This window comes from Quercus lobata, chromosome 2, assembly GCF_001633185.2.
Source record: "Quercus lobata isolate SW786 chromosome 2, ValleyOak3.0 Primary Assembly, whole genome shotgun sequence".
Taxonomy (NCBI): domain Eukaryota; kingdom Viridiplantae; phylum Streptophyta; class Magnoliopsida; order Fagales; family Fagaceae; genus Quercus; species Quercus lobata.
In genome coordinates this window covers 37,864,055-37,936,143 of record NC_044905.1, presented here as the reverse complement: position 1 = coordinate 37,936,143, position 72,089 = coordinate 37,864,055, and the positions used below count along the sequence as shown (strand labels likewise).

The window sequence follows — 72,089 nt, the reverse complement described above, 5'->3', positions numbered from 1 at the left end:
TAGAGTTTACCACTGGACACAGTGAATTGCATGGTTCTTTCCTCAAACTGGAGGTCAGGGGGTGTTGGTCTGGGATACCAATTCTTGGTAAGGCTAGTGGGCGTTACCTTGGGTTGGTAAAGCTTATTTACCTGTAAACCTCGAAATTGGTCTTCTATCTGTTCTATCTCCTTTTCAGTATCTGAGGAGGTTCTGCTAGAACTGCTAGAAGCTGTGTGAGCATGTAAGGTGTTTGCCTGGGGTTCAAGCCTAGGGTCCTTACTAGTTGAGGTAAGATCTGGTGAAGGGGAAATTGGTTCCTTCTTTACGAGATCATCAAGCTTTTGAGCCATGTCCTTCAGGGCTGTTTGCTCCTTTGGTTTGAGGCTAGCTTGTCTGGTTGTGGGAAGTTTGACTAGAGGATTTTCTAGAGGTTGGATTGGTTTGGTAAGGTTTCCTGGTTGGAGGAGAACTTTGTTGTCAATCCCTTCTTCTATCCTATCAAGTTGTTTCCCGATAACTCCTAAGCACTGGTTGGTATAGTTGTTTTGCTCTATTACCTTCCTGACAACCTTTTCTTCTGGGGTTGGACACTTAAAAGGTGAGGCAATAACATCGGTACCACGCTGGCTAAAGAGTATAGCTTCTTGGGGAGGATGGCTAGACCTAACAATTTCTGGTTTGCTAGAGCTTGGAGCATCCTTCTTGGGAAGTAACTTCCAGTTGGTCTTGGATATGACACAGTTCTTTTTATGCCAATTGAAATGTTTCTCAAAGTATTCAAAGAAAGGATAATCTGCTTTTACCTCTTTCATGAACAACTTCCATTTCTCCAAAACTTCAACCTTTTGTTTTCTGGTATGGTTTGCTCGATAGGCTTCTCTTTTAACCCGGTTCTTTTCGGAATTAAAATCCTTTTCGAGGTAGTCCATATCAGGAATGAATTCCTTCGTCAACACGAGGAGCTGATGGTCATATTCAGTTTCTTGCTGAATAGGATTTCTGAAATCAGATCCTGATGGTGAGGGAGGTTTAAGACTGTCCTGACTGTTGTGATCTTCTTCTTGATCATCAACAGAGTCTTGCTTGGCTGTGTAACAAGGGGTACTAACCTGGGAGTGGTCTTTGACACCTTGAAACTGTGTTCCTAAGTCTCTTCTAGACGTAGGGAATGGAGCTCGTGTTCTAGACGAACTATACTGGGATGCAGGTCTATCTTTCAAGAGGATAGTTGGCTGCCTAAAGGGTTGGCGAAGATCCATGGATCTTGACCTTGGTTCCTGGTATGAGTCCTGGTGCAGATCTAATGAGGACCTGGGCAAGGGTTCATCATACTCTAAGGGTGACCGAAACCTAGACTGGTCGAAGCTTAGTCTAACCGAACCATCGGCTAACTGCTGGACATAATCTGGATCTGGGTTCCTAACAGGATTCTGGATCTGTAGAGGATAATTTTCATTCTCTAGAGACCACTGTGCAGGGAATGTTATATCAGACCAATTCAGGGTTCTTGGTACCTGAACGGTGGATCTAACATCTGAAGTTTGGATAAGAGTGGTTTCACCTGCCTTTCTCTTATCGAAAGCTTGGACGGACATGTTTGTCCTCATGCACTTATAATACACTCTGTATATAAGAGCAAGCTGCTTGACGCCATGTAATACAAAGATTCCATGGGTTTTGATGTTGAGGGTGAGGACCTTCAAGATGTGAGGGTCGTCAAGTGCAACTGTGAGGTTTGGAAAACAGTCGAAATGAATTGGACCGTTACTCAGACTGGATTCTATGGTTCCTAGGAGACTATCTTTAAACCTGATGAGGCGGGTGTCTCTGAGGGCCATGAGGACCGAGTTGTCTAAACCTTCTCTGATCAATGGTTTAACTCCGACTTGGACAAGTCCTATATGGAGGTATTTGTGACCAGATTCCCTATGCGCTTTTATGGCTGCAGGGGATAGCAAATAACAGGTTTCATATTCCTTGTTAATGCTGTAGACTTGTTCTATAGTCCTAACATGGTAGTCGTTCTTGAAAGACTTTTTAAAAGACCATGACGAAGACTTATAGACCTGAGTTGTGGGAACTTTGGGTATGTTCCAATCTCCTAACTTCTGATCTAGATCTGAAAGCTGGTACGACTCTGAGTTGATTGTTCCATCTTCTTGTGGAATCTCAGGTGGGTTTGTACTGCTAGATCTAATTGAAGTGGAAGAGTCACTCCTTCCAAACATCCTATTCATCATCTTGGATTATAAGCCTAAGAAATCAATTACAACCTAGACTACCTTTATCTTCCAATTTCTGGATCTATCCTTAGATCTGAAACAGGGTGTGTATGGACGCCTATTGTGTTTTGTTACCAACTTACGACCGCTCGGACACCACTCTGTAAACCTTGCTACTGCTTACACTATTTCTCTTTGTTGAGTGTACTTTCCCTATCGTTTCCGACCCTAACGCCTAACGCTCTCCTGGCTAACGGCTCAACGGGCATTACAGATTGACTCGGGCTTCCTGCTCAACTTGGGTACTCTAGACTTCCTGGGTAGCAAACAATCACAGAACTGGAATTACTCCTAGAATTACTGGATAACAACATGACACAATACCTAGCATAGTACACATCTGCAACAAACTGTGGGGAAAGAAACAAAGAATGGAAAAAGAAGATAACTGGGAAGCAAAGGATTAGCTTAAACAGATAATCACAGGATAATAAACAGTTTGAATGAACGGGAGGCTCAGCCTACCACAAAAAGAAAGAACAGTATAAACTGGCTAAGATGAAGTAGTAGATGAAAAATGCAACATATGGGAGTGGAAGTGCTATCAGAAAATAGATGTAAAATAAAATAATGTTTGTTAGAGATAACATACTTTCAAAGTAATGAACACAACAAAATAATGGATAACTATGGCGGTTGTACCGGCCAACTTGATTTAAAATCAAAATTTACAGTAACTTACAAACACTTACGATCGAGCACAAATGGCTCTGATACCAAATGGGGGTAAGCTACAAACAAAAGGTGCCGTCATAGAGGGCACTGGGGCGGAAGCATAAATAGGTTACAAATGCAGTGCTATTACAAATGTAAGCTAAGAGAGGGGAGAAGAGAGCCATTCTGATTACAAAGTAGTTCTGAGTACTAAGTAAAAAGCTCTGGAAGAAAGGAGGTCTAAGTGTGGAATTTAGCCTGCTGAAGACTGAGGCCAAGGATGCCTTATATAGAAGGAGAGAGCCTTGGACGCGTTCAGGAGACTGCGATAATCACGGAAGGTAATTTGCTTTTACTTCAGGTGAATTCAGCCGAAAGCAATAGTAACTTCAATGATTCTGCTGGGGTACTGTTGGAGTGAACAGTAGCTGGTCACTGTTTATGAACAGTATATTGTCCCCTTGCTTTTGCAAATAGTAACTCTGCATAGTGTTCTGGACTGTGCAGTGAATGGTGCCCTGTTGGTCAACTCTGCTGATCAGGTACCGTTCTGAATAGTAGCTGCTTTTGCAAAGGTGGAACCTTGAGCTGTCTTGGGCTTCAGAAGCTGTTCAGGAGCGTCTGGGAGCCATACTGGGGAAGAATCAATCGCTGTCCAAGTTGTAACCATCATAGGGATCTTGAGCATCCTGTAATGGGTCAAAAGGGACACGGTTGCAAGAAGCTTCAGAAGAGGCAGGAGAGTTCTTTTCTGCTGACTCTAGCTGGGCTGACTGGAGGAGTAGCTGTTGGGCAAGATCCTTTAGTTCTTTGCTGGATTTTCCGGAGATTTGAACGGAATCGAGACTAGACTGGGATCTTGTGCAATGGCTGTGTAACAAGGGGCACTAACCTGGGAGTGGTCTTTGACACCTTGAAACTGTGTTCCTAAGTCTCTTCTAGACGTAGGGAATGGAGCTCGTGTTCTAGACGAACTACACTGGGATGCAGGTCTATCTTTCAAGAGGATAGTTGGCTGCCTAAAGGGTTGGCGAAGATCCATGGATCTTGACCTTGGTTCCTGGTATGAGTCCTGGTGCAGATCTAATGAGGACCTGGGCAAGGGTTCATCATACTCTAAGGGTGATCTAAACCTAGACTGGTCAAAGCTAAGTCTAACCGAACCGTCGGCTAGTTGCTGGACATAATCTAGATCTGGATTCCTAACAGGATTCTGGATCTGTAGAGGATAATTTTCATTCTCTAAAGACCATTGGGCTGGGAATGTTATTTCAGACCATTTCAGGGTTCTTGGTACCTGAACGGTGGATCTAACATCTGAAGTTTGGATAAGAGTGGTTTCACCTGGTTTTCTCTTATCGAAAGCTTGGACGGACATGTTTGTCCTCATGCACTTATAATACACTCTGTATATAAGAGCAAGCTGCTTGACGCCATGTAATACAAAGATTCCATGGATCTTGAGCATCCTGTAATGGGTCAAAAGGGACACGGTTGCAAGAAGCTTCAGAAGAGGCAGGAGAGTTCTTTTCTGCTGACTCTAGCTGGGCTGACTGGAGGAGTAGCTGTTGGGCAAGATCCTTTAGTTCTTTGCTGGATTTTCCGGAGATTTGAACGGAATCGAGACTAGACTGGGATCTTGTGCAATGGGCTACAGTCTTCTGTACTGGAAGAGGAAAGTCTTTGTACAATTGGTTGATAGCATCAGTTGGTCTGAACTTATCCCACCATTTTGTAAAGAATTCCCTATCGAGTAGGTTTTGGTTGATTGCATAGTTCCACATACTTATCCAGTGGATCTTGTACTGAATTGTCATGTGCAAGATGGCCGGAAACTGGGAAGAATGCTTATCAGACTGGAATTTGGTACTGAAATACCTTAGTGCGTCCTGAAGGGGCTCTGGCCAATTCTGGGGCATTGGACCAAACATTTCCCACCACTTTAGGAACCACGAAGGGATTTGTCCTTTGAAATTCTTGTCGAACTGGATGAACCATGAATGATCATAGGTCTCGTTCTGAAAGAATAGTACCTTTTCAAAAGCATCCATATAATCATAATAGTTGTACAGGGGTTTTGAGCCCTTGAGTGCTGTGAGTGTCTTGAGAGTGGAGGGGTGTCCCCAATCTTTACTGCTGACAAAACTCTGTATTATGAATTTATGGTACAGGACTTTTGAGGGATTATTTCTTTCTCTGATGTCTTCTATTCGGGCAGACTTTTCTTGAGTGAGAATGCCTTTATAGAATTTGATGTTCTTTTCCGGGCTTTTGGGAAGGAAATGCCATTCATGAGGCAGTACTTCCATTGCTAGGGCCAACGGTTCCGATATGTGAGCTAAGTGTGGCTCAATATAGGAGATATGCTGGACAAAAGGTTTCTTAAGATAAGAAGCTCTACCTGTTCTGGGAGGGAGAGTATGAGAAGGTTACTTAGGCACAACTGGACCAAAGGGTTCATCTACATGGTATGGAGAGGAAACAACTCTGGGTAATGTGGCTAAGGCAGAACTATAACTGTGTTTTCCTTGGGGCCTTTGGTAGTTTGGTTTAGGGATTGTAGAAACCAAATAACGATTGGCAACAACAGATGGTGACACAGGTAAAGTCTTTTGAGAACTGGAAAAGGGTACTAATGGGCCAGGGTTCTGTGCCTGACTGGTGCTCCTAGTGTTATGCTGTTTAGGCAGTTTAGGAGGTTGGGGTTGTACGGGTTTTTTCCCGGACATTTTGTTCTGGATCCTGCAAGAATTCACGGGTTAGGAAATCAGGGATACTGTTTTGAGTTCCTGCAATGAATTCAATGTCAAAATCGAAAACTGAAAGAATGGCTTGCCAACGTGCAAAAATCTGTTTTGATGCAATGTTTTGAACATCTTTTTCTAAAACATGTTTTGCAGATTTACAATCAATTCTTATTAAAAACTTTTGATTCAAAAGATCACTTTGAAATTTTGAAATGCATAGTACTATAGATAAAATCTCTTTTTTAATAGTACTATAATTCAGTTGAGTGGGAGTCCAAATTCCTGAATGGAAACAGACAATCTGTTCTGGGGAAGTGGGACTAACACGCTGAAGGAGAATGCCACCATAACCAATGTTAGAGGCATCTGTCTGAACTACCTTGAAGGAATTTTCAGAGGGGATTCCAAGGCAAGGGAGTATCTTGACATATTTCTTGACCTGTTGAACAACCAATGTATGATTAGGTGTCCAAGGAGGGGGATTGGTTCTGAGTCTGTCAAAAAGAGGCTTGCATTGTTGCCTAAGGTTTTGATAGAAATCAGAAATGTAATTGAGGGATCCTAAGAACCTTTGGAGTTGGGTTTTTTCTAGGATCTCATCTGGAAACTTTTCTGCAAACAGGATGGCTCTATCTATAGGTTTGATGACTCCATGTCTTATATCAAAACCTAAGAACCTAACACTGGTTTGGAAAAGCTTAATCTTCGGGGCCGAGACAACAAGACCATTTTTCTTGATTGTTTGGAAGAATGTTCTGAGATGCTTCCAATGTTTGTCTAGGGATTCAGAGAAGATTAGTACATCATCGATGTACACAATGGTATGACTGGAGAATGGATTAAAAATCTCATTCATGATGTTTTGGAATTCAGAAGGTGCATTCTTAAGACCAAAGGGCATTACATTCCATTCGTAATGGCCAAAGGGTGTGGTGAAGGCTGTCTTGTACCTATCAGACTCACTGATTTGTATCTGCCAAAAACCACTCTTCATGTCAAACTTACTGAAGACCACTGCTTTACTAAGCCTGTTGACTAAGTCTCTTTTGTTGGGGATAGGATACCTAATCCATTCTAAGACTTTGTTAAGAGGCTTGTAATTGATGACAAGTCTAGGGACACCTCTTTCTATCTCAGCGTTTTTCTGGACATAAAAGGCTGGACAAGACCATGGTGACCTAGAGTTCCTGATGATTCCCTTTTTGAGAAGATCCTCTATTTCTGCCTTGCAAGTATCCATAAGTTCTTGACTCATTTGGATAGGTCTGGCTTTGGTAGGGATGTTCTTTTCATGGAAATCTTTGACATAAGGTAGTGCAACTTCGTGCCTTTTCCTATGCCAAAAGGCTGTGGGAAGATCGGAGCATACTTCGTGCTTGAGTTCTTCTTCAAACTTTCTGATGTCTGCTTGGAAACTCTTGCAGGATAATTGCTCATCGGTCCTTTTGTAACTTAGTTCATGACCAAGGTACTTAAGGTGTTGGGTCTTGGCTTTGATAAGGTTAAGGGTCTTGGAGATGGAAACCTCATGGAGACTATTGATGTCTTTAGGTTTTGGACTCCTAAGAAACTTGAACTTAACTGGTTGGCCAAAGGGATGGGTAGTGATTCCTTCACTATCCGTGGTGAAAGGATATAACAGACACATGAACGGGTTTCCTAGGATGACCCTATCTGACATATTTTTGACAAGAACAAAGGTGGTTTTGAAACACGCATTGTCTTGGCAAACATGTGCTTTTGGGATCTTGAATTCAATCTGCATTTTCCCACCGCTTGCGGAAGTTAACCTTTCTCGGGTTTTCCGGAAGTATTTAGAGGGAATGAGTCCTTCTTGAATGCAGTTGAGATCAGCGCCTGAGTCTATTAAGGCAACTACCTTAAATTCAAAATCTTTGTTTATGACAATCCTGACTTTGGAATGCCATTTCTGGGAGTTAATACTACTGATGGTTGACAAGAACGTTCCAGGTTCTGGTTCCATTTCTGCAGTAGGGTTAACTGTTTCATCTACTTCATTGTCAGAAGGGTTCTGTAATGAGATTCTGTCCTCATTGCCTTGCTGTGAAGTAAACTCAAGGTTTTTGATTCTTTGATCCATAAGACCATGATCAACCTTAAAGATGATTAATTCCTGCCTAAGGGTTCTTGCCTCAGACTTGGTATCCCTAATCTCTTTATGAAGATCGTGGACAGTTATCTCTTTCTTGGATTGGGTGAATCTATTGTAGATTTTTTCCAAGTTGACATTAGGTTCCTGGATCCTAGGTTTGGATGGACTGGTTTCCTTGACTAGGGTTTTGTGGAAATCACTAAGTCTTCGAGATTTTTCTTCTGGGTCCTTGATCTGTTCTATGAGATCTAGGAGCAGTTCTTCTTGCTTAGAAAGAACTTTGATAGTGTCGTTCCTGCAACAACTATCTGTGCATGGTATGGCTTCATCTGAGCTACTAGAGGTGCTATCTGGAACTCTAGGAGAGGATGAATCTTGGTAGATCTGACAGATTTCTCGGTCAACAGAACTATTAGGAGACTCACTTTCTGGGTGGTCAAGTTCTAAGACTTTAGAAATATCTTCAGATACTAAGGAATGGGTAGGGGATTTGCCTGGACATTCTTTTTTGATATGTCCCTTCTTTCCACACTTAAAGCATTTTCCTTTTGCTTTCGGTTTGAGAAGTTTTAAGGTACCTGGAATTCTATAGATGCCTCTTGCTTCTAATTTTAGGCGTCTATATTCTCTGGAAACAATTCTTTCCCTTTTGAAATCCTTAAAGGCTGGGTTTCCTCTATATTTGGATTTCCATATCCTAGGAGGAAGTGGGGGTGAATCACCAAGCTGATCGTCTAGTGGTTCTTTCTCCTTTTCATCTGAGGAGGGTTCATTAGAACTGCTAGAAGACATGTGGCTTTCTAGGACATTAACTTCTGGTGAAGGAGAGATTAGTGTCTCTACTTTCTGTGTTGAATGTCTAGCCTTTTTTGGTGGTGGAATAGTTTTTGTTGGAAGTTTGGTTTTGGCACAGTTCTTTTTATGCCAATGGAAATGTTTCTCAAAGTATTCAAAGAAAGGATAATCTGCTTTTACCTCTTTCATGAATAACTTCCATTTCTCCAAAACTTCAACCTTTTGTTCTCTGGTATGGTTTGCTCGGTAGGCTTCTCTTTTAATCCGGTTCTTTTCGGAATTAAAATCCTTTTCGAGTGTGTCCATATCAGGAATGAACTCTTTTGTCAACACGAGGAGCTGATGGTCATATTCAGTTTCTTGCTGAATAGGATTTCTGAAATCAGATCCTGATGGTGAGGGAGGTTTAAGACTGTCCTGACTGTTGTGATCTTCTTCTTGATCATCAACAGAGTCTTGCTTGGCTGTGTAACAAGGGGCACTAACCTGGGAGTGGTCTTTGACACCTTGAAACTGTGTTCCTAAGTCTCTTCTAGACGTAGGGAATGGAGCTCGTGTTCTAGACGAACTACACTGGGATGCAGGTCTATCTTTCAAGAGGATAGTTGGCTGCCTAAAGGGTTGGCGAAGATCCATGGATCTTGACCTTGGTTCCTGGTATGAGTCCTGGTGCAGATCTAATGAGGACCTGGGCAAGGGTTCATCATACTCTAAGGGTGATCTAAACCTAGACTGGTCAAAGCTAAGTCTAACCGAACCGTCGGCTAGTTGCTGGACATAATCTAGATCTGGATTCCTAACAGGATTCTGGATCTGTAGAGGATAATTTTCATTCTCTAAAGACCATTGGGCTGGGAATGTTATTTCAGACCATTTCAGGGTTCTTGGTACCTGAACGGTGGATCTAACATCTGAAGTTTGGATAAGAGTGGTTTCACCTGGTTTTCTCTTATCGAAAGCTTGGACGGACATGTTTGTCCTCATGCACTTATAATACACTCTGTATATAAGAGCAAGCTGCTTGACGCCATGTAATACAAAGATTCCATGGGTTTTGATGTTGAGGGTGAGGACCTTCAAGATATGAGGGTCGTCAAGTGCAACTGTGAGGTTTGGAAAACAGTCGAAATGAATTGGACCGTTACTCAAACTGGATTCTATGGTTCCTAGGAGACTATCTCTAAACCTGATGAGGCGGGTGTCTCTGAGGGCCATGAGGACCGAGTTGTCTAAACCTTCTCTGATCAATGGTTTAACTCCGACTTGGACAAGTCCTATATGGAGGTATTTGTGACCAGATTCCCTATGCGCTTTTATGGCTGCAGGGGATAGCAAATAACAGGTTTCATATTCCTTGTTAATGCTGTAGACTTGTTCTATAGTCCTAACATGGTAGTCGTTCTTGAAAGACTTTTTAAAAGACCATGACGAAGACTTATAGACCTGAGTTGTGGGAACTTTGGGTATGTTCCAATCTCCTAACTTCTGATCTAGATCTGAAAGCTGGTACGACTCTGAGTTGATTGTTCCATCTTCTTGTGGAATCTCAGGTGGGTTTGTACTGCTAGATCTAATTGAAGTGGAAGAGTCACTCCTTCCAAACATCCTATTCATCATCTTGGATTATAAGCCTAAGAAATCAATTACAACCTAGACTACCTTTATCTTCCAATTTCTGGATCTATCCTTAGATCTGAAACAGGGTGTGTATGGACGCCTATTGTGTTTTGTTACCAACTTACGACCGCTCGGACACCACTCTGTAAACCTTGCTACTGCTTACACTATTTCTCTTTGTTGAGTGTACTTTCCCTATCGTTTCCGACCCTAACGCCTAACGCTCTCCTGGCTAACGGCTCAACGGGCATTACAGATTGACTCGGGCTTCCTGCTCAACTTGGGTACTCTAGACTTCCTGGGTAGCAAACAATCACAGAACTGGAATTACTCCTAGAATTACTGGATAACAACATGACACAATACCTAGCATAGTACACATCTGCAACAAACTGTGGGGAAAGAAACAAAGAATGGAAAAAGAAGATAACTGGGAAGCAAAGGATTAGCTTAAACAGATAATCACAGGATAATAAACAGTTTGAATGAACGGGAGGCTCAGCCTACCACAAAAAGAAAGAACAGTATAAACTGGCTAAGATGAAGTAGTAGATGAAAAATGCAACATATGGGAGTGGAAGTGCTATCAGAAAATAGATGTAAAATAAAATAATGTTTGTTAGAGATAACATACTTTCAAAGTAATGAACACAACAAAATAATGGATAACCCCCATAGCCCCAGATGCACAGGTTTGCCAAGACAATATGTGCTTTAGAACCACCTTTGTTCTTGTCAAAAATATAACAGATAGGGTCATCTTAGGAAACCCATTCATGTGTCTGTTGTATCCTTTCATCACGGATAGTGAAGGAATCACTACCCATCCTTTTGGCCAAACAGTCAAGTTTAAGTTTCTTAGGAACCCTGAACCTAGAGAGATTGAGAGTCTCCAGAAAGTTTCTGTTTCTAAAAATCTTAACCTCACAAATGCCAAAACATCTTCATATGGTCCAAATCAAGCTCTGAACCTTGATCAAACTGTACCACCCATCATATTTGATAATTCCTTGAGTCTTCTACAATCTCATAAATTATCATCTCATCACATTGCATATAAAAGAATTTGTTCCATGACATCTCATGATTTTAACAAAAATGTTTTTGAAAACAACCATTTTGTTAATACAGGTATGTCTTCGTCAAATTCAAAGAAAAAGGGAAAGTCACCTATTCAGGGATTTCCTCAAAAGCATGAAGGCGCTTTTTCTGGCCATAAACCCAGAAAAACAACATCCCTTCAACCTATGTACCCCTCTGCGGTTACATATTCCAGTGGTCATTTGGCTATCACTCTTCAAGAAGTTAAAAACAAGGCCTTGCAATTTAGCAATGGAGTGTATAAAGATCTCCCTCCTTCCACTAAATTCATCCTTGATAACCTTCGGAGAGCATTTACCCAAAACCACTACAGCCTTTTCCAAAGAACCCTTAAGGCACTAGAATTACACCTAGTAGAACTTGAGGCAGGAAATGCAATTCTCACTAGTCAACTCTTTGGCAAAGAGGATATCCATTCCATGGATAAAACGACTTTTATGGGCACAGACTACGCTAGGTTAAGTCTTAAGACTCAAAACCAGCTTAGGAGTGCTGTTGCCAACTTGCCTTCTGATATACAAACACGTATATTCCGAAGCAAGGCTATGTCTGAATCATGCGACCAATGGTTCACGCATTTTCAAGTTATGGTCACCACCCATTTCCCGGTTTTAGGAGAACAAGCAGATGCCATTAATACTGCTCTCATCCAAGAAACCTGGAACCACTACTTTGGAAGCAGTCACAGGGTTTATGAAAAGCAACATCCTTTTCCTGGTCTAATAGTCAACTATGAAGACGGGGCAGACGATGAAGACAGAAACCCAAGCTGGCTTTCAAGAATGTTTGAATATGGTTTCCTTAGACTCATTAAACTAACGAGCCATAATCAGATCAGCCAATTCCCTTTGATAATACAACAGGTGGTCACAAAGATCAAAAGTCCATTTGTATCCATCAGATGCTGGAGCACTCTCCCACAATGGGACGGTAACAATTGGATGACAGTTCAACCTGCTCACCACCTTGTACTCATCAACGGGTACACTCACAATGGCCCCTGGTATGAAGGTGATTCCTACCTTTCTTATGATGATCCCTTGGCCCTCTCAGAATGTTGGAACACCTACTTCAACAATGAACTCCGAGATGTCACTGGAGAATTATGGGAAAATTACTATTTTGTTGGTAATACAGGAAGAATTACAGTATTCACCACCAGGCCATACTCAGAAGCCTTCACCACTCAAAGGCTTGACTATACCTTTCCTGATCAACTCATGACCCGGAAAGCAGACTACGAACCTCTCCTTTATTGTGGGCTTTGTAATCTGTTTGACAAAAACCATGAGCATGGCTTTGATGATGGTCCCCCTGAATATGATCCATACGAAGGGTACCCCTCTGGCTATGATACTGATTGAGGAAAGTCCTGATCAGATCAAGAACCACCTTTGCAAAACTCGGCTACTCTTCAGAACAGTACCCGCACTGCAGAGTTGACCAACAGAGCACTATCCACTGCACAGTCCTGAACACTATGCAGAGTTACTATTTGCTAAAGTAAGGGGACAAAACACTGTTCATAAACAGTGACCAGTTACTGTTCACTCAACAGTGCCCCAGCAGAATCATTGAAGTTACTGTTGCTTTCGGCTGAAAAGATATTCACCTGAAGTAAAAGCAATTACCCTTTGTAAAACAAAATAATGTTTGTTAGAGATATCATACTTTCAAAGTAATGAACACAACAAAATAATGGATAACTATGGCGGTTAGATCAATTAGTTTGTTGTTGGGCATTTTTCATTGTTTAAAAATGCCAATATATTGGTAATAGGATAGTATTCAAGGTTATTTCAATTGTGCTTTAAAAAAAAACAGGGTCAGAGTGTTCAAAATTTTATTTCTGACAACAAGCTGTCTACACTTATGATTCTCAAAAAAAAAGCTGTCTACACTTATCGCCTCCTACATTATAGGGATGACTTACTAGACAATTCCTAAACTGCCCCTAATACATGTATCATTCCTAATCTTTAATTCAAACTTCTACTTATTTATTCTTATCCAACGTCACTGCTGCAAGCTTGTAACAACGGTTGTGTAAGAGCATTTGCATCAATCAATGCAAAATAGAAAAATGTATCAAATTTTACATATTCAATACCAAAATCACTCACATCAGTCAAGCTAAAATTGTGTAAATTTGCGAAGTTGCTAAAAAAACTTAGTAAATTTACATTGATACTATTCACTTGTATGTAGTTTTTTATTCTTTCTTTATGTATTCCGAGGCTAAAGGAAGAGAGCGTATGGTGGTTATTGTGTGTGAAAAAAAATAAATAATTAAAAAAATAAAAAAATTGATATTTTAATATAATATAATGTAAAATAGATAATACGATGTTGAGTGTTTGAAAAGTGAATATATATAAAAAAAAGAAAAAAAAAAGTAAGTTTTTATACTAAAAATTAAAATAGACGGAATTTTTACGAATTTATGTAAATACTTTGAGCCGAGAGTCCAACTTCACTTACATGCACATGCTGTTGTCTGAATCATAAAAAAGTGGCATCCGCTGTGTGCTGTCATCCATTGTCATTGTTATGCTTACTTTCTTTATCCCTTTTTTTTTTTTGATAAAAAGGTAAGCATAATATTATTGAGAAATTAAGGAAAATTGGATTGGAGGCGGTTCTTCTACCCATACATCTGTGTTTGCAGTTGAAATTGGTCTCCTGGTTAAGGCATGAGCCAACCTATTACCTTCCCGTCTAACATGCAGAAACTGGCACTGTTGCAACGACGCCCCAATCTGTCTAGTCTCCTCGATCACCTGACCAAATAATGTATTACATCGACCTGAGGCAGCCAGAGCTTGAGCAACTCGAAGACAGTCTCCTTCAATGATCACATCAAACAGACTAAGCTCCTTAGCAAAGACCACTACCTTTCTCGTTGCCAAGGCCTCTACCATTTCTATTGATTGGGGCAGGCGAACCCGCTGACTCAGAGCAGGAATAATACACCCTTCATGATCCCGAAACACCACTCCGATCCCCATACAGTCCAAGCCTCAAATAGAGTAGCATCCACGTTGGCTTTGTAGCAGCCTAATGGTAGAGGGTGCCAGAGCTCGAGGTCGACGACACACCACTGGCAGGTCCGATTTATGCATGTTGAGGAATTCCTGAACTAACTCTTTTGCTTGATCACCAATTTCATGAAGTTGCAAAGAGGGCTGATGAACTCTCATACGATTGCGTCTCCCATAGTCCCTAGGCAATTGTAGCAAACAGAGCAATTCGATAATTCGAACCTTCATTGAGCAGAGCCTCCACGAGATCGTAAAAAGACCGACAGCGTTTCTGGATCAAGAATTATCGCATAACCAAATAGACCGAGCCTCATCACATAACTAAAGGCATGCAGGACAGTCTTCGGAAAATCGTTGTAGTGGTCACAAGTGTCATCCACAGGTACATGTCGCGCTTTCAAATTCTGATTCATTAGGAGGGAATCCTTGACAGCACGCCATAGAAAATGACGCACTTTGTTGTTCCTAATCTTCTTCAAAAACTTCTCAGAATTACTCGGAGAAGAAGAGCTCAGCATGCCGTGAGTATCATCAGCAACCAACTGACGGTATGCGTTTCGCACACTATACTCTCCATCCACCGTGTAGGGCCAGATCAACCTGTCCTCACCCCAACCTCACTCACCTGGATCCTACTAACCATCTCCGCTTCTGAAGGCAGAAAGCAACTCTCAAGCTTACCGGGGTCCCAAGTTCTCGTATTTGTGGAACAAGTCACACACCCTTTCTACCCTCAAATCAGCTCTAGGAGAGCAAATTTTGCTGTGAGTGAGATCAGGCAGCCAATGGTGCAACCACACATTAATTTTCTGACCATCACCAACCCTCCAAATAGCCCCTTTCCCAATAACTCCCCTAGCTTGCAATATACTCTATGCATAAGAGCACTTGGGGTGAATTTGTGCTTCAAGAATACTATCAGTCGGGAAATACTTAGCACTAAAAACTCTATATAAAAGGGTGTCCTTGTGAGCTATGAATCGCCAAACCTGCTTAGCTAGCAAAGCATGATTAAACTTTTGAAAATCACGGAATCCCATGCCTCTAATGGATTTAGATGAACACAACATACTCTAATTAATCCAATGGATTTTCTTGGAGTCTCCATTACCTCATCAGAACTTTCAAATCATAGTTTCAATATCCTTACATAGACCAACTGGAAGCTTAAAAACACTCATCGAGTTGGCTGGGATAGATTGGACCACCGCTTTAATCATTGTTAGGACATATGTGATTCACTTGTTAGGAACATATGTCACTATTTTATGTAATTGACTAATCCTTTAACAAAACACACTTTACTTGTAATTGGGTAGATCTAGGATGTGTTTAATATTTCAAGAAACAAGGTTTCAAGTTTAAGTGTTAAAGCCATGCAAGTCTGTCCAAGATTCAAGTGAGAAAAGTGTTGTTCATTAAAGCTCGATAACTAGCAATCTATAGAGTCTTGAAGAGCTATTCTAGCCCGTGGCTCGACAGCAGCTCGATAGATAGGTATCTGTCGAGGTTTATGAAGTTCAGTTTTTCAGGACTGTTTTTCATTCAATCCGTGATTGTATATTTGGGTTTTCTTTTCTCACAACCCTAGACATATAAAAAGATTATTTTAAGGGCCGTCAAGGGTAACACAAGTTGCATAAGTGTTGAGAAAAGTTTGTTCAAGCAAATTGTGACAGGAGACAGAATTTGCCTTAGTTTATCTTTCTTGTGAAGAAGTTGTTGTGTTTGTGCACCATAGGGTTTTGTAACCAAGGAGCTTCTCGATCGTCATCGTGTGATGAACTGAAAAACTTTGCAGCCAACAACCTTCTCTAGTTGGTGATTGAAGTCGCGTACTGGGATTCGTGCAATTGGTTAGTCACGTATTGGGAGCCGTGCATTACAAGGAGAGATTGTCACTACAGAACAAGTCCAATTTGGTATTGAGGTAAGGGTTCAACTGTAGGTTGGTATAAGATACTGAGATTCCTTTACTTGTAACCACTTGTTTTGATAATAGTGGATTCTTGGGAGTGGTGACCTTAAAATCATCCAGTGGAGTTTTTGTTGTGTAGGTTTTTCCCATTCGTAAACAAATCACCCTGTCAATTTATTTTCCATTGTATACTTAGTTTAATTGATGATTTGTTTGTGCTGCCACGTACATTGCATTTTAATTTGATTAATTAATAAACTTGGCTAATTAATCAATTAATTTATCAGAAGGGGTCAATTCTTTTTTTGGCCTATCAATCATAACTTCTTTGCCCAACTGCGATAAAAGCTTCTTCTTCCATCCTTGCGTTCTTGACCAAATACTTTCTTTTATTTGAGAAAAGCAAGCTGACTTATTCCTCCCAACAAAAGATGGTAACCCTAAGTATTTCTCATAATGCTGTATTGCCAGGATCATTTAGAGCAACTTTGATTGCCTCCTTTGTTTGCTCACTCGTGTTTTTGCTAAAGAAGAGTGTTGTTTTCTCCTTGTTGAACATTTGGCCTGAAGTGGTCTCATAATAAGCTAACGACTCTTGAATTTTGTTGCACTCCTCCAGGGTAGATTTGCAAAACAATAGACAATCATTTGCAAAAAATAGATGAGTTAGTTTAGGCCCATATCTACAGAGTGAAAAACCCTTTATCTCTCCTCTTGTTGTTGCATTACTGAGCAAGGCATTTAACCCTTCCGCACAAAACAAAAACAAATAAGGGGAAAAAGGATCCCTCTGTCGTAAACCCCTTGAAGGTGTAATCAGGCCATTCGGTTCACCATTCACCAATATAGAATACGTTACTGTGGTAATGCACTCCATTATCAAAGCCACCCATGACTCTTCAAAGCCCATCTTCAGAAGGATTTTTTCAAGAAAAGCTCACTCCACTTTATCATAAGCTTTGCTTATGCCCAGCTTCAACGCCATAAAACCATTCTTGCCTGTGCAGTTAGTCTTCATATGATGCAAAGACTTAAAAGCTATCAAGATATTATTAGTAATTAATTTGTCAGCGATAAAAGCACTTTGGGTTTCTGAAATAATAGAATTGAGCCAGGGTTTGAGGTGATTAGCAATCACCTTGCTAACAATTTTATAGATCACATTACCGAGGCTAATAGGTCTGAACTCGATCACCCTTTTTGGATTTTGAACTTTTGGAATCAAAGTATTGAATGTATGATTTATAGATTTAAGTATAGAGCCTAAATTTAAACTGGACAACACAGCTTGAGTAATATCCATACCTACATCATACTAATAAGACTGATAAAATAAAGGGGGCATACCATTAGGGCCTGGTGCTTTAAGTAGGGCCATCTCTGTGATTGCTGCTTTCGCCTCCTCACTGGTATATGGTTGAGCTAGAGCATCTCACATTTCATCACTAACCATGGCTTGAACACCATCCAGCACACACTCAAATTCTTGTGGGTATGAAGAGGAAAATAGCCGTGTGTAAAAATTATTCAGCAAGGCCGAAACCACCTTCTCATCCTCCTGCCATACTCCATTCTCATCCTGCAGTCTCCTAATAAAATTCCGTCTCTTTCTTTGAGTAGTTGATCCATGGAAAAATTTTGTATTTTGATCACCATGTTTCAACCACTGAATTCAAGACCTTTGTTTCCACATCTGTTCTTCCTTATCATACAACACATTTAACTCAGATTTTAGCTTAGCCACCTCTCCATAATCCCTTGACCAGGTCGGAACCTTCTTTGCTCTCCACAACCTGTCTTTTACTTGCTCTATGTTTCTCTGCACATTGCCAAAATGATCTTGATTCTAGGCTTTTAAACTTTTCTTGCATCTCTGTTGTTTCCTAGTTGCTTTAAATATAAGTGTACCCTCAATAGTACAATCCCAAGTCCTAGAAATAACCTCTCTACAAGCCGGATTCGAAGTCCACATAGCTTCGAACAAAAACGACTTCTGTCTCCATCATTGTTGTTCACCATTAGCAGCAAGAGACAAAAGAATTGGTCGGTGATCTAAGGTAAAACAGTTCAAATGCTTCACCCTATCAGTGGGGAATCTAGCTAACCACTCGTAGTTTGCCACTCCCCTATCCAATCTTTCCCATATCAACTCCCCTCACCATCTCCCATACCATGTGTAATCCAGCCTTGTAAATCCTAAGTCCACAAAACCGCATTGGTTTAAGACATCACGAAAGCTTCGCATCAGATTATGTGCCCTGGGTACACCACCCTTTTTATCCTTCACCTTGAGTAACTCATTAAAGTCTCCAAAGCAACACCAAGGTAGTTTTGGTTTTGAGCTCAACATACGTAACATATTCCATCCATCATCCTGTTTACTTGTATTTGGTTCCCCATAAAACCCAGTCAGTCTCCACGCATTCTCCGAGCATCCATTAATAATAGAATCAATATGGTAGGTCGAAAAACTATCCACTCAAACATTCGCATTAGCTCTCCAAAGGAGAGCCAATCCACCACCTTGGCTAGTAGTCAGTACAATGAAACATCCATCAAAACCAATTCTGTCTCTAATCCATCTCATATGCTCTGTATTTGACCATGTTTCTGAAAAAAACACAATCATGGGATCTTGTGCTTGCATAATATCAACAAGCTCTCGAACAGCATGACGGTTCCCAAGTCTTCTACAGTTCCATGCAAAGAGTTTCATTACTATCGGCAGGGTTGATCATTATCCGCCACCGTTGAGCCCATCATTGTTGGCACCCTTTTCTTTAAGCACCTATTTGCATCATCAGAATCCTCCTAGCACGTTTTGTAAGCACCTGCTCCCTCCTCTCTGACAACCCTTCTACACCATTTATTTTTCTGACAACTCGAGCAAATTTCTTATTCAAGAGGGGTTGTCTCTTCAGATTAGTTTGGGTAAACAGATTCTTCAAATAGATTGCTGACTCCAATACCCTGGAATTTGTTGTACATGGCCTTTTAGTAGCACTTTCCTCCCCCTCTTTGTCCTTGCCATCGAAATTTGTTAGTTCTTTGTCAATATCCACCAACTGTGCCTGAAACTCTTGGTTTAAGAACACCTGTGTTGGCTCACTAATCCCGCCCTTAGGAAAGCACAGGTCCCTCGGTTCAAGTCTATCACCTTCCCGTTCTTGTGAACTCGAGCTTACCATCACCTGGTTGGGTTGGTCCACGGTAATCAACTCACCGCCCCCCTCAACTTAATCAAACCGCTCATCCCCAGCCTCACTATCTACCACAGACATCCTTGAATCAACCCCAGAACCTGACAGCACTTGCTTGTCACCCTCATCCACATCATCCCTGTCCGGGCCTCAACAAGTCGCAGCATCTTCCTTAATCTCCTCCTCGTACCCAGTCACCCTAACCATAGATTTTTTCGCCAAGTTTGGGGTGTTTGCTCGTAGCCATGAACCGAACTGTTGGTCAGCTGTCTTCGCTGCCCCTTTCCTTCTGAAACCATCGAGACAATCCTCGTCATGGTGGGTGAGACGACCACACTAATAACAAACATTAGGCAGTCGCTCATGCTTGAAATTGACCGAATTCTCCTCACCACTTCGCAGCACAATATTCCTACCTCTGCAAAAAGGTTTTGTGATGTTGATACCCACCCTTACTCTCATAAAATAGCTTTCTTCACACTCATCACTACCAGCATCCGTCCCCACAACCACCCCCGCAATTGAAACTACATCCCTGGCCACTCTCACATTCAGATTGCCAATAGAGAGGTCATGAAGTTGTATCCAAAAGTCTGTCCTATCGAAAACTAGGTTCTTCACGTCTAAGCTCCTCTCCATTTTTCTTGGGAAGGAAATGGGATTATGTATTTATGATAGAAATATTGACTTTTGCAAGCAAATTTAAGAACGTACATTTTTCACTTGTAACCATTGAACACGTAGATGCAATAACACTAGCCTTGATAATGTTAATCACTTTATTAATGCCTAATCACTAGATGAGTTGCTTGTTGTCAATTGACATGATTAGACAATAAAAATTCACATGTGATTTGTCTTTATTTCAAAATTGAAATGTCTATGTGATTAGGTATTTAAAATTGACGTGGATTGACTAACGTCATAACAGCTAGGTTTATTTCATAGTCAAATTTGAGACGTGTTGGTTGCATGTCAATTATAATTTGATACTTGCTTTGTTATCTTCATTCTTGTTTTGTTCTCATAAATCAATTCACAAGTCTAATCATATTATCTAGAGAATTATCAGCAACTTGACTATGCCAGTTTTTCCCCAGTAGTTCTGGATATTCAGAAAATTTGAAGATCGATTTTTTTTTTTTGCTGAAAATGATGGAAGTTAAGTTGGAAACACGAAAATCATTTCAAGGTACCTACTTTGCATGCAAAATTTCTGCAAAACCTACAGAAACATTACAAAAAACACTTTAAGAAAATATATAGAATTTCCTATAACATGGCTAAGTCACTTTAAAAAAAAAAAAATTGTTTGCCGTTTCATAGATTAATACAATCATATATTTTTTGAACTTTTTAATTGGGAACCTAAGGTAAATTATTGAAGGAATGTAACTCAGTTCTTGAGATTGCATCGTGTAGGTGTTTATCTTAGGTTTGACTTTTCCCATGACTTATTTATTGATATTGCTATATGTAATTGATTTTTTTCACCCAATAAAGTTTGAACCTCACAGCATTCAGCAAAAAAAAAAAAAAAAAAAAAAACCTCACAGGAAATGCGAGAGCTCTTCAAGAAAAGGAAGAAAACAAAAACCTTACTAGAGGTTTGTATTCGTATTCTGCTTTGTTCATGTTAACGTTCCGCCAACAGTGATAGACAATGTTTTTTTAAGTGAGCTTTGAGTTTTTAAATTAGTGATTTTATTCTTATTATGGTGTACACAAAAATGTTGTAGCTATTAATATATTGTTCAACATTTGTGTTTTTATGGTATTATTATCTCTTTACATCATGATAATTGGGTAACGTATGTTGTCACAACTCTTAACGATGGGTTTTTTTTGTTGTTGCTGGTGTTGCAGGCAATGATGGTTGTTCTATGGTAGCTGAATCCTTGAATCCTATTAAAAACCTTTCCTGTAACTCCTAAAATACACATCTATGTTAAATTATCTATTCTTGAACATCGATTTGCTGTAGAACTCGATAGGTTTTTGCTATAGGTTTTATGAATATTGAATTTATGTTTTTACTTCTACTCTCTTTCAAATTATGTTAGAGTATTTAAGAGGTATTTTGAATCTACCACAAGTTTAAATTTATCGTATCTAATTTAATTTTTTTAATACTTATTCAATTTCTTCATTATGTATTACAAGGTTTGTTTCTTAAGTGTGATTACTATTTATGATATTTTGTTCTTGTTAAATGTTTTACAATCACTACAAAATGCGGGGGTATTGGGCCGCATTTTTTTAGGCCGTGGCTATAAAAAACGTGGCCCAAGATAGACTAAAGTCGCGTTTTTAAAAAATGCGGCTTAAAGAAAAATTTTGAGTCACGTTTTAAACGCGGGGCCATAGAAGGGTTCTAAAGCCGTGTTTTTTTGAGCTGTAGCCGCATTTTTGGGGCTGGGGCTATGGCCGCGTTTAAAACACACGGCTATAGGACCTCCATATTTAATTTTTTTGGCAAACCTTTTTTTTTTCCCCTTAACTGTGGCCGCGTTTATAAAATGCGGCTCCAGCCTGCCTAAAGCCGCGTTTTATAGACATGGCTTTAAATTTGGTCTGAAGCCGCGTGTTTAAAACGCATGTGGCTTTAGTTTTGGATGGGGCCGCATTTCTTAAACGTGGCCTTAGATTTAGCCTATAGCTTCAGGTTAAAAACGTGGCTTTAGGCTTTGTATATATACTATTGGGTCAAACATTTTCAACCCTAGTCTCTCCCACACATCAGCCTCCATTTTCGAAGAGCCTGATCTCAACCCTCGCCCTCCAAGCCTCCATCTCCGATCTCAACCCTCACCCTCCATCTCTTAATTTTTGGTGCTTGTGATTACTACTTTCTAAATATTGGAATTCACCTTAAATTTCTGTTTTGACTTTGTTTTAGATTTTCTTGATGCAGAGGAAATTCAATTCCTTGGGAGAAGTAATTGATATTACATGTGAAAGAGCAAATATTGTGTTCCTTTGTCCACTAGGGAATAACTATTGGTGCCTTATAAATTTATTGATAGTACTTTAATTAACTAGTTTTAAGGCAGAGATGTTAATTAGATCTATTATAAAAGCCTTAGGTTAATCAAACAAATACCAATATCATGCATAATTGAATAGTAAATAAGATATGATGACTTAGGAAAACTAACGAAACAAACTAGTTTCATAGTTAAAAACTTGGGGGAAAACCTTCCCAAAAAGCAATTATTATAATAAAAAGAAGTTTAAGAACTGGTGCAAAACCTTTGTCTCTAGACTCTATAATACCAGTAAATGAACTTACAATAGAAATCTAAAAACCTCTTCAAGACCTTTGAATTCATTAATAAATGAACACTCCATGGATGGTGCACACATAATCACAATTGGAACTTTTGACCGACTTCAAAAACTTTTTGAAAGTTTTCTTCATGATAGTAAATTTGTGGTGGTTGCTATGACTTTAGCTTCTTCATCAAGTGAATTTCATATTTACTTGAAACTCACTAATATGGTGAAATTGAGATAACTTGGTTACAAAAACCCTAACCGAAAAAACAAACTGTTTCTCTCTCTAAAAAGCCTTCTAATAGATGACTTGTAATGTCCTTTAAATGTAGATTCAAACGGATCTCAAATCGAGCTTGAAACGAACAAGTTATGAGCTTTTTTATGTTGTTGATTTTTGTTGAAATGTGAAGCTCGATAGATTGATAGGTATCAAGGAGGTATCGAGCCTACTATCGAAGAGACAGAAAGTGGTCTAGAAGGGGCTTGAGGTATTGAGTCACATGCTAAAAATTCTCTTTTCTTGAGCTGTTTTTGAGCAAACTTTGTGTCTTTAACTTTATTTTCAATTACCATTTTAAAACACAAGAAAACTCAATAAAAGACACATAATTTGGCACAGTTTGACAACCCTAAAAGACCTTACAATTGTTATAATCCTTGTTAAATATAGTAGACTTGATTTGTTTCTCCACGGAAATTGAAAGGTGGAAATTTGTTTAAAATTACCTCAAATTTATATTTTAACTTGGTTTAGAATATTTAGATTCTACTGATGTGAAGGGAAAGTCTACTGACTGTCCAAGAGTACTATTTCGTGGAAAGCAAATTCGTCTTTAACAAGAAGGACATTAGGGGAAGTTCTACTACTAGGGATTTAGTACGACTAGATTATATCACCCAATTATTGAAATAAATAAAATATCAAGAAGCCCCAGGAGGGGTGGCCCAGTTGGGAGAGATCCCACATGCAAGCACAAGGTCCCTTGTTCGAGTCGTGGCGGGTACATTGTGGGAGGAGGGTTTCCTAGCTTGCATTGTGCCTCTCCTGCTGGCTCTCTTGGGGTGCTAGGGTGAGGTCTGTGGCGCCCTGGTCACAGTAACTATGGCTCAATTCAACATTCCCTAGCGGCGGGGGGGGGGGGTGCCCCTATTAGGTCATGCCCTGGGGGATTAGTCACAAATGGTCGCTCCCGCCCCCCCCTTTTTTTTAGCCAAAAAAATAAAATAAAATAAAGAAAATAGCGTCAATGAGTGATGTTTATTATACATACTCTCACATGCACACTCAAAATACACATAAATTGTGAATTTTTATTACACACTCTCTCACACGCACACACAAAATGCCCAGAAATCATGAGTTGAGTTTATGATTTTTGTGCATTTTGAGTCTGTGTGTGTGAGAGTTTATATAATAGGGTGTGTGAATTATATAAATGCCTCTGACTCTGACTCTCTGACCACGTAGAAAAGTTGCAGATTGCAAAAAAAAAAAAAAAAAAAAAAAAAAGCATGCAAAGCCACTAACTAGATCAAATCATAAAATTTAGACATAGTGAAGCTTATTTGAGTACGGCTAGTCTCTATGAAGAATCACAATATCAGCTAACGGTTAGATTTATATTTAATAATTTTAATTCAAACGGAAATGAAAATTTACAAGTTCAGTATTTTAATTGATTCTAGAGTTTTGATATCCCAATTCCAATATAGTAACCTAAGAAAATGAATCTAAGGAGAAAGTCAACATAATGATTGATGTTGCACAAAATCGTCAGGGAATTAATTGTCCACATGCACAGTGACTAAGGGTACCTAAAGAATGAAAGGTGAAAAACTTACAAAGAGCATCGGTGGGGTGCCGGCTAAAGACTCTCCGAAGATTAAGTTAGTGACTAAATGATCTTCAATAACTTTAAAGTATGAGAGCTAGGAAATTCTTCATAGACTCCCTTACCTTTTTTTTCCTTGTTGGACCTATTACAACGCTTTCCAAGCGCTGCTATAGGCCTTGTGTTTAAAAATGCCGCTATAAACCCTTTAAAATGTGGCTATAGACCTACCCTATTCCAGATCTCCTAAAGTGCTATTATTGGGGGGATTTTAGTGGTGTTTGTGAAAAATGGCGCAATAGATCATCTATAGTGGCGTTTTTTGAAAACACTGCTAAGAAAAAAAAATGCTACTATAGCTAGCGTTTTTTTGTAGTGTATGGACCTTGGAGAAGGTGGGGCTTGGTGCTTATATAGCGATATAGAGTTGACTAAGATCCTATGAATGTAGACTCTTTCCTTAGAGGGAGAGTATAAAGTTAATGCTCTAAGATCCTCGGACTTAGCATCCCATGTTTTGAGAATAAGAATATGTAGAAGAATTTTTGGGCGTGGCGTGGAAATTCTTTGCATATAAACATACTTGAGTGGAGGGCATGTAAAAGATGTAGAGCTAAGGCTTGACGGACTCGTCCATCACATGACATGGTGCCGGGCGAATTAGTGTCTGATAGGGGTGGCAAATGGGCGGGTTGGGTCATAAATGAGTTGGGTGTATAATTACCCATTTATCCATTTATGACCCGTTTATATATAAATTAATTATCCATTACCAACCCAACCCATTTAATTAGTAACCCACCCATTTAACCCAATATGACCCAAATACCTCTAAAACTACTTGAATACCCTCTTGACCTCCAAAATACCCTTAAATACCTAAAATGTGCAAATACCCCTAATCTTCCAAAATTACCAATATACCCTTGGACATTCAAAATTATCCCCAAAATCTCTAAAATTAGCAAAATATCCATGAAATCTCTAAAATGACCAAAATACCCCTGATATCTCTAAAATCACCAAATATGCTTAAAAACCACTAAAATGACCAAAATACCTCAAAAATATCTAAAATAACCAAAATACCCTTGAAACCCAAAAAATAACCAAAATAACCCCGAAACCTAAAAATTACCAAAATACCCCCCAAAACCTAAAAAATGACCAAAATACCTCTAAAATCTGAAAATGACCAAAATACCCCCTAAACCTAAAAAATGACCAAAATACCCCTAAAACCCAAAAAATGACCAAAATACCCTCAAAACCAAAAAAATGACCAAAATACCATAAAAACCTAAAAATTACCAAAATACCCCCGAAACCTAAAAATGACCAAAATACCCTCCGAAATCCAAAAAATGACCAAAGTACCCCCAAAACCCAAAAAATGACCAAAATACCCCAAAACTCAAAAAATGACCAAAATACCCCTGAAACCCAAAAAATGACCAAAATATCCTCGAAACCTAAAAATGACCAAAATACCCCTGAAACCCACAAAAATTACCAAAATGTCCTCAAAACCCAAAAAAATGACCAAAATACCATCCAAACCTAAAAATGACCAAAATACTCTCGAAACCCAAAAAAAAGCGAAAATACTCTCGAAACCTAAAAAATGACCAAAATACCCCCGAAACCTAAAAATGACCAAAATACCCTCGAAACCCAAAAAATTACCAAAATACTTCTGAACCCTAGAAATTTACCGAAATAACCCTAAAACTAAAAGATGACTGAAATGCCCTCGTAACCTAAAAAAATGGCTAAAATACCCTTAGAATCTAAAAGATGATCAAAATAACCCCGAAACCTAAACAATTACCGAAATTCCTTCGAAACCTATAAAATGAATGAAAGACTCTTAGAACCTTTAATTTGTCAAAAATATCCTCGAAACATCCAAAATACCCTGAAACCTCTATTTCTGTAATTTTAGATGTTTAAGTGTATTTTGGTCATCTTACATGTTTAGGGGCATTTTGGTCATAATTTGGGTTTCAGGGGTTTTTATCGATCATTTTTTTAGGTTTTGGGGTTATTTTGGTCATTTTTTTTAGATTTTTGGGGGTATTTCGATTATTTTTTAGGTTTTAGAGGTATTTCGGTCATTTTTTAGGTTTATAGAGTATTTTGGTAATTTTTTAGGTTTAGGGTGTATTTTGGTAATTGTTAGGTTTTGGGGGTATTTCGGTCATTTTTTTAGGTTTTTAGGTTTTTGGGGGTATTTTGGTCATTGTTTTAGGTTTTGGGGTTATTTTAGTCATTTTTTAGGTCTTGGGGTATTTTAATCATTTTACAGGTTTCAGAGTTATTTTGATCATTTTTTAGGTTTCGGAGGTATTTTTGGTAATTTTAAGATTTCAAAGGTATTTCGGTCATTTTTAAGGTTTAGGGGGTATTTTGGTAATTTTTTGGTTTAGGAAGCACTTTGGTCATTTTTTTAGGTTTTTGGGGTATTTTGGTAATTTTTGGGTTTTGGGGATATTTTGGACATTTTAGAGTTTTGGGGGGGGGGGGGTTAGTTTGCTCATTTTAGAGGTTTTAGAGGTATTTTTCTCATTTTGTGGGTTTTGGGGGTATTTTGGTAATTTTTTGGGTTTTGGGGATAATTTGGACATTTGAGAGGTTTTGGGGATAATTTGGACATTTGAGAGGTTTTGGGGGGCATTTTGCTCATTTTAGAGATTTTGGAGGTATTTTTGTCATTTGTGGGTTTTGGGGGTATTTTGGTCATTTTATTGGTTTTAGGGGGACTTTTGGTCATTTTTTGGGTTTCGAGGGTATTTTTGTCAATTTTTGGGTTTTGGAGGTATTTTGGTCATTTTTAGGTTTTGGGGGTATTTTGGTAATTTTTTGGGTTTTAGGGATATTTTGGACATTTGAGAGGTTTTGGGGGGGTATTTTGCTCATTTTAGAGATTTTGGAGGTATTTTGGTTATTTCTGGGTTTTGGGGGTATTTTGGTAATTTTTTTGGATTATTGGGGAATTTTGGTCATTTTTTGGGTTTCGGGGGTATTTTTGTCATTTTTTGGGTTTTGGAGGTATTTTGGTCATTTTTAGGTTTCGGGTGTATTTTTGTCATTTTTTGGGTTTTGGTGGTATTTTGGTCATTTTTAGGTTTCGGGAGTATTTTTGTCATTTTTTGGGTTTTGGTGGTATTTTAGTAATTTTTAGGTTTTAGGGGTATTTTGGTCATTTTTTGAGTTTTGGGTGTATTTTGGTCATTTTTTGGATTTCAGGGGTATTTTGGTTATTTTTTGGGTTTTGGAGGTATTTTGGTCATTTTTAGGTTTCGGGGGTATTTTGGTCATTTTTTGGGTTTCAGAAGTATTTTAGTCATTTTTTGGATTTTGGGGGTATTTTGGTAATTTTTTGGTTTCGGGGGTATTTTGGTAATTTTTAGGTTTTGGGGGTATTTTGGTAATTTTTTAGGTTTCGGGGGTATTTTGATCATTTTTTGGGTTTTGGGGGTATTTTGGTCATTTTTTGGGTTTTGGTAGTATTTTGGTCATTTTTTAAGTTTCAGGGGTATTTTAGTCATTTTCTAGAAATTTAGATTTTATGTTGTTTATTTAAGTTTTAGATGGGTTTAGGGGTATTAGTGGGTTTATCCATTTAGATCCATCTAATTAAATAACCAAATGGGTCTTTACCTATTTAATCCAAATATTCAAATGGGTTGGGTTAAGATTTATCTAAATAAGGTGGGTAATGGGTGGGTTCATGGATATGGATAAAAATTGCAACCCCTAGTGTCTAACCACTGCTCTAGGAGTCACTAGATGCATGGGAGGCCTGATGATCCTTTATTACTTGACTAAGCCAAGGAGGCATGACACTCCCTTAGATAATTGACAATGCCTTAGTCCTTGATGACTCTAGGGTGTTAGACAAATTTTAAGATGGTGAAAATCTTCCCTATCAATGTGTTAGGAACCCGGTGGTTCCTAATGGAGATGGATAGGAATTATAGGGGAATTGATGAGAATTGTAAGGAAACTGACTTAATTCGAGATAATGACCCTCCATAGAGGAATATTAAGAGAGAGATGAAATACACTAAGCAATGAGTTGGTTTATTCTTTATTGATATTTAATGTTGAATTACAATCATGTATTTATAGGAGATTAGTTCTAATGTCATTGGGCCACATGGCTCAAAATAATTGGTTAATTAATTCAACACGTGCTTTATAAATTAAGTCATGTATTAAATGAGTTACATGTGTTCAAATCCTAACTAATTCATCATAATCTCAACCAACTAGTTAACCACCTAATTAAAGGGATTACAACAATTATTTCACATTCCTAACACAATGATTTTCTTGATTGATGAAGCAGAGCATTAAAGAACTGCAAGTGAATTGAGCTATTAAGATAAAAAAAGAAAAGAAAAAAAAAGGAAAAAAGAAAAAGAAATTGATGAGCTAAAGTTGATATTTGAAACGGATTGAGACAGCGGGCGCTTTGGGGCAAGCATTTGCCTTGTCCTTTCAAGAATACCAAAAAAAAAAAAAAAAATTGAATCCCAAATTCCTATCCACAAAACTCTTGGCCAATTCCCTGCAGAAAACATAAAAAAGAATGTCACTTTTGCCAGCTATTAATCTATTACGTATTATTTTGTGAAAGCTAGGATATTGTATTGATTTTAAAATGTGTACAAAAGATTACAATAAGTCATTGATCACAGCAGGGACTGATATTGTCATGTTCTGTATAAACGACAACCGAGAGCAAAATGTTCCTACTTTTTTAGCAGCATTAGACCTGACAGTAGATGACACAGCCCATGAAATAGATTGGAAAAGTCCTTTCTATCAACAAGTACTTCCTCTAAAATGTGACCCAATTAAAGGAGATACACTAGGAGTTTGACAAGTAATCCTTGATTAGTTGCTGAGAAATTCCTTCCAACGCAATCAGTGAAGATGTGATAAGGAAGGCATGGGATTCGGGTGCTACTGGGACTGATACTTTTAACGTCCATGAGCTGCTTAAACAATGTGGGGCCTATTTGGTAGAGTGGAGTCGTAGAGTCTTTGGTAATGTGACCAGTTTGTTGAGGGAAAAAATGTGGCAGCAAAGATCAAGGTTGACATGACTGAAGCATGGGGATCAAAGATTCAAATACAAAGTTCTTCCAGGCTTATGCTCTACCAAAAGGCAAAAGGATAAAATTGGATCAAAAAAATCCAAGACAGTGATTCAGTGAAGGTGGGTGGCATGTAAAGTATCATTATTAGGTTAAAGAATATTGGTGTTTTTTTTGTGATACTGGAGTATCTCATAATCAAGTAAAAACTTAATAAACATTGAACATCACAATATCACATGCATTTGTAAGTCTCAGCAAAACCTTATTCACCACCGACACTCCATTTAGATAATAAATATTTTTATTTTGAATTAAATTAACCTTTGGCTTTTGAGAAGATGAATTTCTTCTTATTAAACTTTTTATCTTTTGGTGAATACTATTAGGTTGTGAGTTTCATGTCCCCTATTTTCTTTGATTCTTAATAGCAATAAGAAGAGGAGGGGTTTGTGGGTTCGAGCTGTTGGGTTGCATAATAATATGTACTCCTAATATTGTAATATTTCTTACTTTTCTTAAAAAAAGTGGTGAGAGTTTCTATCTTTTACTTAGTATTTCTTGGTAGGGCAATTTTTTTTTACACATTTTGAGTGTGTTCTAGTGTTTCCTATTTACTCTAAAAAATAACGTACCAATTTGTGTCAATTGAATCATCATATAATATTGTACAGTTTAGTTGTTGGATAAAGTGGCTGCATTAATTTGCTAGTTAAGCTATTTGGAAGGATTTGGAATCGGATTTAGTATATTTTGGCATATATTGCAAATAACGAATTCATCGTATCAACATATGATGCTCCCAATGATGTTTCAAAAGGGTATAGCCTAAAAAAAGTTATAAGAATTTACAATGCTAACATGGCAGCAATTACTTTTCCAGATGCCAGGTTTTTGGAAATAGGCTGAACTGCTGGCTTAATCCAACAAATTCGATGCAAATGGTTCAATGCAGTGTCTCTCAAGAGTATGACAACAATAACAAGCATCCAACAGCATCGACTGATTACGTTTGTTTTCTCTTGAAACAGATGGGGCCATACTACTTCTGCTAGCATATTCCTCAGTCACTAACTTTTCAATCCGTTGCAGTAATAAATCGAAATTATCTTGGCTTCTAAGCATGCTGAGACGTACATAGCGGCTTTCAGCACCAAACAAACTACCATCACGGCCAGTGATATGGGCTGCTTTCAGTACCTCATAGCAATGCTTATCTTCTTGTCTCTCACACTTCAGCCACGCAAAAGCTGCATGCAATTTCCATTAGTTTATTAGGCTTGAAATGTCATGATTCATCAAATAACAAATTTTTCCTGTTAACTAGCTTCAATATATCTGAATTGAAGGTGGCAGCTAGCTAGCATACTTGAAAATTCTCTTAGAATTGTGTTAGAGAGTAGAGACGTGCGAGAGATTTCACAATTCGCTCCAATACCAATGGGCTTGATCTACGATCAAATGCTATAAAAGATTTGTGCCCTCTCATCCTTCACCAATTGGTCGTTGGATGGATTAGTAAGGCACACGATTCGACAAGTGGTATTAGAGCCTGGTCATATGTTTGAGTCGTTGGAGCCGCATTGTGAGAGAGGGATGGTAAGAGATTTCACAATTCGCTCTAATATCAATGGACTTGGTTTGCGATCGAATGCTATAAAATATTTGTGCCCTCTCATCCTTCACCAATTGGTCGTTGGATGGATCAGTAAGACACATGATCTGACAACATGGAACTGAATTCTACTCTCATTTGGATTTGGATGAGTCAGGATGGACATTTTCCATTAAAAAGTAAATTGAGGGGGTTCATTTTAGGGTTAAGATATATTATTATTATTTTCCAAAGGGAAAGTATTTTTTCATAGTTTGCATCTATTACTTCATACATATATTCAAAATTGATTAAAAAACATCCACATTTTGAAAATATTCATATTAATAATATTCGTTTTATATTGATGACCAATTATATCTTAACTATAAAATTTCTCCTTTCCGTTTTATATGAAGAGGTTCATATATAACACAAGGGGTGTCCGGGTATGACAGGGCAAGGAATGCCCATATATATATATATATATATATTCTCTCTCTCTTTTTTTTTTTTTTTTTTTTTTTTCCTTCTTCTAAAATATTTTTATTTGCAGTTAAGAAATTAATTATATTAGCAAATTTTTGTTTTTTCTAATTAGGTTACAGTTACTAAGCAGTAAGCACCCACGCGCGAGTCGAGTTTAATAAATCTTATGGCTTGAAGAGAATTACCTGGAGAAGATTTCTTAACTTTTCCTGAAAATGAACAGTAATGAGGTTCAAGATCCTGGATGGAAAAACGTTTTGACAGTGATACAGATTTGCTCAATTGATCCCATCGGGTTTTCATGGTCTTGTATCCAAACTCATACATTTCCCTTCCTTTCCCTTCAATGACTACTTTTAGCAGCTTCAAAACTCTTAACTGAGTTTCTCGAGAGACACCATAGGTACTTAGACTCATATATGTTAGCATTCTTTGGTATACAGCCTCATCTTTTATTATTGCCCACCTGCATCAGAGAAACCAATGTCATAACTTATTTTCATCTTCTTAATTTCATAAGAGAAATCAAGTAATAAGGTTTTGGCCAGAACAGTTCGTGGTAATAAAAATTATGGTCAAAACTTTTGGGAGAGTAGAAAATTTATTATGATATCAAAGCACAGGTGGTAATGAGATTCAAATTACATACAAGGGACACCATAATGTATATCATTACTACTACATGAGTTATTACTTGAACCCCTACTAGGTTCCTTTAATCATATAACTATGTCATAAATATTAGTATATACAAGCAAATAATAATTAGATACCCGAATCGACTGCCAGCATGACCGGTGAGCTTAGAAAGTGTAAATATTGTGAGATCTTCATCCGCTGGAGCAGGAATAGCTGTGAAGTGTGGCCAGTAATAGGCGAGATCATGAATCGTCTTAACAAATGGGCCTCTAAGAACTGCCTTCCTCAACTGACCATCCGGATTGTTGGGTGAAGTCACAAACTCAATAAAATTCTGGGAAGATGAGGAGTCTATAACACTGCTCTTCCACAGCGAAGTATCTCCGCTGAACTTATAATCCTTAGAGTTCAAAAACTCGGTTTGCTCTTTATAAACCTAGATGAAATTGTAATTTAGAGTAAACATACAAGCTCATGTAAACATAAATTTAAAAAAAAAAAAAAAAATATATATATATATATATATATATATTTTTCCTAGAGGCTCAAATCTATTGTAGAGCAAGCACACTAAATGAAGATTAGTCTAGGGTTAATATAGCGTTCTTTAGTTTATAAACCTTTATTAAGTTAAGTGTAAGATGAACACCTCAATAGCAAAAAAGTCTAAACATATTGTAGACTGATATACTTATAGAGTCAGCACATTAAAGCTAGGTTAGTCTAGGGTTAACTTATGGTTTTTTAATATATAAATAATCAAGGGAGGCTCTACTGCCAGCGCAAGGGTTCAAACGAACCCCCTCACTTGGGCCAAAAAAAAAAAAAAAAAAATACATATAAAATTTTTAATTTTTTTTTTTGTTTTGACCCCCTAAAATAAAATTTTGAACTCCTTGAATATAAATTTTGTTTAAATCTAGCTGAAATAAGCTTGAATATGCTTAACTTAGTGCTACTTTCACAATATTTTCATAATAATTTTAAAATAAATGTTAAGTGACAAGTTGTAATTGACATCACTTTTTTACACACCTTAACACTACTCTTAAAATTACTCATTCGTTTTAAAATAAATAAATAAATAAACTTTATCTAACTCTGGCTTACCTTACTGTTGATCGCAGAATGAAACTATTTTTCCTTGCAATTTTCTTTTTCATCAGTAAAAAATTACACAACTTTTAGCAATAAAAAAAAATTACACCACCTCTACAACAAACCTATTTGTATCTGTGATTTTTTTCTCATCCCTCTTTTTCTTTCTTTCTCCCTTCTATGTTTTCTTTTTGTCTAATCAAGTAGGTTGATAAGTGCTTTATAGATTTCCATGTCCAAGAAGTCTTTTAGTACTTGCTCCAATTCCAAGATAATGACCATGTGTATGGTTAAAAAGTCATACACTTCAAAAGCAAAAACTTATATCAATTACTATTTTTTTTTCTTAGTTTCACATTTACTCCCGGACCAAATCTTACATGTGTCACTATTCTGCTTTATCATTTTTTTAATTGTTAGTACATATAAATATAATAAATTATTATAAATTTGAAAAAAAGTTTAATTAGCTATTTAATTATGTTTATTTATGTATTCAATGCATGGTTGTTGTCTTATCGATCTTTAAACTATTCATAATTTTTTAGACTATTGTACAGTACAATTTGTATACTAAATTGTATTGAGAATACTATTTTAGATTATTTTATATAATATGAAAGTTGTATATCAAAAAAAAAAAAAATCATTTTATTTTTTACTCCCACAACAAATTTATAGCTTCAACACTATTGACCCTTTCTAAAAAAATTCTGGAGTCGTTACTGTAAATAATACATTGAGTTTATCATAAAATGAACACTTCAATTGCAAAGATATAGCTATTAAGGGTTCCCTTTTTTTTGGACATAGGTTATATATAGATCGAACTACTCATTAAATTCTTGCTCCCACTTTTTAATTTTTTCCTCAATCACTTAACAATTTATCTTGGTAACTTCGGTTAGGATGCTTACATGGACATACAATAGATTTGAGGCTTTAAAACATATATAATATCTTCAACTTAAAAAAAAAAAAATTGATAGTTTGAGTGTTAAATAAATCTACCGGGTAGTAAGGGGTTGAGGCCACAACTTTTTCTGGTGAGGATGAACTCTCTGGGGAATTAGCACGCACGGCTGCGTTAAGAAGTTGGGTGGCACCAGCACCAAAAATGATGAATCTTCCATCTGTAACTGCATTACCAACGATGTCATGCACCCGTCTTATATGTGTTTTGAGCTCTTCTGAGATGAGCGAGCCATCGTTGAACTCATAGCTCATACGATGCCATCCAGCCGTCACTATGGCACTACTAGCCGCATGCTGCTCCCAAAAGGGCTCCAAGAATGTAGGATCTCCGCTGTATGCAACAATATTGAATTGAATCAAACATTAATATTATTAATTTCTACAAAAGCATATAAAAGAGACATATATGGGAAGGGAGATTGAAACCCTAGACGTCTTTGATGTTTTGTACTAGTACTAGTTAATGTAAAGGTCATTCGCGTGTGCATTTGGTTCATTACCTATCAGCATCTACCACACAGTCAGACAAGAAATCAGAGCAGTCAGTACCGGCGAAGCAAGCATTACACTCGCAAATGGGTTTTCCATTAACAACTAAACCATCCAAGAAGGCCCTTCCATGGCCCGAACATGAAATAGATGCCACAGTTTCAGCTTCTGTGGCTGCCATTTTTGTCCAACTTTGCTCCCACCTAATTCGCAAAAATACATTGGCAGAGAAGAGATTTAGAATTATGGAAGAAATTAAGATCAGTGCATATTTGAAGCTTTGAACCGTAGCCATTGTTTTTCCTTAGGTTCTCTCTATCACTGGGAGAATAGCTATGCATATATATAGGACTGAGGGGCTAAGAGTTGAAGACTAGAAATGGTGGTACTGATCATAATAATATGAGTAAGTCTTTATTTAAGACTATACTAAAACAAGTTAAACAACTCGTGTGAAAGGAAAAACTACTTCTATATTAGTGGGAGGATGAATACAAACATGGCTCCAATGGGAATACGCGGAAAGAGGACAATTCAAATAGAGATGAACCCCAAAAAAAAAGAAAAAAAAAATACTTATAATCAGTCAATTTAAAAAAATGCTACAACTAGTAATGAATTGACTTAAAACCATGTGAGCCCCGACAAGGTCCACAAATCCCCGTCTTGTTTCCCTGTTGGGAAGATTTTAGGCTTATACCTTTTTTAATTTTGTTGAAAATAGACAGTTATTTTCTGTTCTAAATTTGCAAGTTTATTCAGAAAATGCAGTTGTTCTTTTTGTTGATATCATCATACTAGTCAAGACTCAAGTCTTTAATAATTAATATATCCTAATCCAAGTTCATTGTATTAGGATTTAATTCTTTTACAACCAAAGTAATATTAATTAATCCTAGATTACAATTAAGTATTGTAATTTCCCCAAATTTGTACTCTAGGTTTTATTCTAGGTTTCCTTTGGGGGATATTTCTAATGTCCAATCACATATTCTCTCTCTTTTATTTATTTTCTTAATTTGTAATAATTTTCATACCACTCATCATGTGTCAAAGTTATCTTTCACATCAATTTTTCTCACTTTTAAATGCTTAATTAGATTATGCTTATTTATATAGATGATCCTACAATTTTATTTATTATTAATTATATACTAGTATGTAACCATGCAAACGTATGGATGCATTTAAAATTAAACATAATTTTTATTATAAAAATATAAATAATTAGTCAAATTACTAAAAAAAAGAAAAGTATATAACATATGCATATGTATAGATACATTTAAAATTAAATACAATTTTTATCATAAAATATAAATAATTAGTCATTTAAAAAAAAAAAAAGTAAATGTAATTAATCACATATTAAATTTTTACCTAAATTCTTATGGCCTTTTATTTATTGAATTTTATTTTGTACCCCAAGAACAAATTCTTAAATCCACTACTACCTCGGACGAAGCATATTCATACATACATACACACACACACACACACACACATATATATATATATATATATGAAAGTTTAGATAAAAAAAATTGATTCTCTTATAAGGTTTTTGTAATAAAATATAAGATGATCTTTTGAAGAATTATTTGATTTTTTATATTGAAAGTGAAATTGTTGCAACATTTAGTATAGATTCAACCATAAATAAATTTTATTTATTTATTTAGAAGAATGTCAAATTCCATTTTGAAATATCACAAATTAATTAGTAGGAATATATTAAGAAATAATCATTTTATATCTTTTCATTTTTTTAGATTTTGTTATTATTGAGTAGATTCTAGTGTTATCTTTCATTTATTAGTTTTTTTAGGTGAGTATATATTTTTTAGTTTTGAATGGTCTTTTCTTTTCCCCTGCTCCCCCCTTCCCTAAAGAAAAACCCGGGTTTAAAAACTGATATGCATGAGACTCAAAAGTCAAAACACTGCATTTCTGTATTATGCAGTTGTTCTAAATTCGCAAGGTTTTATACAGAAGAAGCAGTTGTTCTTTTGTTGATTTGATGATAATAGTAAGCTAGGGTTATTAAACCTGGGTTTAATATAACTAATATGAGACTCAAAACACACTTAACCACACAACTGTCTCTTTGACAGTCCAAATCCTTGTATGGATTTTTGTGTAACTGTAAAAACGTTATGTAGGCATAAGTCGAATCGCATATCAAACATGTGTTAAAGTCGATGTAGGGTATATATAAATTATATATAGATAATTACGGAAAACTCCAATTATGACCAACCACAGTTTTGGAGTGTAGGATAGATTTTAGCGTGTTGTCTAATGGTACCTACTAGTATTGACCGACGTTCAACCTTAATTTGTTTAGTAGCTAGCCGAATATGATGACATAAGATTGTTATACGCAAGAAAGAAGCATTGCTGTGCAAGAGGCTCTCAATAAGAAAACAAATACTAGTATTCTGCGGACTTCATTTTCTATTTTTGTTTTGGCTATAAAAATCACGTGAAGTAGAACATGCATCCTATAAACTAGCAAGTGAATGTAATTTCATGGAACAAACGTCTGTCTTAAGATTTAGGACATTTATATAGCTCTAGCCATGAATCCATCTTTTACTTTCCTATTTTACTACGTTTCTTATTTTTTCCCACTATTTTACTTGTTGAGGAGATAAACACAGTTTTTTTAAATAATTAATATAAAAACATATTTTGACTCAAAAGGCCTAACCCTAATGGGTATGTACTCAATTATGTTATATTAACTATTTATTCTTCTATGGGTTTTAGTTAGCTTAATTGGTAAAGTTTCTAATGGTTGAATAAGAGATTTAGGGTTTAATCCTTGCTTATACCAAAAACTGATTGGTGTTTTGATATAATGATAAAAAGTTATCATTAGGAGCGGATACCATGTGTTGAAACTCTCTCTTAAAAAAAAAAAAAAAAAAAACTATTTATTCTTCTCATCATTATTCAATGTGAAACTTCACTCATCCGTGTATACCCAACATTACTTTATTGATTACACATGTAGGATTCTTGTGAACTTGATGAAGAAAAAACAGGTACAATGCATCGCTTGTATAAAGAGCCAAGGCCATATGCTGAAAGATGATCAATGTGTGAGTATTTCTTTTTTGTTTGTAATGATCAAGTTCTCAAATTAAAAGATGATCAATAAAATAGTATCAAATCATCAAATAGCCTTTATGTCATAAGAAACGTCATCTTATCTTATATAATCAATATAGCTGAACGAATATGGACTTGCCAGAGTATAATTTCTTTTAATTAATGACAATTAACTTTTCAAAAAATTAACTTGAAATGTATTGTGTATGATGTCTAAGATTATTGGTGAAGATTTTTGTAATCTGTACAATCTAATAGTGAAGGAGATGTAATTGGAATTGCAACTAAGGCAATGAGTTCAAGCAAGAAATAGTTATGGAGGAAAAGAGATTTGAGAGAGAGTTTTATCAAATCTAGAATATACTTTGCTTGAATGAATAATCTCATAGTTATAGAGTATATATGCTATCTATCTTGACACTCATCAACTGAATAAAATATCTAAATCACTTCTTACAACCATAACAAACTTTCCCACTTTTTACACTAAATAATCTGAGTTATAACTAACTTTGAAATCCAACGGCTTCTTTAGGAACGATTCCGTTTATCAAATTTGGCTTTGTCACTTGACAAAACTTTACCATTTAGAAAGAGCTGCATACAAATGAGAAGATTAAGAGGAATGACATCGTTTTAGCTTATTGTCTATGGACTAGCTGAAATGTTGTCGTTTATCTCTTCTAGTTTAACATCCCTCCTCAAACGAATGGGGGATGAAACCGCCATAAGTTTTCTTCTAAGTAACAGAAACAATGGTGAAGACAAAGGTTTGGTGAAGATATTTGCAAAATTATCTTTCCCAGAGACAAATCAGACACAAAAATCACGACATATAACCTCAATGTGCTTCCTCTTGGCATGAAAAACTGGATTAGAGGCTAAGGCAATGGTAGAGACATTATCACACCAAAGAATAGGCACATGAGAAAGAAATGAATGAAGCTCTTTGAATAAAATTTGTAGCCAAGCCAATTCAGCTGTTGACTGTTGTAGTGGCCAGTGCACGATACTCGACCTTAGTCGAGGAGCGAGCAATAGTGGTTTGCTTCTTAGAAGACCAAGAAATGGGATTAGAGCCCATAAAAACAAAGAACCCTATGGTGGACTTTCTGTTTGAGGAGTCCCTAGCCCAATTAGCATTAGTGAAGGTTGACAGAGTAAGAAGGCTTGGGGAGAAGTGAAAACCATGGATGAAAGAACCTTGAATGTATCTAAGAACCCTCTTGGTAGCCTCTAAGTGAGTGGTTGTAGGAGTATGCATAAATTGACATAACTGATGAACACTAAAGGCTAAGTCAGGCCGAGTGAATGTTAAATATTGCAAAGCCCCAACCATGCTTTTGCATTCAGTTGGATTAGAAAGTATAGTATCACTGTAAGGAGTAAGTATAGAAGAAGGATATGAAAGTGTTTTGGTGTGTTTAACATTATCCACAAGAAGACGATGAAGAATATACAAGGCATATTTGGTTTGAGATAATGGCCATATTTGGTAGGAGTGATAAGGAAGTAGTGTAGAGAACCAAGATCCTTAAGATCAAAGCTGTGACTAAGAGCTTGGATAAGATTGGAAATATGGGCAGAACTATTGCCTGTGATGATAATATCATCAACATAAACTCAAAGGTAAATGATGGTATGAGAAAAGTGATAAATGAAGAGAGAAGAGTCTGCCAAGGATGCTATGAAACCTACATGGAGCAATTGAGAAGTGAACCTATTAAACCAAGCCCTTAGAGCTTGCTTCAAGCCATACAAAGATTTTTGTAACTTGCAGACATGATGAGGATGATTAGAGTCAATATAACTAGGGGCTTGTTGCATATAGACATCCTCCTTGAGATAACAGTGGATAAATGCATTAGATACATCCGACTACCTCATGGACCAATTATAGCTCACTGTAATTGCTAGAACCAACATGATTGTAGCTAGTTTAACTATTGGATTAAATGTCTCAGTATAATTAATACCCGGCTATTGATGGAACCTTTTAGCTACAAGCTTGGCTTTGTATTTGGAGATAGAAACATCACTATTAAGCTTTAGTTTATAGACCTATTTGCAGCTGACTAAGTTCACATTAGAAGATAGAGGGACAAGTGACCAGGTTTGTTGTTTTTGTAAGGCTTCAAACTCAGCATCCATGGCTTTACACCATTGAGGGTATTGAGAGGCTATTTTATAGGTAGGTGGTTTAGTGTATGTGTTGTCAAGTGTAGCTTTGTAGCAAAGCTTTGATTTGGAAATTCCACTTTTGGATCTAGTTTGCATAGGATGTTGATTAGACACAAGTAAGGGTTAGGAACATCATGCAGTAGGTAATGTAGGTGATGATGTGATTGTGGATGTAGGATGTGATATAGAAGGTGATGCACAAATGGAAGGAGGTGCAGAAGAGGATGGTTGTGGTGATTCATATTGTACTTGGACATTAGAGATAGTAAAGGAAGAAGAAGTAGAAGAATGATGACTTGACAAAGGGTTGAGACAAATCTGGTGAATGATGAAAAAGTATGAACCAATGAGAGATAAATTGTAAAATTGTAGTAGACAGAAGATTAATGAGATAGAGGGCAATATGAATAGTTAATGTCTAGTAGGAACATGGTAAGGCAGCTTAAGATAGAAGGTTTATTGTGATTTCTATGAGATGTATGTGATTCCTTTCCACTAAACCATTATGTTGTGGCATATAAGGACATTAAATTTGGTGCATAATTCCATTTGATGACAAAAGAGACTCAAAAGCCTTTGAAGTATACTCCCCCCACCCCCCCTCTCCCCCATCTGATCTAAGAACTTTAATTTTAGTTAAGAATTAAGTCTCAACCATAGCTTTAAAAAGCAAGAATTTGTCATAAACTTCAGATTTATTGACAAGCATATACATTCATGTAAAATGAGTAAAATGATCTATGAATAAAGCATAATACTTGAATTCATTTATTGAATTTATAGGTGCTTTAGACCTCAAAGGTCTGTATGTACAAGTTCAAAAGGAGAAATAGCAATAAATTGTGAGTGTGTGAATGACAATTTATGCATTTTGCCTTGAAGACAATGTATACAAAAAGAAGTAAAGTTTGTACACTAATTATTTGCAAGAAACTTAAAACTTGGAAAAAGAACTTGGTTTTGTGTGTGACCAAGTTTGTTATGCCAAAGGTACTAGCTTGATGAAGTGGAGACTGTGTTACAAAGTTTAAATGAAAAAGAAAGCTTAGAAGCTTTGTGAGGATAGATTGGGTAGACACTTTGTTTACTCTTGCCCTGGTAAAGAACATTCCCCATAGCCAAGGCCTGAATAGAGATTATGTTTTCGTCAAAATGGCACCAACATTGATTATCATGACAAATTTTGTGCACAAATGCTAGATTAGAAGCTATGGATGGAAATCTAAGAACATTGTTTAGATGCAATGTAGAATGATGAGAAAGAAAAGTGATATTACCTATATGAGTAATTGGTAAGTGTTGACCATTGTCAACAGTAAGGTGATCTTGACCAGGGCCAAAATTGGAAATTAACACTGATTTCCTAACAATATAATTAGTAGGCACTGTTACAAAACTATATTTTTTACTAACATCTCGAGTCTAAGAGACTCGATTTTGAGCTTATAAATCGAGTCTTTGATTGTTCTGATTTAGCTGATTTGGCATTTCTTCCAGGTGGCGTCCACCTGGAAATCGAGTCTCTAAGACTCGATTTATAAGCCCATCCGAAACAAGTAAAATGTTTTATTACACACATGTTCAGCTTCAAAACCCCACAACCACAACCACGCTTCACTACCCACTTTCCCATATCCTCCTCCCTCTTCCAAACTCCTCCTCTAAACCCATCATTACCAAAATCGAAAAGCTGGGACCAAGCGACCGGAGCTCAATGTCCTAACTCTCATCCTCCACTTGCACCCAAATGACATTTTTAACTCCCCAAAAGCCTTGGACTTGGTTGACAAGGTCATTGCCAAGTGGGTTCATGTTGTGGTCCTCACTGGTGATGAATATAGTGGTGGCAAGCTCTACGAGGCCGCGCGTTTGTTGAAATCCGTGGTTGGTGATTGCGTGTATATGCTAATTGACGAGTGCTTCGATGTCGCTGCGGCTGTCGGTGCTAGTGGGATTCTGCTCTCTGATCAAGGGTTTTTTTTTTTTTTTTTTTTTTTTTTTTTTTTTTTCAATTACATCAGATTGGTTTTATTGATGGGTCGTGGGTTTTGGGGTTTTTATTTTTTTAATCTGGATTTTAGGTGGTTGTTGGGGGTGGATTTGGTTGGATTTGTGCTAAATTAATGCTCGGATTTGTGGGTTGTATTTGATCAGTCGCTAGTCTGTGCTTGTATTTGATGGTAGTTGATCTGTGTTTGTGTTTTGTACTCCAACACCTGGGAAAATCTTTTCAATGCATTTTATAGATACAAATCGATTATTTAAGCATCGATATATAAGTTGAGTTTCTAAGACTCAATTTCCAGGTAGACAAAGTGCCACCTCAGACCTGATCAAAACGTGAAAACCGACCCTCAAAGACTCGATTTATAGCCCAAAATCGAGCCTCTTAGCCTTGAGATGTTAGAAAAATATATACTTTCCAAACTATGCCTACTAATTATATTGTTTGGAAATCAGTGTTAATTCCCAATTTTAGCCTTTTGACCAGTGTAGGGCTTAGGAAAAGGAAGATTAGTGAGGTTGGGAGTGACATGGTCAATTGCAGTTTTTGCATTTTTCCATGAAGACAATGTATACAAGAAAGAAGCATAGTTTGTACACTGATTATTTGCAACAAACTTAAAACTTGGTGAAAGAACTTTAAGAACTTGGTTTTGTGGGTGACCAAGTTTGTATGCCAAAGGTACAAGCTTGATGAAGTGGAAACTGTGTTGCAGAGTTTAGGTGAAAAAGAAAGCTTAGAATCTTTGTAATGATAGATTGGGTAGACACTTTGTTCACTTTTACCCTCGTAACGAACATTCCTTGTGGCCAAGGCTTGAATAGAGATTATGTTTTCATCAAAATGACACTAACAGTGATTATCATGACAAATTTTGTGTATAGATTCTAGATTAGAAGCTATGGATGAAATACTAAGAACATTGTTTAGATGCAATGTAGAATGATGAGAAGGAAAAATGATAGTACCTATATGAGTAATTGGTAAGTGTTGAACATTGCCAACAATAAGGTGATCTTGACCAGTATAGGGCTTAGGAAAAGGAAGATTAGTGAGGTTGGGAGTGACATGGTCAATTGCAGCACTGTCTGCAAGCTAGGGTTGATCTTGGATGATAATTGAGTTAGATGCTGTAGCCATAGTTGCCAATTTTGTGGGTGGATGCTTTCCTTGATAAGCATAATCCATACAATGATAGCAATCCAAAGCTAGGTGACCAATCCTATCACAGATCTGGCATGTAGGTCTCTTAGATCTAGGAATTAAAGTTTGATTTGGATTCTATGAATAATGACTGAATTGATTGAAGGATGGAGATTGTGAAGTTGAACATTTTCCTCCTCTTTTGTTATTCCCTCAACCTCTACCTATACCAAGGACTGATTGTAGTTGTATGAACTGCCATAGCAAAGGTCTTCTAAACATCAAGAGAGTCATTCATTGATTCCTCTTCTGCATTCAGCATTTTAGTAAGCTCATCAAAGCTTAATTGTGTGCTTCTAGTGCAAATTTCAGACCTAAAGGCATTGAACTCCTTTGGGAGGCCTTTAATTGAAATGTGCAACAATTCTTCATCATCCAAGATCACACCAACAACCGTTAGTTTGTCCCTTAGGACTTTGATCTTTTGTTGATAGGTATCTATAGAATCAGATCCCTTTTGAATATTATGAAGTTCTCCTTTGAGATTCATAATATAAGATCATGAAATAGAAGAGAAATGGTTCTCAAGAACCTGCCACACCTCCATTGCTAAGTGACATCCCATTGTTAAAGCAAGAATTGAAAGTGTGAGTGGAATTGGTGAAAATTTGAAGAGCTTTCTCCCTTGAATTTTAGATTTGATAACTTGGATTAAGAATGGTAGTAACATTTCCTGAAAGATCCTTAAGCAACTTCTCATAAAGTAGTTGAGCTTGATTGAGTAACTCGAACATAGAATATGTATCAAGCACTATAGTAATTTAGTGTTTCCATACAATGTAATTGGTGCTATCTGGTTTGACTGTCATCATGTTAGCCATATTGGACAACAGTAGAAGAGGTTGATTCATCAGATTTAAAGGAGCAATTGAAGTTGAAGGTGCCATTGTTGAACTTGAAGAAGTGGATGCCATTGTTGAAGACATTGAAGCTGAAGTTGAAACAGTCGATAGCTTTAATACCATGAAGATTTTTGTAATCTATACAATCTAATAGTGAAGGAGATGTAATTCGAAATTGCAATTAATGCAATGAGTTCAAGCAAGAAACAACTATGGAGGAAAAGGGATTTTGAGAGAGAGAATCAAAGAGAGTTTTATTAAATCCAGAAAATATCTTGCTTGAATGAATAATCTCATAGTTATAAAGTATATCTATCTTGACGCTCATCAACTGAATAATTTATATATCTAAATCACCTCTAATAACCAGAACAAACTTTCCCACTTTTACACTAACAGAATTTGAGTTATAACTAACTTTGAAACCCAATGGATTCTTGGGGAACGACACCGTTTATCAATCTTCACTTTGTCACTTAACAAAACGTTACCGTTTAGAAAGAACAGCATATGCGTGAGAAGATTAAGAGGAACGATATCGTTTTAGCTTCTTGTCTGTGGACTAGCGCTGTCGTTTATCTTTTCTAGTTTAATAGTGTGCACCATTCATTATATGTTTAATGACCAAATATATAAAGGGTACTTTTTGTGACAGTGTTATGTACTGTTAAGCTTAAATATTTAATATCTATAATAATCATTTGTTCATTTGGTGGTCAAAACTCAAAGGAGCAATTTTTCTTGGATGAAGTTTCTTGTTTGAGCTAAATTAATATTATTCCCAGTTTTAAAACTCAAGGAGCAACTCAGCCCCTCTCTCTCTCTCTCTATTGGAGCTTTTGATCGTAATCCATGGCCAATAAAGCCTAGCCTCTCTCTCTCACTCTCTCCAAATTAGAGTTTCTAACTAAAGATGATCTTAGATCTCATATCCCAAGCCATTGGCTCCAAGATTCTAACAATTTGTTTTTTCTTTTGTTTATGTGAAATTTGGTATGGCTTTTGTTGGAGTAATATGTTTTAACTTATTTTTGGTAGATTGCAGCTGTTTGGTTGGTGAAAAAGTGTGGGAAAGTTCAAGGAATTTGTTTCATTATTTATGGATCTTAACTTTGGTTGGTGAGAAAGGGGAAGAAAATAAAATAAAACTGTGTTCAATTATTTTGAGGTTTTTGAATTAAAAATAAATTTTTGTTTAGTTATTTAAAATGATATTTTTGGAAGTTCATTGAAAATTTGTTAATTATTTTTGGAATATTAGGAACCAATCAAATAAAGAAAACAATACATTACTATGATGTGATGAAAGTGTAGCTTAATACCAAACATAATAATGATAAAGAATTATCATCAGGAGCGGACGCCATAAGTTGAAACTTTCTAAAAAAGAAAAAAAAAAACATGATAATGATATATTGCTGTAATGTGATACTATGAATCTAACATTATAAGAATGTAACATTACAACTTGATGTAATATCAAACCATATACCCCCTTAAAGTAATAAAATATCATGAAAATAATTTCAAAATGCCTTGCAACTCTAACCACGCACAAGAGCTGCAGATTGCAAGTTAAAAAAAAAAAAAGAAAAAAAAAGAAGAAAAAAAAAGAAGAAGAAGAAGAAGGCATGCAGAGCCACATGATATCATAAATTTAGACATAGAGAAGCCTATTTGAGTAGGGAAAGTCTCTATAAAGAATTACATCATTGACGAACAATTATATTTTATTTAATAATTTTAATTCAAACAGAAAAGAAAATTTACAGGTTCAATATTCTAATTGATTTTAAAGTTTTGATGCTCCAATTCCAATATAGAAAACTGAATCAAAGGTGAAATCCAGCAGAATGATTTTCTTGATAGATGAAACAAAGCATTGAAAGAACAGCAAGTGAATAGAGCTATTAAGATGACAAAAATAAATAAAACTGGTGAGCTATAGTTGATCTTTGAAAGGGATTGAGTTTTGAGACGGTGGGCGCTTTTGGGCAAGTATTTGCTTTGTCCTTTCAAGAACACCAAAAAATATTGAACCCCCAATTCCTATCCACAGAACTCTTGGCCCAATTCCCTGCAGAAAACCAAAAAAAAAAGTAGGGTAAAATCTGTTACACGTTGTGTAACAACCACCACCCTAAAGAATCACATTTTTGCAAGCTATTTTAGTTGTCTGCTACGTAACTTTCACAACCTTTTCCTATACACAAAAATTCCTATTTTTGTTCAAGTTTTGATCAGTTATCAGTGTACTAATATACAACTTTCAATTTCTAATAAGTAACATATACCACAGTTTTTTTTTTCACCATCAACTCAAGGAAGATCCATAAATTTCACATCTTTTAACTACATATAGCAGTCCAACTAAAGTATGTCATTTATTTGTTTGTAAATGATCTGAAAGAACATTTCCTTGTCCATGTTATAACTCATTTTACTCTTCCTTTCACTCCATTAAGATGGCATGACATAATTGGTTTAATATTCTACAAAGGTTAAAAAAAAGGGAAAAAAATCAGAAATAAATTTGGTGGCCTGATCTCTGCCGAATCTTGGTGAAAATGTGTTAAAACTGTCTTTGACACGTTCCAGCACTCTCAAACATTCTAGTCTATACTGCAAAAGTTTGGCATACAGCTACAAGATGACCATTATATCATTTTGATGAAGGGAGCATTATATTTACTCAGGGTATTAGGAAGAAGACTGGCATGTGCTATGCACTGTCAAACACAAGATATGAATTACATATTTCATTTGGATCAAGTTTCAATGTGATGGGCATAAGAAAGAAAGTGAGGAAAACACTGAAATAGTAAGATGAAAATAAAGGCTTTAGAACTGCCAAAGCTTCAAAAACATAAGGGATTCCATATCTCCAGAGTTTTTCTATTAAAGGAATAAATTTTTTAGTAACTCTGACATATTAAGAAAAGCAATTGAATAATCTGAACAGAATTTTTATAATTTCTCTGTAACAATAGAAAAGAAACGACTACTCCACTGTAATATCATAATTTTGAGACACAAAAAGAATGAAAAAGATTGGTCAAACCTTCAAAAGAGCATGAGTTCCTTCTTCTTTCACGATGGTCCTAACACAATCACAAATCCCTTTGTACTGATTTGCTGATCCCTGCAAAGGTTCAGAGAGAGAGAGAAACTCTTTACTAACTTCCTTCAGAGAAAAGAAATCACGAGACAGATTTCCAGTACCTGAATCATTAATCTTGTTTTTATCACATCCAGAGGAGTAGTTATAGCTCCAGTTATTGCACCTGTAGTAAATGAGATTTTACTAAAAGCAGAGCAGACCATATATGCATGATCAGTAAAATTTATACACGAGGAGACTTATATTTAAATACATCAAGACTTCTTTTATTCCAATTATATAATGGAATAGGAGAAGATACTGATTGGTGCCTTTAGATGAGGTTCCATGTTTTATGATTTTAATATTGCTAATGCTAAGCTATGGTAAATTGTGCTGAAATTCCAAAATTCTTGTGCTTTAAAACACAAGCATGCAGTTTCTTATCTGGAGAACAACCACTGGGTAGCGGTCTCTTATAGTGTTGAAGAAATAGCATAACATGAATCAGATGAGGCTGCTATATCTAAATTATTATCTGGAAAGTAGCAATCAACTGAAAAACAAAGCCACATATCATTTGAAGAAAAGTAGAACCGTAATTACAAAAGTACCTAAGTTCTCAGGCTGTGTGCACAAGTACCACAAACTTGGCGTTTTTCTTGAGTAATAATTTTCACAAAATAAGGGATTTCCAATATTATTTTTAGTATCTAACTTTCAAATTCTGAATGAATTCCAAAGGTCCATTTGTATTCATAAAAATAACATTAGTAAAGAGATGTATCAAGACTGGATAAGGCACCTACAACATGATTGTTTGAGATTGTTGAGAGATTGTCATACAAAAGTTGGATATCAAGTTTGTAGCCATTTACTAGCCAAAAATAAAAAGGGGATAATTACAAATTACCTACTTGAGGTTAGGCCCGAATTCACGTTGCCTGCCTATAGTTTAAAAAATGTCACTTTACTCACCTAAGGTTAGTTCCATTAGACAACTGTAACCTAGAAAGCATGGACGCGACTGGGAGGATGCCGCACCTGAGTCCGACGTAGCCTGATGCGGGACATGGAGTCCGATGTGGTTGCCCACGTGTCAGTGCCGCGTCTAAGATTTTTTTTTTTTTTTCGAATTCGCGCCAACTCGGCTCAATTCACGCCGACTCGGCTTCGATTCATGCTGAACCGGGCCGATTCGGCCAGAATCGGGCCGTATTGACCATATTGGGTTGTATCGGCTGGCGACCAAAACGGCTGAAACGGACCGAAATAGGCCGAATTCGGCCTTGAATCTAGCCGGAACAGCTGAAATTCCCACCTCAGAGGCATAGTAATGTGTTTCTTGCCTTCTTCGTTCTTTGTTTGTGAATCAAGGCATAGTAATGTGTTTTTTAAGAATATTTTAATAGTAAAAATATATAGAAAATATAAATAAAAATATTTTTAATAATTTTTTAATCGTCGAGTCCTGCCACACCCGCACCCGCACCCTACTTTTTCAAAAATTACCAAGTCCCACACCCGCACCCGATTCCCGAAACGCACCTGTGCTTCATAGGCCATAACCCACCTCACTCTTTTCCATTAGAAAAACAATTTTAAGACATAAAACATAAAAGAAAATGGATCAAAAAGAAACTCAAGAAAAACTTTACCTTACCATTGTGAAATCCAAGATTGTGACCCCAAATTCGTTTGATTGAAATTTTTGGGCTGTATTCACTCAAGATTTAGGGATTTATAATTGTTACGAGCAAGAAGATCCAATTTCTATAGACACGTATCTCACAGGTATGATTGTGTTCTAGGGTTTGAACTTTTTAGAAAATTGATGCCAATGAGAGAGATATTCACCTTGGGGATTGAGAATTCAGTCATTTTCAAGGAATGTTTGCAATCTATGGAAGATTCTTCACTAGCTCTGTTTGCAGTGCAGTTCAAAAGAGCTCCAACAATGTTTGTCTGAAACTTGATTGTATTTGATTTTATGACTAAGTTATTGTTTTTGGCTGTATTTATTTTTTTATTTTTAATTTGGCTCTGTACAACAAAATCCCACTATAACTTAACCAGAATTCCACAAATCTTGATAAATTTCAACAAAATTCCAAAAGATTTCAGCTGCGTTTAGTTGAATAATGTTGGAGCTAAACACCCCGATCCCAAACCCAAACGTTGGCTGCTTCATACACCAAACTATTTTTTCTTTTTAAGTAAGATATAGAAATATTATTATGACGAAGAAAACTATAAGATGTTACACAATATTCCGCAACATTGGTGGGGCTTCCCCCAACCATGTTTGCTCAAATGAAGTTAAAAGACCCCATTAATTAGCAAAGCATTTGGCTTCTTGATGCATGGGCTGTTAGCAGTATGCCATTGAATTGATTGAAACTTATCTTTGAGGTCCCCTAAATCCTCTATCTAGGGCTGGCCCAACATAATTTGGGGCCAACGCGATAAATTTATGTGGGGTCTTTTATATGTAAATATTAATTAAATAAATTTATTTAATACTAACCATATCAGGGTTAATTTGATGCATTAAATACATAGTGTGATGAAATAATACTAACTAAACCAAGGTCAATTTCATATAGAAAACTGGATATCATAATTAATGAATGTTCAAATTACTTTTTCGTGATTGGTGATATGTCAGATTGTAAGCCTATAGTAAATTTTGTAGTATCACTAACATCAGTGTTTTTTTATAAAACTTTGGGACTTTTACAACGGGGACGAGCCTTTTTTTTCTCAGGGGTAGAAACATTTTGTTGTGGAAGCCTTAGGTCTAGGCCTAAGCTGCCCCTATCAAATGGCCAAATGGGGAGTAAGCCTGAAGATTCAGATATAAATTCATGGTACAATTGTGGGAATTGGGCTTGCAAAGAAGTATTGCGTTTCTCTGAACATTGGAATTGTCTTGCCACAGTTCACATCACTTAAAACCCTAGCTCTTTGATCCATTTTATATTATGTTTTATGTCTTAAGAGTGTTTGTCTAATGGAAAAGAGTGAGGTGGATTATAGCTGTTAAACGGAATTAACCTTAACTGTGTAAAGTGATATTTTTTAAACCATGGGTAAGCAAAATAAATTCGGGCCTACCTTGAGGTGGGTAATTTGTAATTATCCCAAAAAGAAAAAAAAAGGTTTGTAGCCATTCTAGATTGGGGAAATTGACCAACTAGAAAATGTAAAGGAAGCTGTTAGGGTTTGTGCAGTTAAAGGTGAGAAAAAAAGGAAGGGTTGGGGGGGGGGGGGGGTATACAGGTGAACTGTGAACATGACCTTATGTCCTCACCAATTTATTGGCAACCTGGGCAATTTTGAGAATTTATATTTACTTCAAAGCTCATGATAAGAGACAAAGATGTTTTTTTTTTTTTTTTTTTAAATGATGTGGAACCTCACCAAAGCAGGGGCCTTTGGAATAACAAAGAAAGATCTTATATTATCTCTAAACTCTAAAAAGGAAATAAATATGAGAATAATCAAGTCAAACAGAAAGAACAAACGACTGAAGAATCATAAAGATAAACTCAGAAATTTTTTGGGATGTATACCTACCAGCAAAAGCACCAATTATTGCATTCTCAGGATCATTCAGATCTCTTCGTGCCTACAGAAAAAGGTAAAACTAAATCACTTCTATGGATAGATATCATGTACTTCTATGCTGACCGATTAGCAGACCACAAGGGAAAAGAAAATGTAATAGAATGAAGTTAATTATTTTGGGCAATGTTCAAAAATTTTGTACCTCTAAGTTTTCATTTTGAGGTTTTTTCACTTTATATAATCTTTTTTGTTCTCCATAGCAACACATTTGTCTAGCCTTTTTGGATGCTTTTAATTTTCTTTATTTTGTCTAATAAAATCCATCCCACCAAGCAAAGAAAATCCATCTAGGAGTAGACCCAGTTGGATGTATATGTTAAGCTTACCGCTAGCCTATATCCGATCCGGATCTGCTCATAGATGCAGAACTGGATGGCATCAAAAGGCAAATCTCGCAGTAAGAAGGATCCATACCCCTACAGTCTCAAAAAAAAAGAAAAAAAAAAGGGCGGGTGGGGTGTCAGTATTTATGCATGAAACAATTCATAAATTAACAGCATCATGCATAGTTCTGCATAGTATGTTATCCCCCAGAAGAAGTTTGTAAGCAAAAACCATATAGCTTAGAATGAAGACTGGGATTGCAGATCTTAAATTAGAAAATTGAGCATAATATACCACATAAAGGCCTTTAAAACCCTCCTTGGCAACAATGAGGCGGACTGCATCAGGGGCTGAAGCAAATTGCCCAGTTTGCAACCTTTGCTTTACGACCTGAGAAAAATTCTAATAATCACAAACCTAGAAAGCAAGAAGGGATTCAAGGGAAGATGGGGATTAAAGAAGTAAACTCAACTACCTCCGTTGGGACACGGACAAGAGAAGAAGCAGCACCTCCAATTGCACCTGCAGTCTGAAAGAAATCTAAATACCTATTAAGATAACAAGAAAGCTCTATCCAGTACATTGAAAGTGAAAGTTCTCTCTATTATCTCTTTTACAAGCAAAGGAGACTGAAATGAGGCAAAATGATTCAACCACCTAACTAACCAATCAAATAGTATGTTTAAGCATGTTAGCAAAAAAAAAAAAAAAGTATGTTTATGCAACTATAAAATCTCTGTTAGCACTTAACAGGCCAACTAATAGAGGCAAGAAATCAGCATGAAAATAGTTAGTACTGCTAAAAGCCTTTAGTGACTGTTCACTGACCCTAGGATAACAAATGAGAAAACAAAAATGGAAAGAACAGATAAATATTTAAGCTTCACCTTCCATAAGACCTTGAACACTAGCATGCAGTAAAGTGACATCCAGTTAGGTCTCTAGGGGTTGAACCAAAGACACAAGACTCTTTCCATCATCAGGGTTGAGCCTTTATGGACTGTAGGACAGAATATGGGATAAATTGTTGTCATTTGCTAATGAAATTTTAGGATTTTAAAAAAGAAAAAAACTTTATTTCATAATTTTTAATTGTTTTAGGATTTACATAGTCAAAACAGGGTCCTTATGGTAGTATATTAATTAGGATATATTTGAGAATATTCTTCTTGAGAAATGGGTTCTCTAAAGCCTATAAATACGCCAGCAATCTGTAAAACTAACATAACAATTCATCTTTCAATAAAATTGAGATTTTCCTTCTTTTTTGGATGCCAAAGTTCTTTTACTTGTAAATCCAAGGAAACTCTTATGGATTTAAGAGTTTGCATCTAGATAGAACAAAATCTCAGCACCAGTTTGTATCAAAGGATCCTGATATCAAGAAAAGAAAAGATGAAACAACCATCCAATTGACAGTGATTGTGGGGGTGCAAGCCTTCAAGGCAGAAATTCAAGTCAACAGTGAGAAGATGACTCATGGACTCCAAAAGTTTCCTGACATGCCCATTAATCTGGGTTTAAATGCCAATAAGAATCATGAAGATGATAGGAGTAATTATCAAGGATATTATACTTACGGCCAACCTATTGATCAATGTGTTTATAATTTAAATGATATTCAATATTTTGATGTGTAAAGAAGATTTTATTAGTTGGATTCTTGATCTTGAAGAATTATTTGATCAAAGGAAGATCCTGAAGATTGGTATAACTTGTACCAAGCTTGAGAGAGATACAACTAATTGGTAAAATGATATAGAGTTTTCCACAATACAAAGACATAAGTCTAGATTTTCTTAACAGTCAAGAATGAAAGGATGATGGTAAGTTTTTTATTCTTCATGATTATGATGAAATATTGTTTTATACAATCATAAGCCAGCAAATTCATAAAAAGGGAATAACAATGAAACTCTTGACTTCCAATCATTGAAAGAAGATTCAATTTTAAATGCTGAAAATTTAGAAGATAAAATATCTGGAAGTAGAGGCTGAACAAGCCAAAGTTGAGGAAAAATTACAGGTTGTACTTAAGATCAAAGACAGCATTTTCGAAGATATTCTTGAGAGGCTAAAGAGGAAAATATGGAAGATCCAACTGAATTCAAACATGATGATGAGTCTATAAACCCCAAATTCCTAAGATCACATTGATTTGTTGGAAACCATTGCAGTACAATCTATCAGTTCCATGGGGTTGAAAATGCTAATTTTGACTCCAATTATTAATTAGGGTCTATTCTAAATCAAACGTGTATAACTGTTGGCAAAGGTTTTGCCTAAAAATATGAAAGGGGTGCTCGATAAACTTATTTCAAAGGCACAAAATGCTTTTGTAGGCAGTAGGAAAATCCTTGACTCGATCTTAACTGCAAATGTATGCTTGGATAGAGTGAAATTTTGGACAGATCGGTGGTGTGGGGATCTTCCTCTTCGTTTGGCTTTTCCGGTCTTATACAGTATTGCAACTAACAGAGCGGCCTTTGTTGACTCTTCTCTGATAAGGCAAGGAGCGGGGGACAGGAGAGGTTGGGATGTTCATTTTATTCGGAGTCCAAATGATTGGGAGGCAGAGTTGGTGGATGATTTCTTTCAATTTTTGGCAGCCAATTTACCTTCAGCAGATGATGGTGATCGTATGAGATGGAAGTTGATGAAGAATGGGGATTTTAATATCCGCTTGTTTTATCATAAGTTGCGTGGTTCTCTTTTCATTGTTTTTCCCTAGAAAGGTATTTGGAAGGTTAAGGCACCCTGGGCGTGTCTCTTTGTTTGGACAATCGCCTAGGATAGGATTCTCATGGACAATAATTTGCAGAGTAGGGGTTTTGATTTTGTTGACTGGTGCATCATGTGTCATTGTGGGGAGATAGTGGATCATTTGTTGCTACATTGTGGGAAGGCTCATCGTTTGTGGAGCTTTGTCTTTAGAACTTTTGGGATTTCATGGGTTCTCTCAAGATCGGTTGCAAATTTCCTTTTTGGTTGGTGGAATTGGTTGGGGAAGCATTCATCTATCATTTGGAATTTAGCTCTATTGTGTTTGATGTGGACTATTTGGAGGGAATGCAACCCATGGACTTTTGAGGACTCAGATAGATCCGATGACCAGTTGCTTGCTTTTTTCACTGGTTCCCTTTTTAATTGGTCTAAGGCTTGGGGACTCACATCAAGTGAATCTATTTCTTTGTTCCTTAGCTCTTCTATTTTTGCTTCTCTCTTTTTTGGTAATCTTTGATATGCTTTGTGCTTCTTTGCATAAAGTAGTTTTTTGAATATACATCTTTCTTACTTGTCAAAAACAAGAAAAAGAAAAAAAAAGAGTAAAATCAAGAGTTGCACTCCAGGGTTGATTTGTAAATTGGATATTGATAAATCTATGACCATGTTAGTTGGGACAGGGTTCTTATCTGTTTGGCAGGATGGGGTTTGGAGAGAAGTGGAGTTGCATTCATACTTGTATAGCTACGGATTGGTTTACAATTTTGGTAAACAATTCACCGGCTGGCTTCTTCAGTAGTTCACGGGATCATATTCATTATCCCATTGCTCTTTATGCTAGTTATGGAGGTGGTGAGAAGGATACTAAAGAAAATTGTGGGGATTTTTTATTGACAGATTTGGGGTAGGACATGCTGCTACAGCTAGGCTTTATATCTCCCATCTCTTATTTGCTGATGATACTCTTTTTTATTTCATGGATGCAAATGCTGAAAAATTTCTTTACATAGTGTTCAATTGCTATGAAGCTTTTACAGGTCTAAAGGTTAATATGGGTAAAAGTGAAGTGGTACCAATAGGTAATGTGAGTAACTCAGTAACATGGCAAAATTAGCAGACATCCTATGTTGTAAGATTGTGAGTTTACTGATGACATATCTTGGGATGCTGCTGGGGGCTTCCTTTAAGGTGTTGTTTATTTGGAATACTAATTTGGAAAAGATGGAATGCAAACTGTCTAGTTGGAAGAAGATATATTTGTCCAAGTGAGGGAGGCTAACGTTGTTAAAAGGTACAATTTCTAGCTTACCAACCTACCACCTCTCATTATTTACTATTCCCATTGGTGTGACAAACAAGATGGAGAGGTTGCAGAGGAACTTTTTGTGGGGTACTTCAGATGAGGAGTTCTAGTTCTCCCTGGTGGCCTGAGATACAGTTTGTTCTCCCATTGCAGTAGGTAGATTGCGGATCCGAAAGATAAGAAGTTTTATCAAGCGTTATTGGGGAAATGGTTATGGAGGTTTGGGAATAAGGCCATGCATCTTTAGAGACGGGTAATCACTATGAAGTATAGGGAGAATTGGGGTGGTTGGATTTCAAAACCATTTAAAGGGACACATGGGTGTAGCTTATGGAGAAGTATTAGGGCAGGTTGGGATAATTTTCTTCAGTTTGTGTCTTTCAAGGTGGGGGATGGCACCTGAGTAAGGTTTTGGAAGGATATTTAGTGTGGGAATCATTCTCTAAAAGAGTTGCACCCAGATTTATATTGTTTAGTGAACAAGAATGCCCCAGGTCAATCAGTCATAAATAGTTAGATGTGGTGGCGTGAAGCTATATCATGAGATTTTGTAGAGGTTTTCGTGACTAGGAAGCAGAGCCAATGAATTATCTACTCAAACATCCCCAGGTGGGAACGAGCCGATAGGATGAGATGGCAATTGAAGGGGGATGGTTGCCTTGATGTTTGTTCCTTTTAAGAGGCTATCTGAGGTAAAAAGAAGCTAACTCTTTCCCTTGGAAGAGTATTTGGTGCGTTAAGGCCCCGAAGAGGGTCTCGTCCTTCATTTGGACAGCAACCTAGAGGAAGATTCTAACTTGTGATTCATCAAGCAAGGTTTCTCTTTAGTTGGTTGGTGTTGTATGTGCAGATGTAATGGGGAGATGGTGGACCATTTGCTGATCCATTGTGAAGTTGCATATGCATTATAGTGTAGTTGTTAGAGCCTTTGGGATCCAAAGGATGTTACCATGGAAGGTAGATGATTTCTTGTTTAGATGGAGGAATTGGAATTGGTTTGAAAAAACCTCATTGAATATTTGGAATTTTGTCCCGTTATGTTTGATGTGGCTATTGTGGAAAGAGCCAAATAGTCGTACCTTTGATGATATAGAAAAATCACAATCTTAGTTGGAATCATTGCTGATTCAAACTCAATTTGATTGGTCTTGTGTGTAGAGTCATACTAGTAGCATTTCCATTTTAGATTTCATAGAACCATTTCATTCTTGTGCATAATTCTTTTAGATTATGTTGTGTTCATCAACATGGACAAAAAGTAATCTCTTCTTCTAATAATAAATAAATAAAAAATAAAGGTCAAAGAGAAAAAATTTCAAGTTATTCAAGTATTTGAAGTAACTTTTATTTGGAGCTAAAGATTTCAATTTCCAACTAAAAACTATAGGGCAAGTTTCATTGAATTGGAGGGATTATTTGTAAAAGCAAAATATGGAGGTCACTTTTTGTAATTTGTTAATTTTTATGTTATTTTTGGAGTTTTAGGTTTTCAATTTTATTTCGTTATTTTTAATTGCTTTTAAGGTTTCCTTAGTCAAAATAAGGTCTTTATATGGTAGTAAATTAATTAGTTTATATGTGGGAATATTCTTATTTGGAAAAAAAAGTTTTCTAAAGCCTATAAATAAGCCTGTAATCTGTAAAACAAAAATAGCAATTCATATTTCAAAAAAAAATGAGAGTTTTCTTATTTTCAGATGGATTCCAGAGTTTTCCTCCAAGTAGGTTCAAGCCTTCAAGGAACCTCTTACAGATTAAAAAATTTGTATTCAGTTAGAACAACATCTAACCCTACCATGCTTTCTATTCTGCAACAAGACACTAGGGAAGGCTACCCTCATTACGTAGCCCATTGTCTCCCTAGCTAAAAGGGCAAAACTCTGTATTTATGACGTTATGGAAAGGAAAATTAATGAAGAACTTTTTGCCATTATAGTCTAGCAACATGAAAATGGTCAGATTAATGAAAAACTTTGTGCCATGACAGTCCGGCTACATGAAGATTGTCATTTTGCATATATGGTTAATTTAAAAACTTACCAAATGAGCTACTGCACTAAGGTTTTCAGGAAAGGACTTCAGCAATTTTTGCTTTGTAGGTTCATACACACCAACAAATATGGCAGAAGCCCTGTGCAGAAATAGAAGTTCATCAGCCATGTCCCACATAATAAGAAGAGGTATGCATTTAATGAAAATTGGGGGAAAAATTAGAAAGAAATGGTGTTCTCATAAAACTTATCAAGTATTACATAGATTCATATCAAGCACTTTTTCAAGCATTTGGCTTAAAGTATTAAAAAGTTAAGGCTCAAACGTGGGTTCCCAAGTCCTCATGTAAGAGGCAGACAATGAAATAACCAAAACTGTCTCTATTGAGAAAAAAAATTCATGAAGAAGATTGAAAATTCACTAAGAATCCAGCCTTCACAGAGGAAAAATCAAATCATATCAAAAATCTTATGAAAAGTTTGAGTTGGAAGAAAAGTTGATGATTGGAGTATTTATTAATAGGATTTTACTCAAATAGACAATGTAACAAAAAAGATTAAGCATATGACTAAGCTGCCTTGCTATATACAAACAAACTCCCATCATGGATAACTGATTTCAAAAGTTTATTATGCACTTAAAGTAGTAGGGACAAGGGTCTTAAGATGAATAGGGAAAAAAGATTCTTGTATCAACCACAAGTAGTTAAGATACGCATTCCACAGTTTTGCTTATCTTGCATAGCACTTTCCTTAGCTCGTGTTTATTATCCACTAAGTGTTCATGTAGCTTTGGCCAAAAAGTTAGGTTTTGAATTGTCATGTGTGAAAACATATAGAAGAAATCAAACTACATTTGTTAAAATTTTAAATATTATGGAACATGAATGGAAGATGAGAAAAGAAGAATGGAAGAGATTAAAGTGGTTCGGTCGCATAAATCTTTCATTTACGTTATTGTAACACATTGGAAACTCATATTTTTAATAGAATTTACAGAATTTGAAAATATGTCAACTATCAATTTATTACATGTATATTTTAAATTTGAATTTCAAATCAATTTATTTAATTGCTCCAATCCCTTGATTTACTCCAAGCAATCAATCCCTTGCTTTAGTCTTCACGGTTTGGAAAGTGAATCATACTTTCCAACATTCATGCAAATAATGAGGAAAAGCATATATGCATCTAATTTACTCACGGTAAGACACCAGCAAGGTTTCCAGCCAATCCAGAATAGAGACCCTCCAAAATAATTTTTCCTCCACCCTGGGCAGCCTGACAAACAAATGAATGAATGGTTAATTGCAACAATTCAAGCAAGAACAAGCAAGTCGATGCATTGTAAAACATCAAGATTTTATATTTAGACTACGAGCAGGTTGACAGCAATAGTAAAATAGCCATACATTTATGAAGGAAGGATGATAGAAAGCAAAGGAACAAAAGGATGAGTTGGTCCCATACAAAAGAGTTGTATGACCTTTAATCTAATGCACGTCATCTTTGAAGGATGAACTGTGACCAATAGGAAAATTCTCAATTTAACTAGCAATGCATGTTAAACTGTATGGAATGAAACAAACTTTGTATAACAAAAAGTATTTCGTCATCCAATAGTAGAAAGAAAACAACAAATTCTAGAAGCAAATGCATTCTATAGAAGTGCGGGATCAAGACCGTGTCAGCACATATAGTGGAACAGTCCTCGCAGTAATAATTGTTGTTCTTCTTCTTCTTCAAATTTAGTTAGCAACATAATGCAATAGATAAAAAAAAATATTCAGTATACTTGACGTGCCTGTAGTCGAGTTTTTATAGTATCAATTGGATATAATGCTGCTTCCACAACAACACCAGCAAAGCCTCCAGCTATGAAACCTTCTGCAAAACCCATGATTTTGCTTTGTGATTTTATTGTTTATAGTAAAGATACATCTTTATGAATAACCCATAGCCAATCTGAAATTACATGACTGGAACCCAGATCAAGAGTGATAGTTTTTCCTAGAATTAAGATAAGGAATAGTCATTTTTGAATACAACATGAAACAAAACAATGAAATATGGTTGTAAATTATAAGTGGTAAATGGCTGATTATGGTTTTAATTTTAAATTTTAAAATAGCTAGCCAACCTTCTGCAATATGGACTGATTTTTCTTTCGTGGTCTACTATGAGCCTTAAAATACAAGCCAGTCATAGATTATTGACACAGAAAATACTTGAAAAATATATGGTTTGAGTGATCTGTTTTGCATCTGATCTTTAAAAGGAAAAGCTCTTTGTACCTTGAACTTTCATTACAAAATTGGAATTTCATAGCTTCTGTGTCCTAGGCAAAACATTTTGCTAATGAGACATTTTGGATTAGGGCATGAAACATCAAAATCACTACTTCCTTGGCCAAATTATCTGACTGTTAAACATCAGAATCACTACTTCCTAGACCAAATTAAATAAAGGATCTTTAAATTGTCTGCATATTACATGGGCCACAATTGAGAACAGTCATCCATCACATCGCTGTAAATTCAACAATTAAGAAATGCATCTAACCTAATTTCAACTGCATCAAATTACATTACATACCGTAGAAATCGCGTAAAAAATCAGATGGCTTGTTCTCTCCTGCAATGAATGAAGCAACCTTATTTGGCTCCTTTTGAGAGCTATGCATTTTAAGTGTCAATGCATCTGTAAAATGAAACCATTAGTTCAAAACAAGTTCCATTGGGCAACAACTGCTTTTAATTATCCCAAAAAAAAAAAAAAAAAAAACAAACCAACTGCTTTCAAATAATTTTTCCTCAAAACTCCAAAGGAAAGTAATAGAAAACATCCAGGGAGAAGAATTAGTTATACATTTGGAGACACTTCTGTAGATAAAATCCCATATTTCCGGACACTTCTTCAGTGGTTTCTCATTCATAGCTTTAACCGTCTCATGTTTGATTTTTTTTTTTTTTTTTTTTTTTTTTTTTTTTTAATTGGTGGAAAAGATAGTAAAATGGGTAACTCTGATATCAGCATGTGATCATTAATAAGATTAGATAGCAACCCTTTCCCATGCATGATCAAGAGTTCTTAAAAGTAATTTATGAAAAAATTGAGAAAATTGAGAAAAAATTTTGGTCTATGAAGCAATTCAACCAAATGGGATACCATTTCTTCATAAAATTAGTTTAGTTATATCAAAACCATCCTCTTTTTCTGTTTTTCAGCTCTTATGTAACAACCCACTAACAATTCTAAAACTGTGCCTCAAAAATGAAGCATAAAAGACAGCAAATGAAACCAATAACAAAAGTTCTTTGGCTTTTCTACGAGTTTTTCAGCGACCCATTAGAGCATATAAGTTACAAATCTTAACCCCCCCAAAAAAAAAAAAATTAAGAAGAGAGAGTAAGAAAATGAATACCGACTGGAGGAGAGTCTTTCTGAGAACTTTTGGCATGCATTGGCAATGTAGTTTACGAGGTCCAATGATAAATCTCAGTTCAAGTGATTATAGAAAACCAAACCTTCGAGAGAGCGCTGTGTCGTGTCTACCGCTATGTTTACGTCCAAATCAGCGACTGAACGATTTGCTGTCACCGTTTTTTAGCTTAATGGAATTTTACTTATTAACCATCCTTTTTCTTCCTTAATTTTTAAAACCCACATGAGGTTTGGCTTGTTTGCACTTTACGTACCCGTGGTTCAAAACTTATCACTTTATCCACTTGAACTTCAATCTGTTACCCATCTATTACCCACCTTACCCTCAAACATTAGAAAAACACCCTTTTATTAAAAATAGAACATAACACGAGTCAAACACGAACCATCAAATCTTTTCCTCACAAACATAAGAACACAACATTTGTAAATATAGTTCAAAATTTTCAATTACACACATCCAAAACCAATTAAATCCTCTGAATCCATTCCAAAATCCCTCACATTTTTCAAACCCAAACTGTAATAAAAAAAAGTTTTAGAACCCAATCATAGATTAAACAGAAAATAGAAAAAAACTAAAGAGAGAAAAACAGCACCAGTGTTCATCCTGCCGATGGTGGTGTTCGAGTGCTTCGACCTAAAGTTTGATGGTGGCTTGTACGGCAGCTTGGCTGTCGTGGCAGTGGCTCATAGTGGTGCTAACGGCGGCTATGGAGGTCAACCACCATTAGCAAGCCAAAATCAAATAAAACCCACAACCAAAAACCAAAAAAAAAAAAAAAAAAGAAAAAAGAAAAAGAAAAATTGAAACCCACAAAGCGTTGCCACACATTCCACCACCACCACTATTAGAACCCACAACTCAACACCACCACCATGCCCACAATCCACAACCACCACAAGCCACAACCCATAATCCCACCATAATCAAATCATTATCAAACCCACAACCCAAAAGCAAAAAAAGAAAAGAAAAAAAGAAAACCACCGCCGGCCGAGACGGAGGCCGAGATCGAGCTCCATTCTCTCTAAACCACCACTGGCCCTCTTCCTAGATCTGCTCCAAACCGCCGAGACAGAAGTTGAGACCGAGACGGATGCGAGAACGAAGGAAATCTGATGAACCCACAACCAAAACCACAAAAATCAGATGAACCCACAACCAAAACCACAAAAAAAATGAAACCCATGAAGCAAGAATGAAGGAAAATGAAACCCATCGCTGTGCTTTGGTCAAGGAAGCTTTTCTGGGAACGAAGGGCTATGTGGGTCGAGTCCTTTGCCTGCTTGTTCGTTCACCAATACATCTCCAATGACTGCATTAGGTCAGACGGTGCCATCGAACCCGAGCTCGTTACCAGAAGCACCTGTAATGAGTGAAGCAAAAGGAAAATTGTCTTCGAAGAAAGAGTTAAGCACTAGTGTGATTGTGGCTGTTGTGATAGTTGGGATGTTGTGATAGTTGGCCTGTTGTGAAATTGTTGATATTGTTATGGATTAAAAATAATTTCATTGAGTCATTTGATTGGTGTTTTGTTCCCCCACTTTGTTCTCATTAAAGTTCATGAGGAATGAAAAATCCTAGCTTTTTTATTCTTGTTATATTTGTTTTAGCCTAAAAATGTGTTTTTCTAACGGCAAATGGAGAGGTGGATTACGGAAGGCTAACAGAACTAACTTCAAGCAAAGTGATAATTTTTGAACCATGGGTAGATAAAATGCAAACGGGCCAAACCTCAGGTAGGTTTGCTGTAATTATCCCATTTTTATATTTTACCAAAAATTTGTTTTTTGCCACTACACTTTAAAAGTTTGTTTTTTTCTCATTAAACTATTGAAAAACTTTCTTTTCGACTCTAACTTATTGAAAAATGTTTTATTTTATGTTCTTAAATTTTGCTAAAAATTCATTTTTTTTTTTAATTATTGAAAAGAATTTTTTTTCCATCCCTATTGGCTATTTTTGTCTCTAAACTATTAAAAAAATATTTACAAAATTTAAAAAAGAAAAAAAAGAACTTTTAAAGTTTAGGGACAACAAACAAATATTTGGTAAAGTTTATGGACCAAAATAACATTTTACTCATTTTTCTTTTTTTTTTAACCCCCATTGATTTTCCATCAAGTTTGGTTTTTTTTTTTTTTTTTTTTTTTTTTTTTTTGGTGTGGTTAAATGATGAATTTTATTAAGACAAAAGGGTCAGGCTCGAGCCATCTACCATATCTCGCTTTAGAATATGGGCATGATCCCAGTCTTTCATTGATTATAGTTTTTCTCATGTACATAGGCTTTATAATACTGTTGCATACTCACTTGCACGGAGAGCTATTTGCTCCTCCCATATGGTAGTCTAGATGGAAGATGTTCCACTTGTTCTTGTTCTCCAGGTTGATTTCTATAGCCTCCCTTAATAATATAACGTATTGTCTTTCTTCTTTATATATATATATATATGTATATATATATGGGCACGAAGATTGGAGATGAGAAGAACCCAATATCGTTACAAAAAGGAACTTATGCTGCAAGGCCATGAGCAACATAGTTGGCTTGCTTAATTACAATAGAAAAAGATCAAGAAGAAAGGGAGCGGTATAACCATAAAAGGTTGGTGTCCTCAATGATAGGTGAGATTGAACAATGCGTTGTGATTGAGGAGTTCTGTATGGGCTCAATAACATTCTATCAATTGCCTTCAAAGATAATGTTGTTCGATCCCATGCTATGTGTAGAGGATACAGCGAGGATTGCAACTTTTGCTTTGACCCAAATAGGCTCTCCATTGACTTCTATACCTATTCATGCATAGATAAATTAACCCCAAGAAATCACGACAATTAAACAGCAACAAGGAGGGAATTATCTGTTTTGATTGCGGCATCAATTGATCTTTGGCAAGCCAAAGGGCGGAGGAGACCATGAACTATGAGATGGTTTTGTGTTTTGAATGTATGAGAAGTCCCATGCTTGCTTTTGGAAGAGAAATTTATGTCTCGTGTGAGTAGATAGGGGGAGGGGTGTGGTTGTGGCCTTGTAAGTGACTCTTATTTAACTTGTTTCTATGTAACCAAATTTGGTCACATGCAACAGCCGAAAAGAGCAAGAATTTTGGAGTCTTTTCAAGAGAAAAGTTTGGATAAGTACTTGGATTTTTCAAGAGCCTCATATAGTTTGTTGTGTTAAGTACGAGAAGTCTATTTAGCTGGATAGCCCAGGAAGAGGAAAGCCAAAGCGATTGGGTAAGGGGGCATTGTGTGAATAGGTGAAAAGTTGTCTCTTCTTCAACATTACGTAAGATACAAAATTTGTCTATGGATGTGGTTTGAGCTGCTAAGGGAGAACATCCCAGGCAATCTTATATGACATCAATTTAAATCTAATACAAAATTTTGCATAATGGCATTCCAATTTCTGTTTTTGAGTGGGCAATTGGAGTCAAAATTTGGATTTTGGTATGAGATAAGCAAATTTTGTTGTGAATTTCCTTGAGCTATTTGTAACCCAGATGTGTTCGTATGAGGATAGGTGGATTTTGAAAAAATTCGTAGTTTTTTATGTATCAAAATTTGAGGAAATTCTCTCTGTCACATTGGAGGGAGATAGAATTAATTAGGTCTGAAACTCTATGGATGCCATGGTCATTTGGTGTAGGGGCAGTGGGGGTGAAGCCTTCAAGCATTGGTATCCATGGGTGATCCCAAACAGGTGTGCGTCTCCCATTTCCTAGAATATAGAATTTCCTTTCCATTGCCATGAACAACTTCTCTTGGCATGCATGAATGGGGTGTGCCTTTCAAGTATTTTTTTTTTTTTTCATTAAAAGGGATGCCCATGTTCCACCCAAGTTTGGCATTGAGAGAGTGTCTGTTGTCCTGTGGAGTCCTAGACCACCAAGGTTTTTAGGCTTACATATGGGAGACCAAGATTTAAGGCACGTTGGTTTTTTTCTCATGTTGGAAACTAGCTACCAAAAGTTTTTAAGAATGGAGTCAATTTTGGAGCATAGGCTTTTGGGATTGAGTTGTGTAAGTACCCAATTTGTTATGATCCCAAGACAGTGTTGGGCTCGTACGAAAAGAGGCCCTCACAATATCATTTGTAGAGAGTGGGCTTCAAAGGTATGACCTTGGGCATAGATGAGCTGTTTAGTAGTAGTTCCTGCCGGAAATACTGCATGGGCGGGCTTGGTTTCCCTAGCACAACCCCTTTTCTTTTCCTCTCGCCAGAGTTGTGTGTCCCTCCAAGAGCTTTATTTTCTTCTCCTTTTATACCGGTGTTCCATCCCCTTTTTTGCGTCCACATGTTGACTTTACTTTTGGGGTGCAGGCCTGTCCAATTGGCCCATACCTAGAGTGGTTGGGAGTTGCTGGAAAAGCGCATGGGCATGGGCATGGGCTTGTCAAACGCTGAATTCTGTATTACTGGGTTGGTTACTTTTTCCCTGGCCCCGCCCCTACACTCAGTTTGCTCCTTTCTTTGGGCGTTTAGTAAAGTGCCGAGCAGGAGGTCGTCCTCGGCAATGGCTCTCCTCGGCTTGGGCCGCGGACCTTAAGGTAAACTGGGCCTGGGCCTGGGCTTTACTTTCTTTGACCCCACAATAGCCCCTCAAAAACCTGCTGCCCGACTTTTAGTTGGGGAGGAGGGTTTTGATAATGTTGGGCCTGCATCATAGCCTGCTCTGATTCTACACTCCATTAATATTTGCATTTTTCCACTTACACGGGGGACGTGTCAAATTAAGAGGCATTCCTTCACCCATTCACGCGGGGTCCTTTGACACCCCTACGCTCGAGGTGCTCCTTCACGAGGATCTTCAGATCCTACGGTCACGAATGGCGTTGGAACTTGAGCCCACTATTCCTTGTCTGTAGCATTCTTTGGGACTCTGCGTAAATTAAATATCTCCTCCTTTCCCTTTAAATAAGTAGGACAGGAGGTTATTCCTCTTACATTCAAACCCTTCGGTTTTCTTTACAACCGCAATCCTTCAGCCATAATCACAGTCTCCATATTTAGTGCTCTCCATCCTTAGTGTAATATGCCTAAGGCACGTATAGGGGTGAAGGAACTACACCCGCCACAGAGGTACCGGATCTCTCCGAAGCTCAAGGTGGTGTGGTCTGGACAAGGTGGACACAGACTCAAGATGATCCTCCATCTTGGTAAGGCGAGGATGGTTTTTCTACCTCTTTTAGCCAAAATCCGAAGCAGGTACTGGTCGCGTCAGACTCTTGACGCGTCAGAAGTAAGGTTTTCCGCCATCAGCGCCGTCTGCTTTATCGCAGACGTGGTTATACGGAGGCTCCCCCACCTCCGGCTCTTTGCACCGTTTCTTCAAACGGTGTTAGCCTGAGGTCAGGTTCCCTGCACCTTTTCTTCAACGGTGCAGGCCCCAAGTTGGGTTCTTTGGCTGCCTGAGTTATGGGCATGTAAAAGTGTTGAGGAATGGTTTCCTTAAACAGCATCTTGGAACAACAGCCAATCTCTCCTCTGCACTTTTTCTTCGGCTTTATCTTCATTCTATTGTATCTTTTCTTTTCACTTGTGTAGTTAGCTTTAGTATAAGCTTATTCCAGCTTTTCATTGTACACTGTACTATTTCTTTGTCTTAATAAAAGATGAGTTTATTTCTTTCTAAATATTTTTCCTTTCGGCAGCAATTACTTTGTGAATGAATATTAAATGTACGCTTGCCTTTGATGATACTTGGAGCAGAAAAATGCCTTAAAACAAACTCCTCCTAGTTTAAACCTACTGACATTATCAAGTATAATAATGGTAATCCTCAATAAATTAAACTCTTGGAACTAACCGGGATAACGGCTGAGCGCTGTGCGATGCATGTTAGACAAATGTCCGAGAACGATAAACTCTAAATAATTTATCCGAGAGGGTAGCCGAGCAGTGAGGGACCTCAATTGTGTTTTTGGTAGCAGGTTGCTCTATATTGCATCAGTCCCTTTGGTACTGAGGGTCCGAGGGTAGACTGGGGAATCCATTCAGTGTAGGGATTAACCCAACTGTTAATGGGGAGTTCTCCTCGGATAGATTCTAAGGCCCCGTAACGTAGTTTTTCTTTTAAGTACTTGGTTTCCCAGAGGCTTGGGTCCGAGGACCATGCAAGGCCTTGGTTCTGTCCAAAATTTGTACTTTTGCTTGTAAGTAGTTGGTTTCCCCAGAGGCTTGGGTCCGAGGACCATGCAAGACCTTGGTTCTGTCCAAAACTTGTATTTTTGCTTGTAAGTAGTTGGTTTCCCCAGAGGCTTGGGTCCGAGGACCAGGCAAGGCCTTGGTTCTGTCCAAAACTTGTACTTTTGCTTGTAAATAGTTGGTTTCCCCAGAGGCTTGGGTAGGAGCACCAGGCAAGGCCTTAGTTCTGTCCAAAACTTGTACTTTTGCTTGTAAGTAGTTGGTTTCCCCAGAGGCTTGGGTCCGAGGACCAGGCAAGGCCTTGGTTCTGTCCAAAACTTGTACTTTTGCTTTTAAGTAGTTGGTTTCCCCAGAGGCTTGGGTCTGAGGACCATGCAAGGCCTTGGTTCTGTTCAAAACTTGTACTTTTTTCTTGTAAGTAGTTGGTTTCCCCAGAGGCTTGGGTCCGAGGACCAGGCAAGGCCTTGGTTCTGTCTAAAACTTGTACTTTTGCTTGTAAGTAGTTGGTTTCCCCAGAGGCTTGGGTCCGAGGACCAGGCAAGGCCTTGGTTCTGTCCAAAACTTGTACTTTTTGCTTGTAAGTAGTTGGTTTCCCCAGAGACTTGGGTCCGAGGACCATGCAAGGCCTTGGCTCTGTCCAAAACTTGTACTTTTGCTTGTAAGTAGTTGGTTTCCCCAGAGGCTTGGGTCCGAGGACCAGGCAAGGCCTTGGTTCTATCCAAAACTTGTACTTTTGCTTGTAAGTAGTTGGTTTCCCCAGAGGCTTGGGTCCGAGGACCAGGCAAGGCCTTGGTTCTGTCCAAAACTTGTACTTTTGCTTGTAAGTAGTTGGTTTCCCCAGAGGCTTGGGTCCGAGGACCAGGCAAGGCCTTGGTTCTGTCCAAAACTTGTACTTTTTGCTTGTAAGTAGTTGGTTTCCCCAGAGGCTTGGGTCCGAGGACCATGCAAGGCCTTGGTTCTGTCCAAAACTTGTACTTTTGCTTAAGTAGTTGGTTTCCCCAGAGGCTTGGGTCCGAGGACCATGCAAGGCCTTGGTTCTGTCCAAAACTTGTACTTTTGCTTGTAAGTAGTTGGTTTCCCCAGAGGCTTGGGTCCGAGGACCCCATGCAAGGCCTTGGTTCTGTCCAAAACTTGTACTTTTGCTTGTAAGTAGTTGGTTTCCCCAGAGGCTTGGGTCCGAGGACCATGCAAGGCCTTGGTTCTGTCCAAAACTTGTACTTTTTGCTTGTAAGTAGTTGGTTTCCCCAGAGGCTTGGGTCCGAGGACCATGCAAGGCCTTGGTTCTGTCCAAAACTTGTACTTCTGCTTGTAAGTAGTTGGTTTCCCCAGAGGCTTGGGTCCGAGGACCATGCAAGGCCTTGGTTCTGTCCAAAACTTGTACTTTTTGCTTGTAAGTAGTTGGTTTCCCCAAAGGCTTGGGTCCGAGGACCATGCAAGGCCTTGATTCTGTCCAAAACTTGTACTTTTTGCTTATAGGGCCTTGGCTTTTAAGGGAATGAAATCCTCGGCCGAGCCCCTTGAACCATCTGCGTGGCTGACGCTATAAGTGTAGCCCCTAGTCAAGAATCATAGCCCTTATCGAAGCTTTATGCTAGAGCACTGTAAGTGGCTGATAGGAACGACACGGGTACTGTCTCAAACCATCATCTATGCCAAGACACAAACCTCCCCACAGACGGCGCCAATTGTAAGTACCCAATTTGTTACGATCCCAAGACAATGTTGGGCTCGTACGAAAAGAGGCCCTCACAATATCATTTGTAGAGAGTGGGCTTCAAAGGTATGACCTTGGGTATAGATGAGCTGTTTAGTAGTAGTTCCTGCCGGAAATACTGCATGGGCGGGCTTGGTTTCCCTAGCACAACCCCTTTTCTTTTCCTCTCGCCAAAGTTGTGTGTCCCTCCAAGAGCTTTATTTTCTTCTCCTTTTATACCGGTGTTCCATCCCCTTTTTTGCGTCCACGTGTTGACTTTACTTTTGGGGTGCAGGCCTGTCCAATCGGCCCATACCTAGAGTGGTTGGGAGTTGCTGGAAAAGCGCATGGGCATGGGCATGGGCATGGGCTTGTCAGACGCTAAATTCCGTATTACTGGGTTGGTTACTTTTTCCCTGGCCCCGCCCCTACACTCAGTTTGCTCATTTCTTTGGGCGTTTAGTGAAGTGCCGAGCAGGAGGTCGTCCTCGGCAATGGCTCTCCTCGGCTTGGGCCGCAGACCTTAAGGTAAACTGGGCCTGGGCCTGGGCTATACTTTCTTTGACCCCACAAGTTGTATTTATTTATTATACACAAACTAGCCGCGAACCCGCGCGTTACATGTGATAATTATTTTTATGGTGATTTTATTATTATTATTTTTTTTTACAATTTAAACTAATCTAATAATGAGTAATGTATTTCATAATTATATTTTTATTTATTATAGGAACAATCATAAATGTAATATAGGAACAATCCAAAACACCAAAAAAAAATGTAAACTAAAAAAAAAAAAAAAAACTTAACAATGATTAATTGAACCAATATTAGGATAAAATTTTGTTTTTGATAATCTATTAAGGTTATTTTCTTTGTAGAAATTATAATTTCGGCCGCCCAAAACCTATTATCAAATAAATAATTATTAGCAAAATCTAAGAATTAAATTTCTATACATGCATTGTTATAAAATAATAATAATAAAAATAAAATTGTAAAAGTTAAAATTTGTCACCTATCCGATTATTTTCGTTTGGCTAACCTTTGCTTTTCTTTAAATAAATGGTATTATAGAGTACTTTTAATACAACTATTAAGAGTACTTTTTCCACCACAAATGATTAGAAAATAAACAAAAATTAGTAAAGTCTCATAGTTTAACATCTAAATTGAGCATTATAAAAAATCATGCTATGTAACAGAATAATATTATATTTTTATATGCTATATTTAATTCTTTAGAATGCAATAGGATAACATTTAACAATCAAAGAGAATAAAAAATAAATAAAAGACAACAACAACAATTTAAAAAACAAAACTAAATTGCATTAACCCAAAATAGAGTTTTAAAGGATATAAAAAATTATCAACCTAAAGTAGAGATGCAAGAAAAAAAAAATCCACCAAAAAATTTAGAGAGAGAGAGAGAGAGAGAGAACCTTTTTTTGTGAGGGAAAATTATGCATAGAATAGAAGAGATAGTGACAAATTTATAATAAGATGGTGTGAATAAGAAGAGACAAAAATAAAGGAAGATGAAGGGAAAGAGGAAAAATGATATTAATGTAAAGGATAGTGGGGAGATGAAAAGGTAATGGAGGGAAAAAGATTGAAGAAGTAGTGGAGAGATGAAATGGTAAGGGAGAGAGAAAGGTTGGAGAAGTGTAAATATTAAAAACAAAATGTTAAAAACAATTATAAGAAAATTGAAAAAAAAAAAAAAAACCCTAAAGCCTGAAATGCTTCAACGATTTTTTTTTTTTTTTTTTTTTTTAAAGCAAAAAAGGCTCACACAAAACTCTAAAACTGAACTGAAAAGGTTTTGGGTTGGGCTTGATAGAGGAACTAAATAAATAAGAGGTGAGCTGGATTAATTATACAGATTTATTATAAAGTGATAGTAGAAGTAAATAAATAAGTAGTGGGCTGGATTTATTATAGGGTAATAGTAGAAGTAAATAAATAAGTAGTGAGCTACATTTATAGGACTGAAAATTGTAAAAACCATTTAAAAATTGTAGGACAAATTATATTTTAAAAAAGAAAAGAAAAAAAAGAATGACGTGGTAGCTGATGTGGCGCAACGTGAGAGCAGCAGCATTCAACGCTATGCTTCAGCTTTTAGTAATATATATAGAATATAGATAGATATAGATATAGATATAGATTGTAACTTGAAGCCTTTGGAATTTAATTTAAAATTTAATATTTTATTATCTCATAAAAAATTAAATATTGTAGTATCTCTAAAGTGGTTATAACACAATAATATATTAATATTTAAGGCATGTGACTAAGGAAAATTTATTGCGAAATCCAAAATAAAACACTTATTTGGTATGATTAATAAATTTTGTCTAAATACTTTTAGATTTTGTCTACCTTTTTTTTTTTTTTTTTTTTGAGAAGAAGGTTTTGTCAAGGATGCACTTTTTGGAATGTGTGTGTGTTTTTATTTATGAACTTTTCGAATGTGTGTTTAAGAAGGTTAGTTTTTATCATTTTCCAGAGTCCTCAAATTTTGTTTTCTTCCATTTATTGTTATTTCTTTTTCTTTTTTTTTTTGAGATAGGAAAAAGTGTAAAATCACAAGAGATGTTAGTTGAAAAGAAAATTAAGTCTTCTAGAAATTAATTGGAATGGTAATTTCCTAAATGATTCTTCATGTTGTATTGCTTTGTTACTTGTGGGTCAATAAAACAAAAGTTATCTCATAAAAGACTAAGAATATATTATAAATAACATATAAATACTTTATTTTTATTTTTATTTTTTATATAAAATATATAGATTTCAATCACTCAATAATATATAACTTATTTAATTTTATAAGAAAGATAGTATCTCAACAAAACTTATTATATCGAAAATTTTGAATTAAGAATTTTTCTTGTTATTTTGGTTAGTTATCACTCACAAAATATTAAAAAATTACTCATATTTCCAAGAATAGCAATCACATACATAACTATGTCTACGTGTGTGTGATTTGTTGATCCTAGAAGTTGATCCACCCCCTAAGAGACAATTTCTAGCTCCATTCCCACTCATATAAATCTTAGCTTATTTGCAATAAGATTTATCTAAATCTCTCTCCCTCTTTTTTCTTTCCTTTTATTTTGTGGAAAAGGTTTGTTGAGGTCTAAAAAAGGGTCATAGTGAAATAAGCCCAAAAAAGAAGAACAAGTCAAGCCCAAAAGGAAAAATTCAGGCTAAGCCCAAAGTAATAGATACGGAAGACCCATGAGGGAATGAAAGAAAGGCCCATAGGATCTTGAAGCCCAGAAAAGAAAGAAGCATCCGAAAAAAAAAAAAAAAAGAGACCACGGCAAAGTATAAAGAAGCAAGGATCCTCAGGAAACATCAATAAGCACGGATCCCTTCAGGCACAAAGAAAAAGGAAGACTGGGACAGATCGA

At 36.8% G+C, this 72,089-nt stretch overlaps 2 protein-coding genes across 2 annotated transcripts; both read right to left on the bottom strand.

Annotated features, from left to right (window-relative positions):
* Positions 1-30,587: 30,587 nt before the first annotated feature.
* Positions 30,588-35,248, bottom strand: LOC115964009 (tryptophan aminotransferase-related protein 3-like). Its single transcript, XM_031083300.1, has 5 exons — positions 34,965-35,248; positions 34,501-34,795; positions 32,526-32,827; positions 31,938-32,218; positions 30,588-30,919 (listed from the first exon to the last, which is right to left on the bottom strand). The coding sequence occupies exons 1-5, from the start codon at positions 35,246-35,248 to the stop codon at positions 30,588-30,590; spliced, it is 1,494 nt and encodes a 497-aa protein (XP_030939160.1).
* A 10,885-nt stretch (positions 35,249-46,133) lies between these two features.
* On the bottom strand, positions 46,134-60,308 carry LOC115964000 (S-adenosylmethionine carrier 1, chloroplastic/mitochondrial-like). Its single transcript, XM_031083288.1, has 12 exons — positions 60,242-60,308; positions 59,969-60,073; positions 59,169-59,260; positions 58,578-58,645; positions 57,423-57,513; positions 51,831-51,884; positions 51,650-51,745; positions 51,358-51,447; positions 50,981-51,032; positions 47,524-47,585; positions 47,363-47,443; positions 46,134-46,378 (listed from the first exon to the last, which is right to left on the bottom strand). The coding sequence occupies exons 1-12, from the start codon at positions 60,306-60,308 to the stop codon at positions 46,244-46,246; spliced, it is 993 nt and encodes a 330-aa protein (XP_030939148.1). The 3' UTR covers positions 46,134-46,243.
* Positions 60,309-72,089: the final 11,781 nt, after the last annotated feature.

Excerpts from the sequence above, each read along its gene's own strand:
- LOC115964009 (XM_031083300.1), bottom strand. The coding sequence starts at position 35,248 with ATGGCTACGGTTCAAAGCTTCAAATATGCACTGATCTTAATTTCTTCC. Across the intron at positions 32,828-34,500 it reads CCTCAACCCCTTACTACCCG|GTTTATAAAGAGCAAACCGA; the intron begins GTAGATTTATTT and ends AATTTCATCTAG. Across the intron at positions 30,920-31,937 it reads AGTTAAGAAATCTTCTCCAG|CTTTTGCGTGGCTGAAGTGT; the intron begins GTAATTCTCTTC and ends AATTGCATGCAG.
- LOC115964000 (XM_031083288.1), bottom strand. The coding sequence starts at position 60,308 with ATGAATGAGAAACCACTGAAGAAGTGTCCGGAAATATGGGATTTTATC. Across the intron at positions 60,074-60,241 it reads CTACAGAAGTGTCTCCAAAT|ATGCATTGACACTTAAAATG; the intron begins GTATAACTAATT and ends TTCATTTTACAG. Across the intron at positions 51,448-51,649 it reads GTTTTAAAGGCCTTTATGTG|GGGTATGGATCCTTCTTACT; the intron begins GTATATTATGCT and ends TTGAGACTGTAG.